General features: G+C 41.1%; 3 protein-coding genes and 1 pseudogene across 6 annotated transcripts in view; 2 read left to right on the forward strand and 2 right to left on the reverse strand.

The window, feature by feature from the left end:
• Positions 1-1,972: 1,972 nt before the first annotated feature.
• Positions 1,973-36,128, forward strand: LOC131953974 (uncharacterized; annotated as a pseudogene).
• Positions 36,129-37,796: 1,668 nt separating this feature from the next.
• On the reverse strand, positions 37,797-56,027 carry LOC131953973 (uncharacterized). The gene is made up of 18 exons (XM_059317431.1): positions 55,905-56,027; positions 55,108-55,350; positions 53,928-54,122; positions 53,260-53,369; positions 52,790-52,919; positions 52,250-52,353; positions 50,490-50,607; positions 49,220-49,428; positions 47,589-47,725; positions 44,538-45,108; positions 43,597-43,764; positions 42,086-42,287; positions 41,300-41,494; positions 40,313-40,470; positions 39,993-40,112; positions 39,187-39,384; positions 38,915-39,025; positions 37,797-38,120 (listed from the first exon to the last, which is right to left on the reverse strand). The coding sequence occupies exons 1-18, from the start codon at positions 55,933-55,935 to the stop codon at positions 37,968-37,970; spliced, it is 3,153 nt and encodes a 1,050-aa protein (XP_059173414.1). The 5' UTR covers positions 55,936-56,027; the 3' UTR covers positions 37,797-37,967.
• A 10,629-nt stretch (positions 56,028-66,656) lies between these two features.
• Positions 66,657-67,910, forward strand: LOC131953975 (FUN14 domain-containing protein 1; the record flags this gene model as incomplete). The annotated part of the gene is made up of 4 exons (XM_059317433.1): positions 66,657-66,931; positions 67,212-67,287; positions 67,470-67,589; positions 67,793-67,910. Coding segments are annotated over 4 exons (549 nt in total), but the record flags the coding sequence as incomplete, so codon positions are not given.
• Positions 67,911-70,427: 2,517 nt separating this feature from the next.
• LOC131953971 (thrombospondin-2) overlaps positions 70,428-72,089 on the reverse strand; it is a 25,786-nt gene continuing 24,124 nt past the window's right edge. For all 4 annotated transcript variants that reach the window (XM_059317427.1, XM_059317426.1, XM_059317429.1 and 1 more), the window contains exon 7: positions 70,428-72,089. This exon is cut by the window's right edge and continues 1,138 nt beyond it. The gene's annotated coding sequence lies outside the window, so the exon portion shown is untranslated.

The raw sequence follows: 72,089 nt of genomic DNA on the forward strand, positions 1-72,089 counted from the left end.
ACTTTAATATACTCTTCTACCTTTAGAATTCATTCAGTTCATGACTGTTACTTTTTGGTAATCAACATCCTTTCACCTAAAGCGATTTGAATTGAACTATATCGTCTTTCCAATATTTAAATTTTAACAGTATATTGAAGCAAGAAAACTAAAAATTCTAGTTGTCTTGATATCTGTGTTTTTATTGGATTTGAACACATTTTCAACTATAATTTCATTGTTTCGATCTAGACATGTTCTTAATCTGTATTCAATTTCCTTGCAGAAACCTACACACAATATTGAATTTCAAAAATGTGTTTATATGGACTTACAAATAATCTTTAATGATAATAATTTTGTTGGTTGAGACCTATTCACAATTTTTAAACTGGGAACTTAACATAATGTTAAACTATGATAAACAGGCTTGGTAGGACCGCACGCAATGTTAAACACAATATAAACTTGAACCTACGGTATGATGCTGAACTTTTTTTGAAAATCTATATATATATATATAATTCTCTTCTGGGAGACGCTAGAAAAACAAGCTGTAAGCGCACCTAGCAGTCCCCCTCTCTTCCTCTCTAGGCATATCTCTATTACCCCCCTCCCCCATACCCACATGGTCTGGTGAGCTGTGGTTCACGCTGTTTACAAGCGTAGATACGGGTTTAGTGACGGCTATTAGGGGCAGATAATTTAGTTTGAAACGATTTTAAACTTAGAGGAGGTAACTAAGAGGAGGCTGCTTTCACGTGGAGGGGGGGGGGAAAGAGGGTTTTAGTGTTTTAAAGCAAATATATTTTCAGTGGCAGCATTAGTACTGTCGAATACACAAATTATGAATTACTGAAAAGTAGAAAAAACAACAACTAAATAGCGGCGTATGATACGCCGCGGGTCGGCTCGTATCTCATAATACTCATATCTACACACGCAATTTATTTTCACGCACATCAAGGAGAAGTGTCTGCTACATTTTTACTGACAAGTATTTTTATTTATCTCATCTTCTTATCCGTTTGTTCATATAGTAGCCAAGATTTGTTCTCACTTTATCTCTTTTTTTTTCTCAGACATGAAATTAACAATGTCAGTTTATCCTGCCACGTTCGCTTTAGTATTACATCCAGAGTTTCTTCCAGGCATCTCTAAATTTATTTATATAGAAAATATACACTTTTAACAGTGTCCGCCCCCCCCCGGAAATTTTAGTCCGTCCCCCCCCTTCCGAAAATTTCTAGAGCCCCCCCCTCCCCTCCTCCTCCCCCCCCCCCCCCCCCTTTGAGAAAAAAGTCTGGAAGAAACACTGATTACATCGGCAATGAGGACTGATACAGATTTATACAAGTTGTACATCTTCTGACATGTACTTTCATCCATTGAAGATGGTTTACTTATATATATATATATATATATATATATATATATATATATATATATATATATATATATATATATATATATATATATATATATATATATATATATATATATATATATATATATAATACAAAACGTCTAATTTCAATTTTATTTTCAAACCCGAAAAAAGTAAATGTGTAATTAAATGGTGATTTAATGTTTTGTGGAGAAAAGAAGAAAAAAAATGTAAAAAAAAAGTAAAAGAGCTGAAATAATTTTTGGGATCAAAGAATAATAAAATTATAAATATTGTAAGCAAAAAGGAATGATATTGAAAAGTAAAATGTGACACAATACATCATATATTCTTTCCTTTCAAACAACTATATCCATAATAGTCTTATTACGTTTCTTTTTTGTAAAATCATTCCCCGCCCAGGTTTGCTGTGGCTGTTTATTTTTTAAACAAATTTTCCGTCCCCCAGTTCTGATTCGACTTACGAAAACTAATTAGTATTTAGATCTGTAATCCATCCACAATATTTATATTATAGGCCTATTTATATTGCCACCAGTAGGAAAGTAATGAACGAAAAGGTTTTAAAATGATTAGTCTTTTCTTTGCATAGCAGAATAAACGAGTGAAGATGAGTCAAGTCAACCTTTTGCCTGCACTTTTCTGCCTGGCATTTGTAACTGGTGAGTTGACCTTTGACATTTGTTGTGCACTTTTCTTGTTCTATATCTCCTGATGTTTGCCCACATTTGTTGTTCACTTGTAAGATTTGAATGATTAACCGCCAAAGTTTCTTCCAGGCATCTCTTCGGGGGGGGGGGGGGGGGGGGCTTAGCCTAAAGCAATTTGAACTATATCGTCTTTCCAATCTTTAAATTTTAACAGTAGGCCCTATATTGAAGCAAGAAAACTAAAAATTCTAAATGTCTTGATTTCTGTGCTTAGCCCCCCCCCCCCCCACGAAAAAAAGTCTACCCCCCCCCCCCCCCCCCCCGAACGAAATTGAATTTTTATAGAAAATATATACTTTTAACAGTGTCCGCCCCCCCCTTAAAATTTTAGTCCGCCCCCCCCCCCCGAAAAATTTCAAGTGCTTCCCCCCCCCTCCCGTCCCGGAGAAAAAAGTCTGGAAGAAACACTGTTAAAGCAAATCTTGTTATTGATGAAACCCCATATCTTATTATCCACATACATTGCTAGGAGACGATCATATACAACTGATTGTATTAGGCCGAGAATTTTTCAACTGGAGACTGGAAGATCGTCCAGAATTTGCTTCGGTCATCGGTCATTACAGGAACAGCGACAGATTAGAACGTTTTGACCTGAATTTTATGAAAACAAGGATGGTATGTTTTGTTTGATAATTAAAATAGCCTAAACTACAGTAATCCCCGATATACGAGATATTTGAAATAAGAGTTGTCGAGTGAGCTAAAATTTCTTTCGTTGAAAAAAAAACCCGAACAAGTTGCAGCTGAATAAGTATCTGGGCTATTTAATGACATTTACCTAACTCATTGCCGAGACATTGTAAACGAGTGGGGAAAAAACAAATACACCGGACAGGTTTATTTTAACGGCCTGCACGGAGTTGTGAGGCGAAATAGCAAAGATCAGCGAAGAGAAAAGTAGTGATAAACTTAAATGAAAGTAACACAAAGTTTATATAGGAATATTTCGGTTCAACTCAGTGGCGGAACAAGCTCGTATATATATATATATATATATATATATATATATATATATATATATATATATATATATATATATATATATATATATATATATATATATATGTATATATATATATATATGTATGTATATATATATATATATATATATATATATATATATATATATATATATATATATATATATATATATATATATATATATATATATATATATATATATAAAGCAAAGTGGTCAGGTGCCCGATAGGGCACTTCCCGGCGCCGCAGGCGCGTCAAATTTGGCACGATGGTGCCTTAGGGCGATAGAACACGAGGGCCGGTGACGGTTGGCCGAAAAGTTTAAGCGGAGGGGGTCAAAACTGACCTCGACTGACCGGCGCCTTATATGGGCTATATTACGAAAAAAAATTTCCTCCGACGACCCCCCCTTGAAATTTTGTGAGGTGGTAGGAGAAAGCCTTGGGGTGTCACAAAAAACTCGCCATGTCCGGGAAAATTCGTTAAATGGGTCAAAACTGACCAGTCGTATTTCCCTATATAATCTTTGTATTTTATGGGAAAAACATAGGGTGATTTCAAAACGAATTTTAGGGCACTTACGGTCTTTACATCTGGCTAATTTTTTGCATGCTCTTAGGTAAATGGCTTGACCTTTAGGGAAACCTGTCGGTTTGACTCTCAGCCCACGACGAGGGCTAAAACGTGACCGCGAGTGAAATTCTCTTTATATGAGCTCTATTACGAAAAAAAATTTTCCTCCGACGACCCCCCTTGAAATTTTGTGAGGTGGTAGGAGAACGCCCTGGGGTGTCACAAAAAACTCGCCACGTCCGGGAAAATTCGATAAATGGGTCAAAACTGACCAGTCGTATTTCCCTATATAATCTTTGTATTTTATGGGAAAAACAGAGGGTGATTTCAAAACGGATTTTAGGGCCTTTACGGTCTTTACATCTGACTAATTTTTTGCATGCTCTTAGGTAAATGGCTTGGCCTTTAGGGAAAACTGTCGGTTCGACTCAAAGCCCTCGACGAGGGCTAAAAAGTGACCGCGAGTGAAATTCTCTTTATATGAGCTCTATTACGAAAAATATTTTCCGACGACGACCCCCCTTGAAATTTTGTGAGGTGGTAGGAGAACGCCCTGGGGTGTCACAAAAAACTCGCCATGTCCGGGAAAAATTCGTTAAATGGGTCAAAACTGACCAGTCGTATTTCCCTATATAATCTTTGTATTTTATGGGAAAAACAGAGGGTGATTTCAAAACGAATTTTAGGGCCTTTACGGTCTTTACATCTGGCTAATGTTTCGCATGCTCTTAGGTAAATGGCTTGACCTTTAGGGAAAACTGTCGGTTTGACTCTCAGCCCACGACGAGGGCTAAAAAGTGACCGCGAGTGAAATTCTCTTTATATGAGCTCTATTACGAAAAAAAATTTCCTCCGACGACCCCCTTGAAATTTTGTGAGGTGGTAGGAGAACGCCTCGGGGTGTCATAAAAAAATCGCCATGTCCGGGAAAATTCGTTAAATGGGTCAAAACTGACCAGTCGTATTTCCCTATATAATCTTTGTATTTTATGGGAAAAAACAGAGGGTGATTTCAAAACGGATTTTAGGGCCTTTACGGTCTTTACATCTGACTAATGTTTTGCATGCTCTTAGGTAAATGGCTTGGCCTTTACGGAAAAACTGTCGGTTTGACTCACAGCCCTCGACGAGGGCTAAAAAGTGACCGCGAGTGAAATTCTCTTTATATGAGCTCTATTACGAAAAAAAAATTTCCTCCGACGATCCCCCTTGAAATTTTGTGAGGTGGTAGGAGAACGCCTCGGGGTGTCACAAAAAAACTCGCCATGTCCGGGAAAATTCGTTAAATGGGTCAAAACTGACCAGTCGTATTTCCCTATATAATCTTTGTATTTTATGGGAAAAACAGTGTAATTTCAACACAATTTTTAGGTTACTTAACCTCTGTACATCATGCTAATGTTTTTGCATACATTTCTATAGATGACTAGGCCGTATGAAAAAACTGTTGGGCACACTCAAAGCCCTCGACGAGGGCTAAAAGATGACCGCTAGTGACATTCTTCTTATATGAGATGTATATAAATAAATTGACGAACGATCCACTTAATATTATTTGAGGTCGTATAGACCGACCCTGGAGGGTAACAAAAAAACTTTATTCCAGTCGGGAAAAGCCATTGTAGTCGTTAAATATGTTCATATATTGTATTTTCTACTATAAGCATTGCATCTGTTTGTTAAAAAACAAGTTAATTAAAAAAGTCTAGTGACATTTATGCGCAATTTCCTTATGTTATCTAAAAATAGCTCTGACGTATATTGCTGGGGTGCGTTCAAGCTAGAAGAACGATCGGTTTGTAGGTGTTTATGTAATTTTAAAATTTGTGACCGAACGAGAGGATATTTTTGAAAACTTTCTTCGGCAATATTGTTCTAAATTATGGGCAGGAATCGATTGGTACATGTTTCAAGTCGCTAAGTGGTCTGGTTGCCGAGATATGGGCCAAAAACTGCATTTTTAAAAAGTTTTTTTGGCTTTTCCGGGAAATCCATGAAAGAAACCCGGAATTTTTATGGCCTATGCTCATTCTCGTAACTTGCTTAACATAATTGCTTTTGGAACTAGTCATCGATATTGCTTCGTTGAGGAGGAGATACGACTTAAAGCCCGGACACACATTCATCCATACATTCATTCATCCATCCATTCCCAGAAATGACGAGTTAATAAACGCAATTCTCCAGAATGGAAATTGCGCTAAAAAGTCTAGTGACATTTATGCACAATTTCCTTATGTTATCTAAAAATAGCTCTGACGTATAATGCTAGAGTGCGTTCAAGCTAGAAGAACGATCGGTTTGTAGGTGTTTATGTAATTTTAAAATTTGTGCCCGAACGAGAGGATATTTTTGAAAACTTTCTTCGGCAATATTGTTCTAAATTATGGCAGGAATCGATTGGTACATGTTTCAAGTCGCTAAGTGATCTGGTTGCCGAGATATGGGCAAAAAACTGCATTTTTTCGAGGTTTTTTGGCTTTTCCGGGAAATACATGAAAGGAACCCGGAATTTTTATGGCCTATGCTCATCATCGTAACTTGCTTAACATAATTGCTTTTGGAACTAGTCATCGATATTGCTTCGTTGAGGAGGAGATACGACTTAAAGCTGCGGACACACATCCATCCATCCATCCATTCATTCATACATCCAGAAATGACGGGTTAATAAACGCAATTCTCCAGAATGGAAATTGCGCTAAAAAGTAAACAAGGACAGACGTCAATTCGGGCCATTTTCAAGGGAGGTAACCTTTTTAAATAATTATTTTTCAATTAATTGTATACTATTTTAAACAGAAACAGAAAATGACCAAGTATAGCATTTGTTTTAGTAAAACATTAATTTCTTAATTAAGCTACATATCATAATTAAATAAAAAAAAATAATTTTAAAAGTTAACGTAATATAAATTATGAGATATACTGATCGTGGTACCTCTGTAGTTCTAATTTTATTTTAGTCATAAATTGCGTACTTTCAGTTATTTTCTCTGACAGCGGATCGTAAACAACATACAACAACATCTTCTCTCAAATTAGCATTACTGTTTAAATTTAACACTCCACACCTCATCAATCAATAAATAATTAGTATTCAAATTATCAAATGTTTTTGACAACCTAAGCGAAGCTAGGCAGTATGCCTAGTATATATATATATATATATATATATATATATATATATATATATATATATATATATATATATATATATATATATATATATATATATATATATATATATATATATATATATATATATATATATATATATATATATATTCATTTACGCAATAGCGCGTGTTAGCTACTGTAGAACATCACTACTGTAGTAGATCAGTTTGTTTTTCCACAAAACCACTATCAAGGTGCCAGTGGCGGAGCTATAAAAGGCTTAGTTGTTGGGGTGCTATTTTGTACACACTACCACAAACACGCCCCGGTTTACGCTGATGGTGAAAGAAACACCCCTCGGCGACGGCCTTGGTGTCAGAGGCGCCACGTGGCTCTTGGGACACGGCCACCGGTTGAGGCCCCTAATACAGCGAGACTGGTGATTCAAGTAGTATCAGGGGCGCAGCGAGGGGGGGGGGGGGAGGGGGGGACCGCACCGGTTGACACCATTTAGGGGGTGACACTAAGGCAAAAAAATAGCAAAATATATACAGAAAAATGATAATTCCACTAACATAAGTTGCTAATTAGAGTGTTAAATAGTCTTTTAAAAGCAAATTTGACAAATCCCCGACAAGAGTGGAAGGGGGAAGGGGGGGGGGGGATAGAGAGGGGTGACACCAGGACGTAAACCTGCTAACGATAGAGAAAACATGCTACTTCAAGCTGTCGGACTCATTTGGTATGTGAACAGGGGAAGTAACTTTTTAAGTATAATTTTTAAATACTATTTTTTAAAGAAAAAACAAACATCACAAGGTATAACATTCATTTAAATATATATTTTGTTATAAATTAAGTTATTTATTGTATTGATTTTTTAAAAGTTAATTCCAAAAGTGAATTTAATATAATATTTGGTAATACTTTTAAGGAAGCCTTTGCAATTCTAACAACATAGCGTGTAAGAAGTTTGCGAATGTTCAATTAATGATCGTATGTCGTAAGGTTACTCAAACTGTTCAAGCTTAAGCCTTAAGCACTCCACATAACAGCCAATCACCAATTAATTAATCATTCAATTTCTCAAAAGTATTTTTAAAACTCAAGTGAATCTAGGCAGTATGCCTAGTATATGTATGCGTATGAGTATGCGTATGCGCATGCGTATGCGTGCGCGTGCGTGTGCGCGTACGCGTACGTGTACGTGTACCTGTACATGTATGTATAAAGGTCCTTAAAGGCTAACTATAAATAGAAAATTGCAATGAAAAAAAAATGGGGGTTGAGAGAGTTAAAACGTTTATTAATAAAATATTTGCTTACTAATATAAAACATAGTAGAGTAATATAATTTACTGTAGGAAAAAGCGCGAGGATTTTTAAGCAGACTTGATGCTATAAACGAGGAGAGCTTGTCCAAGAAAGATGCAATGGACTACACAATACTTAAAGACATGCTACAAAGATACATAGAGGGATATCAGTGGCACAAGTAAGACCTTAAGAATGAGAAACGTTTAAAAACAAGTCTAAACAAAATATAAGTAATGGTAAAGGCTACGATGTATGAGTTCCCCGTAAAATAAAAAAGCCTTTACTATGCCGGAGAAGCGCAGGGCCAATTGAATACAAATATTTTGATATACTATTGATTATGCAATGGTCTAGACTCTAGGTCATTTGTTATAGCTTCAAATGAATAAGCTCAGGTTTTTAAATGACTGTTGACATACGCAGCTGGAACTATTTGAACCCAATCAACTGGCTTGAAGGTAATCAGAGAGATCCACACTTTTTTGTGGAGTCTACACCTTTCGACAACCGAGGGGACTTCGAAAATTACATCGCTAGACTTAACAAGATGCCTAGACTTGTAAGTAGTTTCTTTTAATTACATTTTCGAATACAAGCGGGGAAAAATCGAATCAGCTGGCAATTTTTAAGTAAAAATAAATATAAAATACACTGAAAAAAAAATGCAACAAACTTGCTTTCTGAAATAAAAGCTTTGGTCGCCCATGAGGTCTCTTATGTATTTTTTTTTTCTCAGTTTGATGAATATATTCAATTCTTCAATGAGGCTATTCGTACCGGAAGAACTTCACATGCTGTTTCTATCGTACGTAACTAATCAATACTCTGAGTTACAGTAGTAACTGTAGTAACGATTCCAGTAACGATGCTGGTCGCATATTGTTTGTTAAATATTATCACTCTGTTTTTATTGTTAACCCTGGTTGATCTTATGTTATAAATATCATGACAATGTATCTTCACCTAGGACAGGGTACCTGCACAAATCGCCTACATCCTATCATCCAGCATCAATGGGTCCATTTACTTCAGTCCTTTTATAGAGCTACTGGATGGCTTCAATATATCTATCCCTACGGATGTCAGGTGAGAATCGCGAAACTTGATCACGCAAAACACAGTCATGTCTTTCTAGAAACGTGAAACTTGATCACGCAGAACACAGTCATGTCTTTCTAGAAACGCGAAACTTGATCACGCAAAACACAGTCATGTCTTTCTAGAAACGCGAAACTTGATCACGCAGAACACAGTCAAGTCTTTCTAGAAACGCGAAACTTGATCACGCAAAACACAGTCATGTCTTTCTAGAAACGCGAAACTTGATCACGCAGAACACAGTCAAGTCTTTCAGAAACGCGAAACTAGATCACGCAAAACACAGTCATGTCTTTCTAGAAACGCGAAACTTGATCACGCAGAACACAGTCAAGTCTTTCTAGAAACGCGAAACTAGATCACGCAAAACACAGTCAAGTCTTTCTAGAAACGCGAAACTTGATCACGCAAAACACAGTCAAGTCTTTCTAGAAACGTGAAACTTGATCACGCAAAACACAGTCAAGTCTTTCTAGAAACGCGAAACTTGATCACGCAGAACACAGTCAAGTCTTTCTAGAAACGCGAAACTAGATCACGCAAAACACAGTCATGTCTTTCTAGAAACGTGAAACTTGATCACGCAGAACACAGTCAAGTCTTTCTAGAAACGCGAAACTTGATCACGCAAAACACAGTCATGTCTTTCTAGAAACGTGAAACTTGATCACGCAAAACACAGTCATGTCTTTCTGGAAACGCGAAACTTGATCACGCAAAACACAGTCATGTCTTTCTAGAAACGCGAAACTTGATCACGCAAAACACAGTCATGTCTTTCTAGAAACGTGAAACTTGATCACGCAAAACACAGTCATGTCTTTCTAGAAACGCGAAACTAGATGACGCAAAACACAGTCAAGTCTTTCTAGAAACGCGAAACTTGATCACGCAAAACACAGTCATGTCTTTCTAGAAACGCGAAACTTGATCACGCAAAACACAGTCATGTCTTTCTAGAAACGCGAGCAAACAATGTCTGCCTTATTCCTACAATAAGGATTAATAGTATAACCACAGATTCTGTAAGCCTTATACATCATCTAAATAGTATAACCACAGATTCTGTAAGCCTTATACACCATCTAAATAGTAGAACAACAGATTCTGTAAGCCTTATACACCATCTAAATAGTATAACCACAGATTCTGTAAGCCTTATACATCATCTAAATAGTAGAACAACAGATTCTGTAAGCCTTATACACCATCTAAATAGTAGAACAACAGATTCTGTAAGCTTTATACACCATCTAAATAGTATAACCACAGATTCTGTAAGCCTTATACACCATCTAAATAGTAGAATAACAGATTCTGTAAGCCTTATACACCATCTAAATAGTAGAACAACAGATTCTGTAAGCCTTATACACCATCTAAATAGTAGAACAACAGATTCTGTAAGCCTTATACATCATCTAAATAGTAGAACAACAGATTCTGTAAGCCTTATACATCATCTAAATAGTAGAACAACAGATTCTGTAAGCCTTTATACACCATCTAAATAGTAGAACAACAGATTCTGTAAGCCTTATACACCATCTAAATAGTAGAACAACAGATTCTGTAAGCCTTATACATCATCTAAATAGTAGAACAACAGATTCTGTAAGCCTTATACATCATCTAAATAGTAGAACAACAGATTCTGTAAGCCTTTATACACCATCTAAATAGTAGAACAACAGATTCTGTAAGCCTTATACACCATCTAAATAGTAGAACCACAGATTCTGTAAGCCTTATACACCATCTAAATAGTAGAACAACAGATTCTGTAAGCCTTATACACCATCTAAATAGTAGAACAACAGATTCTGTAAGCCTTATACATCATCTAAATAGTAGAACAACAGATTCTGTAAGCCTTATACACCATCTAAATAGTAGAACAACAGATTCTGTAAGCCTTATACACCATCTAAATAGTAGAACAACAGATTCTGTAAGCCTTATACACCATCTAAATACCATTAAAAACAAAAATCTTCTTTTCACATTCATCTGACTCCAATTTCAGTGTACTCTCTTATAAACTGACCACTTCACATTCCTCACTGTACCGACTTATAAAATGATGGTGTATTATTGGAACATACAGATTAGTTGTGACATATATTAATGTGTTCAATTGTATTATATTTAGTAAGGAGTATTGTATTATATGTGCTAGCTCCTATTGTATTACATTTGTTAGGGGTAATGTATTATATGTGATTTGTGTGCTAGGGATGATACTATTTACGTAAAGAATAATTGTTTACTTTTAACTCAATTTAAAAGATTTAATGCAGTTAATAGCAAGAGATGTTCTCTGAAAATATTACTTACTTGTTTTCTGTTAAAATTTTAACGTTTTGGTAGTACTCAACTGTGCCGCAACTAGTGCAGTGGGTTGAAAAGGGTGGGATGGGTTAGTTTTGAGACATGTTAGATAATGTAAAGTGTGGTGGTACAGGCCTATGTAAATGTGATAGGCTATCATTTTTTAAATCTGTGAGTTGTTACTGAGTCTAAGGGAGTTCAAATGGTGCATCGTATTACTACAGCAGTGTTGTCATGCCTCTCATATACAGTTAGATAGGCTCAGTGTTTCTTCCAGACTTTTTTTCTCCGGGAGGGGGGGGGGGTCACTTGAAATTTTCGGGGGGGGGGGGGCGGTAGACTTTCTTCGGGGGAGCGGACTGACACTGTTAAAAGTATATATTTTCTATATAAATTATATAAATTTCATTTCGTTCGGGAGGGGGGGGGGGGCGGTAAAAAAATTTCGGGGAGGCTTTGCCCCCCCCCCCCCCCCCCCGAAGAGATGCCTGGAAGAAACTCTGGATAGGCTGTGACATTACCCAGACAAGAAAATCGTCATACCCTAAAAGTTATAAATAATTGTTTCGACATTTCGACGGTATAACAGTGAGCTAATAAACAATCAAACAAACGTTGTTTGCAGGAATGACATCAAGACCAGAGGCTACCAAGCTGTTCAGGCTCTATTTGCAGCTTATTCGAAACTCAAAGATTACATTGAAAAAGTAAGCTTTTTTTAAAACCCTTTCCACGGCAAAATATTTGGTACTCTGTTCACTTGAAGCTGGGTAGATTACACTTGTACGCTTTATATAATGTGAATCCGATGACTTCTGATTCCCGGCAACTGGGTGGATTACACACCCTACACAACCTCTGACTGACTGGACGCCGGCCTACACAAGCTCTGCACACAAAAAACTACACATCAAAATTAAAAAAAAAAACACGTAATCATTCACCCGCTTTCTCCCTCCCCCCTCCCTCTCTCTCTCACACACACTAACACACACACAATAACACATATATTATAGTGAGAGAGAGACCGCAACCGCTACCATTTTCATTAACAACATGAGACAAGTTGTAAGCAACTATGTCAATTATAGGCCTACATCTTAGCGAAATTTGAGTTGAAGATTCAAATAAACAAAATAAGTTTGGAAAACACTCTTCCACGGCTTTGTCGAATCTCTGAGCAATAAATACAATCAGTGGCGTAGCGAGGGGGTGCGGACGGCGCGGACCGCACCGGGTGACACCATTTAGGGGGGGGGGGGGGGATTCGAAAATTGAAAGTTTATCCCTGGCGCCGGGAAGGGTCGCTACGCCTCTGGGGGTGACACCATTAAGTGCCGCACCGGGTGACACCTGACCTCGCTACGCCACTGAATACAATAATGGAATCGCGATTTCGGATATTTAAGACTAAGCATTTTAAATATGTAATTGAATATAACCAGTTAGTTTATGTTATTGTTTAATTTTAGGTGTACATGAAACACACTCGTCCATTTGGGGAATTGGAACACTAGAGAAAGGCAGAGACTTTTATGTTGCCTGCCTAAAGTGGTATCTATCACTAAACATGAGCCCTGCAGAAATTCATCAGCTCGGGCTCAAGGAAGTGGACCGCGTCACGTGCAGGATGAAAAACGGTATTTCTGGCATCCACATAAATACTCTCCAAACTAAACCTTTCTGGCATCCACATAAATACTCTCCAAACTAAACCTTTCTGGCATCCACATAAATACTCTCCAAACTAAACCTTTCTGGCATCCACATAAATAGGCCTACTCTCCAAACTAAACCTTTCCTAAATTTAAAATGTCGTGCTTATTCCTCAATAATCTGGTATTCTTTGAACGTACTTATAATTCATAGCGAACTTTGTGTATTTAAATGGCCAATGTAAAACTCCATATTAAAATTCTATAGACAAAATATAAGATGATCTTCACTAGCATGTTTCTAAAATTTTCATTTCGTCTTCAATATTTTTGTAGATAATGCAGAAACAAGGATACGATGGATACTCAATTCGAGAATATTTTACTCTACTCAATAAAAAAGACGATATGTTTTTATACAACGAGGTTTGCTACTTAAACTCTATACTCTCTTAACTTCATTAAGTAACCATAAAGCAGGGGCGTATTTACAGAGTACGGTCGCCCCCACATTTAATTGTTTCAAACATTAGCGTTACACTTTCTTTTCTAAAAACACGGCAAGATCTATTGGGTAGTTATGTTGAGGGTCAACTCCATACTTTCAATCATCATATTAAACAAGGACTAAAGATGGATCTGTTGGGTAGTTATGCTTTAACTCCATACTTTCAATCATCATATTAAACAAGACTAGAGATGGGACCTGTTGGGTAGTTATGTTGAGGGTCAACTCCATACTTTCAATCATCATATTAAACAAGACTAGAGATGGGATCTGTTGGGTAGTTATGCTTTAACTCCATACTTTCAATCATCATATTAAACAAGACTAGAGATGGGATCTGTTGGGTAGTTATGTTGAGGGTCAACTCCATACTTTCAATCATCATATTAAACAAGACTAGAGATGGGATCTGTTGGGTAGTTATGCTTTAACTCCATACTTTCAATCATCATATTAAACAAGACGGGAGATGGTTCAGACAAATGTCAGACAATATTGTTTTTATTCTATCACTATTTTCTAGACAGATATATTAGCTGAGTATAAACATATCATCTATCAAGAATCGAGCCAATGCTTGGCAAACTCATCAAAGACCATCCAGCACTGCCTATAAAGTAAGTGTCATTTGACACCATACTTATTATAAAGTAAGTGTCATTTGACGCCATACTAATTATAAAGTAAGTGTCATTTGACGCCATGTACGCTATGTAATGTATACAATACAATTTTTCCAGCCTAAACTTATAAAATTTATTTTATCTATTTGGATTCTAGATCTAGAGATTCTAGATCTAGACTAGATCTAAATCTACGCAAAAACTAGACGTAGAAGCTAAGTCGCTAAGATCTAGATCTAGATTCTAGATTTAGACTCGGGTGATTTTATACAATACAATTTTGCTCGGGCTAAACTTAAAAAAAAAATTCTATTAGGATTCTAGATCTAGATATTCTAGATCTAGATATTCTAGATCTAGATATTCTAGATCATCTAGATATTCTAGATCATCTAGATCTAGAGATTCTAGATCAGTGTTTCTTCCAGACATTTTTCTCCGGGGGGGCACTTGAAATCTTCGGGGGGGGGGGGGGGGGGGGCGGTAAACTTTCTTCGGGGCGGGGGGGGGGGGGGGCGGACACTGTTAAAAGTATATATTTTCTATATAAATTTTATAAATTTCATTTCGTTCGTTCGGGGGGGGGGGGGGGGCGGTAAAAAATTTTCGGGGGAGCTAAGCCCCCCCCCCCCCCCCCCGAAGAGATGCCTGGAAGAAACTCTGTTCTAGATCTAGATCTAGATAATCTAGATCTACGGAAAAACTAGACTTACACAGATGTAGACCCTACCTAGATCTAGAATCTTTCAAATAATACATTTCTATACTAAAGTATTTCAGGCCTTAATTACTTTATTGAAATCTTTGTTTATCTATGCAATTTGCTAATCTCTAATATATGAAGCAAAGTTGTCGGGTGCCCGATAGGGCACTTCCCGGCGCCGCGGGCGCTTCAAATTTGGCAGGATCTTGCCTTGGGGCGACAGAATACGGGGGGCCGGTGCCGGTTGGCCTAAAGGTCTACGAAGAGGGGGTCAAAACAGACCTCGACTAACCGGCGCCTTATATGAGCTATAAATCGAAAAAAATGTGTCCACGTAGGAACCTCTTCATAACTCCTGAGGTCGTAGACCGACCCTCGGGCGAATTAATTAAGCATTCAAATTCTCAATGTTTTTGAAAGCATAAGCGAAGCTGGGCAACATGTCTAGTTATCAATAAATGTGAAACATTATTTCTAGGTAGGCTGGAACAAGGCCTTACAATAACCAGCCACTATTTAGACCTCCCCCCCCCCCCATATTGTCATGAGCTGGAACAAGGCCTTACAATAACCAGCCACTATTTAGACCTCCCCCCCCCCCATATTGTCATGAGCTGGAACAAGGCCTTACAATAACCAGCCACTATTTAGACCCCCCCCCCCCAATATTGTCATGAGCTGGAACAAGGCCTTACAATAATCAGCCACTATTTAGACCTCCCCCCCCCCCCCATATTGTCATGAGCTGGAACAAGGCCTTACAATAACCAGCCACTATTTAGACCCCCCCCCCCCCATATTGTCATGAGCTGGAACAAGGCCTTACAATAACCAGCCACTATTTAGACCTCCCCCCCATATTGTCATGAGCTGGAACAAGGCCTTACAATAACCAGCCACTATTTAGACCTCCCCCCCCCATATTGTCATGAGCTGGAACAAGGCCTTACAATAACCAGCCGCTATTTAGACCCCCCCCCCCCCATATTGTCATGAGCTGGAACAAGGCCTTACAATAACCAGCCACTATTTAGACCCCCCCCCCCCATATTGTCATGAGCTGGAACAAGGCCTTACAATAACCAGCCACTATTTAGACCTCCCCCCCCATATTGTCATGAATTAACCCGTTCATAAAAAAGACGACATTGGTTATATGATGTAGATGAATTTAACATATATCTGCCAGTAAATGAATTGATCTCTTGACTAGAGTGGAGCCAATGCCATCAGACGGGTCTAGAGGCCAGTACATTTCTGGAACATCCGATGGAATTCGTCCTGGCATTTTTTATGCCAATACCTTTAGGAAAGTGTAAGTAGGCCTATAATAAAGTAGTGAAAGTGTAAGTAGGCCTATAATAAAGTAGTGAAAGTGTAAGTAGGCCTATAATAAAGTAGTGAAAGTGTAAGTAGGCCTATAATAAAGTAGTGAAAGTGTAAGTAGGCCTATAATAAAGTAGTGAAAGTGTAAGTAGGCCTATAATAAAGTAGTGAAAGTGTAAGTAGGCCTATAATAAAGTAGTGAAAGTGTAAGTAGGCCTATAATAAAGTAGTGAAAGTGTAAGTAGGCCTATAATAAAGTAGTGTCGAGCTTTTTTTTGTAGTCATAGGGAACCTTCGCTAAATCGCTCGACTTCAATTAAACGACCCAGTTTTTCTAACCATTCATGCACCATCTAAAATTGTAACTATTTTATTTCAGTCCTAAGCATACAAAGGTATCACTGACTTGCTATTTTATTTCAGTCCTAAGCATACAATGGTATCACTAACTTGCTATAATATTTCAGTCCTAAGCATACAAATGTATCCCTAACTTGCTATTATATTTCAGTCCTAATCATACAAAGGTATCACTAACTTGCTATTATATTTCAGTCCTAAGCATACAAAGGTATCACTAACTTGCTATTATATTTCAGTCCTAAGCATACAATGGTATCACTAACTTGCTATAATATTTCAGTCCTAAGCATACAAAGGTATCACTAACTTGCTAATATATTTCAGTCCTAAGCATACAATGGTATCACTAACTTTCTTATATATTTCAGTCCTAAGCATACAAAGGTATCACTAACTTGCTATTATATTTCAGTCCAAAGCATACAATGGTATCACTAACTTGCTATTATATTTCAGTCCTAAGCATACAATGGTATCATTGGCAATGCATGAAGCTAATCCGGGCCATCATTTACAGGTAAGGTATTTAGAGTTATTATGCATGTAGTTCGCGATTCACAAAAATAAAATTAAAATAAATTAACATTCTAAAAAGTTTTGACTTTTCAAGGTGAGCTACGGCGTGACAGCTGATCAACCAGAGTTTATAAAAAACAAAGAACACAGCGAAAAGTTTCGTGTTCCATACGCATTTCCATCATACACAGCTTTCATGGAGGTGAGCCAACCACAGAACCTGTCCAATTTTTTATGACGGATTTGTTATTGCATAGATTGTTGAAGACCTGAAAATGTTTCAGTTTGTTAAAAGGCGACACAAATAAGAAAATCTTACACCATTTTCCAATAGGGCTGGGCGCTGTACGCTGAATCACTTGGAGTAGAAAATAAGCTCTACGAAAAAGATTATGAGCTGTAAGTTCGTTACTTATTAGTACATACATCCGCATATATATATATATATATATATATATATATATATATATATATATATATATATATATATATATATATATATATATATAGGCTTTTATATATATATATATATAAATATATATATAGGCTTTTATATATATATATATATATATATATATATATATATATATATATATATATATATATATATACAGATATACGGACCACTTAATTACCCATCATGCATGATTTTGTTTCTGACATAAACAACTTTACTTGGCAGAATGGGGTATTATGAATCAGAAATATTTCGTGCAGCCCGCCTGGTAGTTGATACTGGACTTCACTACTTCAAGTGAGTTATTTTTGGTAGAATGTCAAAATATTTCTAGACGCTAATGTCCTATAGTTCATTTCGTTCATTTATTTTTTTAGCATAATTTTGTAATGAATAGTGAAGGTCAGGGGTGGGCCACTTGCGCCAGACAACCCTGCGTTGAGATTTGCTTTATGTCCTCGACCGAAAGTTCGTCTCGTATTGTAAATACAGATGCTCTTTGACAGACAAAAACTTGCAGGCAGTGATGAGAATCTCAACAAGCAACGTCACTCCTGATTTTTTAAAACTGTAAAAAACGTGTGATAGGGTGCCCTTGCCTCACTAAACTGAGTCTATAATTAAATGTGCTAGCTGCTAGAAATCTAGATAATGTAACATTAGCACAATAAATAAATTTAATAAAATCACCGCTTCTGTTTAAGTTTTATTTACTGATTTTTATGATACCATTTATAATTTTTTTCTGAAATGTTATGTTAACTAAAGAATACAATCATTTTAAACGGTGCGGCCCTCCGCTCAAATCCGTTAACACAAAGTGGCATTCGAGCCCAAACAATTGCCCACCCTTGATGTAGGTGATTATTATAGATCAGCAAGCAAGCACGCATTTCAGTAGTGTAACGTTGACTTGATGTGAGAGTTTAGATTTGAATCGAGCACAATCAAAGACTTGATGAAAAATTAGCGGTTGCTAGTCGCAGTTTGCCAGTGGTTTCAAATGTGTAGGCCTTTATCTTAAAGTCATTCTCACATTAAAAATGTTTGAAGGAAAAAAGCTTTTATTATATTCACAAACCACAAATTTAAAAAAAAATGTAAAAATAAATCTAATTCAGTGTAATCCCACTAAAGCTATATGATAGTATGACTAAAAATAAAATCCCGGGCGCTGAAAGATGAAAATTGAACTTAGTTCTTACATTTTGTTGTAGAACGCAAACCTATCAATAAACTCCCCATGATTTCTTGAAGGCTTTATTCTCCGTACTCCACCATGACTTCTCTACTGCCCCACTCCACCATGACTTTTCTACTGCCCCACTCCACCATGACCCATCTAATGCCCCACTCCACCATGACTTCTCTACTGCCCCACTCCACCATGACTTCTCTACTGCCCCACTCCACCATGACTTCTCTACTGCCCCACTCCACCATGACTTCTCTACTACCCCACTCCACCATGACTTCTCTACTGCCCCACTCCACCATGACTTCTCTACTGCCCCACTCCACCATGACTTCTCTACTGCCCCACTCCACCCTGACTTCTCTACTGCCCCACTCCACCATGACTTCTCTACTGCCCCACTCCACCATGACTTCTCTACTGCCCCACTCCACCATGACTTCTCTACTGCCCCACTCCACCATGACTCATCTAATGCCCCACACCACCATGACTTCTCTACTGCCCCACTCCACCATGACTTCTCTACTGCCCCACTCCACCATGACTCATCTAATGCCCCACTCCACCATGACTTCTCTACTGCCCCACTCCACCCTGACTTCTCTATCGCCCCACTCCACCATGACTTCTCTACTGCCCCACTCCACCATGACTCATCTAATGCCCCACTCCACCATGACTTCTCTACTGCCCCACTCCACCATGACTTCTCTACTGCCCCACTCCAGCATGACTTCTCTACTGCCCCACTCCACCATGACTTCTCTACTGCCCCACTCCACCATGACTTCTCTACCGCCCCACTCCACCATGACTTCTCTACTGCCCTACTCCACCATGACTTCTCTACTGCCCCACTCCACCATGACTCATCTAATGCCCCACTCCACCATGACTTCTCTACTGCCCCACTCCACCTTGACTTCTCTACTGCCCCACTCCACCATGACCCATCTAATGCCCCACTCCACCATGACTTCTCTACTACCCCACTCCACCATGACTTCTCTACTGCCCCACTCCACCATGACTTCTCTACTGCCCCACTCCACCATGACTTCTCTACTACCCCACTCCACCATGACTTCTCTACTGCCCCACTCCACCATGACTTCTCTACTGCCCCACTCCACCATGACTCATCTAATGCCCCACTCCACCATGACTTCTCTATGCCCCACTCCACCCTGACTTCTCTATCGCCCCACTCCACCATGACTTCTCTACTGCCCCACTTCACCATGACTTCTCTACTGCCCCACTCCACCATGACTCATCTAATGCCCCACTCCACCATGACTTCTCTACTGCCCCACTCCACCATGACTTCTCTACTGCCCCACTCCACCATGACTTCTCTACTGCCCCACTCCACCATGACTTCTCTACTGCCCCACACCACCATGACTTCTCTACTACCCCACTCCACCATGACCTCTCTACTGCCCCACTCCACCATGACTTCTCTACTGCCCCACTCCACCATGACTTCTCTACTGCCCCACTCCACACTGACTTCTCTACTGCCCCACTCCACCATGACTTCTCTACTGCCCCACTCCACCATGACTCATCTAATGCCCCACTCCACCATGACTTCTCTACTGCCCCACTCCACCCTGACTTCTCTATCGCCCCACTCCACCATGACTTCTCTACTGCCCCACTCCACCATGACTCATCTAATGCCCCACTCCACCATGACTTCTCTACTGCCCCACTCCACCCTGACTTCTCTACTGCCCCACTCCACCATGACTCATCTAATGCCCCACTCCACCATGACTTCTCTACTGCCCCACTCAACCATGACTTCTCTACTGCCCTACTCCACCATGACTTCTCTACTGCCCCAATCCACCATGACTTCTCTACTGCCCCACTCCACCCTGACTTCTCTACTGCCCCACTCCACCCTGACTTCTCTATCGCCCCACTCCACCATGACTTCTCTACTGCCCCACTCCACCATGACTCATCTAATGCCCCACTCCACCATGACTTCTCTACTGCCCCACTCCACCATGACTTCTCTACTGCCCCACTCCACCATGACTTCTCTACTGCCCAACTCCACCATGACTTCTCTACTGCCCCACTCCACCATGACTTCTCTACTGCCCCACTCCACCATGACTTCTGTACTGCCCCACTCCACCATGACTTCTCTACTGCCCCACTCCACCATGACTTCTCTATCGCCCCACTCCACCATGAAATCTCTACTGCCCTACTCCACCATGACTTCTCTACTGCCCCCCTCCACCATGACTCATCTAATGCCCCACACCACCATGACTTCTCTACTGCCCCACTCCACCATGACTTCTCTACTGCCCCACTCCACCATGACTTCTCTACTGCCCCACTCCACCATGACTTCTCTACTGCCCCACTCCACCATGACTCATCTAATGCCCCACTCCACCATGACTTCTCTACTGCCCCACTCCACCTTGACTTCTCTACTGCCCCACTCCACCATGACCCATCTAATGCCCCACTCCACCATGACTTCTCTACTACCCCACTCCACCATGACTTCTCTACTGCCCCACTCCACCATGACTTCTCTACTGCCCCACTCCACCATGACTCATCTAATGCCCCACTCCACCATGACTTCTCTACTGCCCCACTCCACCATGACTTCTCTACTGCCCCACTCCAGCATGACTTCTCTACTGCCCCACTCCACCATGACTTCTCTACTGCCCCACTCCACCATGACTTCTCTACCGCCCCACTCCACCATGACTTCTCTACTGCCCTACTCCACCATGACTTCTCTACTGCCCCACTCCACCATGACTCATCTAATGCCCCACTCCACCATGACTTCTCTACTGCCCCACTCCACCTTGACTTCTCTACTGCCCCACTCCACCATGACCCATCTAATGCCCCACTCCACCATGACTTCTCTATTGCCCCACTCCACCAAGACTTCTCTACTGCCCCACTCCACCATGACTTCTCTACTGCCCCACTCCACCATGACTTCTCTACTATCCCACTCCACCATGACTTCTCTATCGCCCCACTCCACCATGACTTCTCTACTGCCCCACTCCACCCTGACTTCTCTACTGCCCCACTCCACCATGACTCATCTAATGCCCCACTCCACCATGACTTCTCTACTGCCCCACTCAACCATGACTTCTCTACTGCCCTACTCCACCATGACTTCTCTACTGCCCCAATCCACCATGACTTCTCTACTGCCCCACTCCACCCTGACTTCTCTACTGCCCCACTCCACCCTGACTTCTCTATCGCCCCACTCCACCATGACTTCTCTACTGCCCCACTCCACCATGACTTCTCTACTGCCCCACTCCACCATGACTTCTCTACTGCCCCACACCACCATGACTTCTCTACTACCCCACTCCACCATGACCTCTCTACTGCCCCACTCCACCATGACTTCTCTACTGCCCCACTCCACCATGACTTCTCTACTGCCCCACTCCACACTGACTTCTCTACTGCCCCACTCCACCATGACTTCTCTACTGCCCCACTCCACCATGACTCATCTAATGCCCCACTCCACCATGACTTCTCTACTGCCCCACTCCACCCTGACTTCTCTATCGCCCCACTCCACCATGACTTCTCTACTGCCCCACTCCACCATGACTCATCTAATGCCCCACTCCACCATGACTTCTCTACTGCCCCACTCCACCCTGACTTCTCTACTGCCCCACTCCACCATGACTCATCTAATGCCCCACTCCACCATGACTTCTCTACTGCCCCACTCAACCATGACTTCTCTACTGCCCTACTCCACCATGACTTCTCTACTGCCCCAATCCACCATGACTTCTCTACTGCCCCACTCCACCCTGACTTCTCTACTGCCCCACTCCACCCTGACTTCTCTATCGCCCCACTCCACCATGACTTCTCTACTGCCCCACTCCACCATGACTTCTCTACTGCCCCACTCCACCATGACTCATCTAATGCCCCACTCCACCATGACTTCTCTACTGCCCCACTCCACCATGACTTCTCTACTGCCCCACTCCAGCATGACTTCTCTACTGCCCCACTCCACCATGACTTCTCTACTGCCCCACTCCACCATGACTTCTCTACCGCCCCACTCCACCATGACTTCTCTACTGCCCTACTCCACCATGACTTCTCTACTGCCCCACTCCACCATGACTCATCTAATGCCCCACTCCACCATGACTTCTCTACTGCCCCACTCCACCTTGACTTCTCTACTGCCCCACTCCACCATGACCCATCTAATGCCCCACTCCACCATGACTTCTCTACTACCCCACTCCACCATGACTTCTCTACTGCCCCACTCCACCATGACTTCTCTACTGCCCCACTCCACCATGACTTCTCTACTACCCCACTCCACCATGACTTCTCTACTGCCCCACTCCACCATGACTTCTCTACTGCCCCACTCCACCATGACTCATCTAATGCCCCACTCCACCATGACTTCTCTACTGCCCCACTCCACCATGACTTCTCTACTGCCCCACTCCACCATGACTTCTCTACTGCCCCACTCCACCCTGACTTCTCTACTGCCCCACTCCACCATGACTTCTCTATGCCCCACTCCACCCTGACTTCTCTATCGCCCCACTCCACCATGACTTCTCTACTGCCCCACTTCACCATGACTTCTCTACTGCCCCACTCCACCATGACTCATCTAATGCCCCACTCCACCATGACTTCTCTACTGCCCCACTCCACCATGACTTCTCTACTGCCCCACTCCACCATGACTTCTCTACTGCCCCACTCCACCATGACTTCTCTACTGCCCCATACCACCATGACTTCTCTACTACCCCACTCCACCATGACCTCTCTACTGCCCCACTCCACCATGACTTCTCTACTGCCCCACTCCACCATGACTTCTCTACTGCCCCACTCCACACTGACTTCTCTACTGCCCCACTCCACCATGACTTCTCTACTGCCCCACTCCACCATGACTCATCTAATGCCCCACTCCACCATGACTTCTCTACTGCCCCACTCCACCCTGACTTCTCTATCGCCCCACTCCACCATGACTTCTCTACTGCCCCACTCCACCATGACTCATCTAATGCCCCACTCCACCATGACTTCTCTACTGCCCCACTCCACCCTGACTTCTCTACTGCCCCACTCCACCATGACTCATCTAATGCCCCACTCCACCATGACTTCTCTACTGCCCCACTCAACCATGACTTCTCTACTGCCCTACTCCACCATGACTTCTCTACTGCCCCAATCCACCATGACTTCTCTACTGCCCCACTCCACCCTGACTTCTCTACTGCCCCACTCCACCCTGACTTCTCTATCGCCCCACTCCACCATGACTTCTCTACTGCCCCACTCCACCATGACTCATCTAATGCCCCACTCCACCATGACTTCTCTACTGCCCCACTCCACCATGACTTCTCTACTGCCCCACTCCACCATGACTTCTCTACTGCCCAACTCCACCATGACTTCTCTACTGCCCCACTCCACCATGACTTCTCTACTGCCCCACTCCACCATGACTTCTGTACTGCCCCACTCCACCATGACTTCTCTACTGCCCCACTCCACCATGACTTCTCTATCGCCCCACTCCACCATGAAATCTCTACTGCCCTACTCCACCATGACTTCTCTACTGCCCCCCTCCACCATGACTCATCTAATGCCCCACACCACCATGACTTCTCTACTGCCCCACTCCACCATGACTTCTCTACTGCCCCACTCCACCATGACTTCTCTACTGCCCCACTCCACCCTGACTTCTCTACTGCCCCAATCCACCATGACTCATCTAATGCCCCACTCCACCATGACTTCTCTACTGCCCCACTCCACCATGACTTCTCTATCGCCCCACTCCACCATGACTTCTCTACTGCCCCACTCCACCATGACTTCTCTACTGCCCCACTTCACCATGACTTCTCTACTGCCCCACTCCACCATGACTTCTCTACTGCCCTACTCCACCATGACTTCTCTACTGCCCTACTCCACCATGACTTCTCTACTGCCTTACTCCACCATGACTTCTCTACTGCCCCACTCCACCATGACTTCTCTACTGCCCCACTCCACCATGACTTCTCTACTGCCCCACTCCACCCTGACTTCTCTATCGCCCCACTCCACCATGACTTCTCTACTGCCCCACTCCACCATGACTCATCTAATGCCCCACTCCACCATGACTTCTCTACTGCCCCACTCCACCATGACTTCTCTACTGCCCCACTCCACCATGACTTCTCTACTGCCCCACTCCACCATGACTTCTCTACTGCCCCACTCCACCATGACTTCTCTATCGCCCCAATCCACCATGACTTCTCTACTGCCCTACTCCACCATGACTTCTCTACTGCCCCACTCCACCATGACTCATCTAATGCCCCACTCCACCATGACTCATCTAATGCCCCACTCCACCATGACTTCTCTACTGCCCCACTCCACCATGACTCATCTAATGCCCCACTCCACCATGACTTCTCTACTGCCCCACTCCACCATGACTTCTCTACTGCCCCACTCCACCATGACTTCTCTACTGCCCCACTCCACCATGACTTCTCTACTACCCCACTCCACCATGACTTCTCTACTGCCCTACTCCACCATGACTTCTCTACTGCCTTACTCTACCATGACTTCTCTACTGCCCCACTCCACCATGACTTCTCTACTGCCCCACTCCACCATGACTTCTCTATGCCCCACTCCACCCTGACTTCTCTATCGCCCCACTCCACCATGACTTCTCTACTGCCCCACTTCACCATGACTCATCTAATGCCCCACTCCACCATGACTTCTCTACTGCCCCACTCCACCATGACTTCTCTACTGCCCCACTCCACCATGACTTCTCTACTGCCCCACTCCACCATGACTTCTCTATCGCCCCACTCCACCATGACTTCTCTATCGCCCCACTCCACCATGACTTTTCTACTGCCCTACTCCACCATGACTTCTCTACTGCCCCACTCCACCATGACTCATCTAATGCCCCACACCACCATGACTTCTCTACTGCCCCACTCCACCATGACTTCTCTACTGCCCCACTCCACCATGACTTCTCTACTGCCCCACTCCACCATGACTCATCTAATGCCCCACTCCACCATGACTTCTCTACTGCCCCACTCCACCATGACTTCTCTACTGTCCCACTCCACCATGACTTCTCTACTGCCCCACTCCACCATGACTTCTCTACTACCCCACTCCACCATGACTTCTCTACTGCCCCACTCCACCATGACTTCTCTACTGCCCCACTCCACCATGACTCATCTAATGCCCCACTCCACCATGACTTCTCTGCTGCCCCACTCCACCATGACTTCTCTACTGCCCCACTCCACCCTGACTTCTCTACTGCCCCACTCCACCATGACTTCTCTACTGCCCCACTCCACCATGACTCATCTAATGCCCCACACCACCATGACTTCTCTACTGCCCCACTCCACCATGACTTCTCTACTGCCCCACTCCACCATGACTCATCTAATGCCCCACTCCACCATGACTTCTCTACTGCCCCACTCCACCCTGACTTCTCTATCGCCCCACTCCACCATGACTTCTCTACTGCCCCACTCAACCATGACTCATCTAATGCCCCACTCCACCATGACTTCTCTACTGCCCCACTCCACCCTGACTTCTCTACTGCCCCACTCCACCATGACTCATCTAATGCCCCACTCCACCATGACTTCTCTACTGCCCCACTCAACCATGACTTCTCTACTGCCCTACTCCACCATGACTTCTCTACTGCCTTACTCCACCATGACTTCTCTACTGCCCCAATCCACCATGACTTCTCTACTGCCCCACTCCACCCTGATTTCTCTACTGCCCCACTCCACCCTGACTTCTCTATCGCCCCTCTCCACCATGACTTCTCTACTGCCCCACTCCACCATGACTCATCTAATGCCCCACTCCACCATGACTTCTCTACTGCCCCACTCCACCATGACTTCTCTACTGCCCCACTCCACCATGACTTCTCTACTGCCCCACTCCACCATGACTTCTCTACTGCCCCACTCCACCATGACTTCTCTATCGCCCCACTCCACCATGACTTCTCTACTGCCCTACTCCACCATGACTTCTCTACTGCCCCCCTCCACCATGACTCATCTAATGCCCCACACCACCATGACTTCTCTACTGCCCCACTCCACCATGACTTCTCTACTGCCCCACTCCACCATGACTTCTCTACTGCCCCACTCCACCCTGACTTCTCTACTGCCCCAATCCACCATGACTCATCTAATGCCCCACTCCACCATGACTTCTCTACTGCCCCACTCCACCATGACTTCTCTACTGCCCCACTCCACCATGACTTCTCTACTGCCCCACTCCACCATGACTTCTCTACTGCCCCACACCACCATGACTTCTCTACTACCCCACTCCACCATGACCTCTCTACTGCCCCACTCCACCATGACTTCTCTACTGCCCCACTCCACCATGACTTCTCTACTGCCCCACTCCACACTGACTTCTCTACTGCCCCACTCCACCATGACTTCTCTACTGCCCCACTCCACCATGACTCATCTAATGCCCAACTCCACCATGACTTCTCTACTGCCCCACTCCACCCTGACTTCTCTATCGCCCCACTCCACCATGACTTCTCTACTGCCCCACTCCACCATGACTCATCTAATGCCCCACTCCACCATGACTTCTCTACTGCCCCACTCCACCCTGACTTCTCTACTGCCCCACTCCACCATGACTCATCTAATGCCCCACTCCACCATGACTTCTCTACTGCCCCACTCAACCATGACTTCTCTACTGCCCTACTCCACCATGACTTCTCTACTGCCCCAATCCACCATGACTTCTCTACTGCCCCACTCCACCCTGACTTCTCTACTGCCCCACTCCACCCTGACTTCTCTATCGCCCCACTCCACCATGACTTCTCTACTGCCCCACTCCACCATGACTCATCTAATGCCCCACTCCACCATGACTTCTCTACTGCCCCACTCCACCATGACTTCTCTACTGCCCCACTCCACCATGACTTCTCTACTGCCCAACTCCACCATGACTTCTCTACTGCCCCACTCCACCATGACTTCTCTACTGCCCCACTCCACCATGACTTCTCTACTGCCCCACTCCACCATGACTTCTCTACTGCCCCACTCCACCATGACTTCTCTATCGCCCCACTCCACCATGAGTTCTCTACTGCCCTACTCCACCATGACTTCTCTACTGCCCCCCTCCACCATGACTCATCTAATGCCCCACACCACCATGACTTCTCTACTGCCCCACTCCACCATGACTTCTCTACTGCCCCACTCCACCATGACTTCTCTACTGCCCCACTCCACCCTGACTTCTCTACTGCCCCAATCCACCATGACTCATCTAATGCCCCACTCCACCATGACTTCTCTACTGCCCCACTCCACCATGACTTCTCTATCGCCCCACTCCACCATGACTTCTCTACTGCCCCACTCCACCATGACTTCTCTACTGCCCCACTTCACCATGACTTCTCTACTGCCCCACTCCACCATGACTTCTCTACTGCCCTACTCCACCATGACTTCTCTACTGCCCTACTCCACCATGACTTCTCTACTGCCTTACTCCACCATGACTTCTCTACTGCCCCACTCCACCATGACTTCTCTACTGCCCCACTCCACCATGACTTCTCTAATGCCCCACTCCACCCTGACTTCTCTATCGCCCCACTCCACCATGACTTCTCTACTGCCCCACTCCACCATGACTCATCTAATGCCCCACTCCACCATGACTTCTCTACTGCCCCACTCCACCATGACTTCTCTACTGCCCCACTCCACCATGACTTCTCTACTGCCCCACTCCACCATGACTTCTCTACTGCCCCACTCCACCATGACTTCTCTATCGCCCCAATCCACCATGACTTCTCTACTGCCCTACTCCACCATGACTTCTCTACTGCCCCACTCCACCATGACTCATCTAATGCCCCACTCCACCATGACTTCTCTACTGCCCCACTCCACCATGACTTCTCTACTGCCCCACTCCACCATGACTCATCTAATGCCCCACTCCACCATGACTTCTCTACTGCCCCACTCCACCATGACTTCTCTACTGCCCCACTCCACCATGACTTCTCTACTGCCCCACTCCACCATGACTTCTCTACTACCCCACTCCACCATGACTTCTCTACTGCCCTACTCCACCATGACTTCTCTACTGCCTTACTCTACCATGACTTCTCTACTGCCCCACTCCATCATGACTTCTCTACTGCCCCACTCCACCATGACTTCTCTATGCCCCACTCCACCCTGACTTCTCTATCGCCCCACTCCACCATGACTTCTCTACTGCCCCACTTCACCATGACTCATCTAATGCCCCACTCCACCATGACTTCTCTACTGCCCCACTCCACCATGACTTCTCTACTGCCCCACTCCACCATGACTTCTCTACTGCCCCACTCCACCATGACTTCTCTATCGCCCCACTCCACCATGACTTCTCTATCGCCCCACTCCACCATGACTTCTCTACTGCCCTACTCCACCATGACTTCTCTACTGCCCCACTCCACCATGACTCATCTAATGCCCCACACCACCATGACTTCTCTACTGCCCCACTCCACCATGACTTCTCTACTGCCCCACTCCACCATGACTTCTCTACTGCCCCACTCCACCATGACTCATCTAATGCCCCACTCCACCATGACTTCTCTACTGCCCCACTCCACCATGACTTCTCTACTGCCCCACTCCACCATGACTTCTCTACTGCCCCACTCCACCATGACTTCTCTACTACCCCACTCCACCATGACTTCTCTACTGCCCCACTCCACCATTACTTCTCTACTGCCCCACTCCACCATGACTCATCTAATGCCCCACTCCACCATGACTTCTCTGCTGCCCCACTCCACCATGACTTCTCTACTGCCCCACTCCACCCTGACTTCTCTACTGCCCCACTCCACCATGACTTCTCTACTGCCCCACTCCACCATGACTCATCTAATGCCCCACACCACCATGACTTCTCTACTGCCCCACTCCACCATGACTTCTCTACTGCCCCACTCCACCATGACTCATCTAATGCCCCACTCCACCATGACTTCTCTACTGCCCCACTCCACCCTGACTTCTCTATCGCCCCACTCCACCATGACTTCTCTACTGCCCCACTCAACCATGACTCATCTAATGCCCCACTCCACCATGACTTCTCTACTGCCCCACTCCACCCTGACTTCTCTACTGCCCCACTCCACCATGACTCATCTAATGCCCCACTCCACCATGACTTCTCTACTGCCCCACTCAACCATGACTTCTCTACTGCCCTACTCCACCATGACTTCTCTACTGCCTTACTCCACCATGACTTCTCTACTGCCCCAATCCACCATGACTTCTCTACTGCCCCACTCCACCCTGACTTCTCTACTGCCCCACTCCACCCTGACTTCTCTATCGCCCCTCTCCACCATGACTTCTCTACTGCCCCACTCCACCATGACTCATCTAATGCCCCACTCCACCATGACTTCTCTACTGCCCCACTCCACCATGACTTCTCTACTGCCCCACTCCACCATGACTTCTCTACTGCCCCACTCCACCATGACTTCTCTACTGCCCCACTCCACCATGACTTCTCTATCGCCCCACTCCACCATGACTTCTCTACTGCCCTACTCCACCATGACTTCTCTACTGCCCCCCTCCACCATGACTCATCTAATGCCCCACACCACCATGACTTCTCTACTGCCCCACTCCACCATGACTTCTCTACTGCCCCACTCCACCATGACTTCTCTACTGCCCCACTCCACCCTGACTTCTCTACTGCCCCAATCCACCATGACTCATCTAATGCCCCACTCCACCATGACTTCTCTACTGCCCCACTCCACCATGACTTCTCTATCGCCCCACTCCACCATGACTTCTCTACTGCCCCACTCCACCATGACTTCTCTACTGCCCCACTTCACCATTACTTCTCTACTGCCCCACTCCACCATGACTTCTCTACTGCCCTACTCCACCATGACTTCTCTACTGCCCTACTCCACCATGACTTCTCTACTGCCTTACTCCACCATGACTTCTCTACTGCCCCACTCCACCATGACTTCTCTACTGCCCCACTCCACCATGACTTCTCTACTGCCCCACTCCACCCTGAATTCTCTATCGCCCCACTCCACCATGACTTCTCTACTGCCCCACTCCACCATGACTCATCTAATGCCCCACTCCACCATGACTTCTCTACTGCCCCACTCCACCATGACTTCTCTACTACCCCACTCCACCATGACTTCTCTACTGCCCTACTCCACCATAACTTCTCTACTGCCTTACTCCACCATGACTTCTCTACTGCCCCACTCCACCATGACTTCTCTACTGCCCCACTCCACCATGACTTCTCTACTGCCCCACTCCACCCTGACTTCTCTATCGCCCCACTCCACCATGACTTCTCTACTGCCCCACTCCACCATGACTCATCTAATGCCCCACTCCACCATGACTTCTCTACTGCCCCACTCCACCATGACTTCTCTACTACCCCACTCTACCATGACTTCTCTACTGCCCCACTCCACCATGACTTCTCTACTGCCCCACTCCACCCTGACTTCTCTATCGCCCCACTCCACCATGACTTCTCTACTGCCCCACTCCACCATGACTCATCTAATGCCCCACTCCACCATGACTTCTCTACTGCCCCACTCCACCATGACTTCTCTACTGCCCCACTCCACCATGACTTCTCTACTGCCCCACTCCACCATGACTTCTCTACTGCCCCACTCCACCATGACTTCTCTATCGCCCCACTCCACCATGACTTCTCTACTGCCCTACTCCACCATGACTTCTCTACTGCCCCCCTCCACCATGACTCATCTAATGCCCCACACCACCATGACTTCTCTACTGCCCCACTCCACCATGACTTCTCTACTGCCCCACTCCACCATGACTTCTCTACTGCCCCACTCCACCCTGACTTCTCTATCGCCCCACTCCACCATGACTTCTCTACTGCCCCACTCCACCATGACTTCTCTACTGCCCCACTTCACCATTACTTCTCTACTGCCCCACTCCACCATGACTTCTCTACTGCCCTACTCCACCATGACTTCTCTACTGCCCTACTCCACCATGACTTCTCTACTGCCTTACTCCACCATGACTTCTCTACTGCCCCACTCCACCATGACTTCTCTACTGCCCCACTCCACCATGACTTCTCTACTGCCCCACTCCACCCTGACTTCTCTATCGCCCCACTCCACCATGACTTCTCTACTGCCCCACTCCACCATGACTCATCTAATGCCCCACTCCACCATGACTTCTCTACTGCCCCACTCCACCATGACTTCTCTACTGCCCCACTCCACCATGACTTCTCTACTGCCCCACTCCACCATGACTTCTCTACTGCCCCACTCCACCCTGACTTCTCTATCGCCCCACTCCACCATGACTTCTCTACTGCCCCACTCCACCATGACTCATCTAATGCCCCACTCCACCATGACTTCTCTACTGCCCCACTCCACCATGACTTCTCTACTGCCCCACTCCACCATGACTTCTCTACTGCCCCACTCCACCATGACTTCTCTACTGCCCCACTCCACCATGACTTCTCTACTGCCCCACTCCACCATGACTTCTCTACTGCCCCACTCCACCATGACTCATCTAATGCCCCACTCCACCATGACTTCTCTACTGCCCCACTCCACCATGACTTCTCTACTGCCCTACTCCACCATGACTTCTCTACTGCCCCACTCCACCATGACTCATCTAATGCCCCACTCCACCATGACTTCTCTACTGCCCCACTCCACCATGACTTCTCTACTGCCCCACTCCACCATGACTCATCTAATGCCCCACTCCACCATGACTTCTCTACTGCCCCACTCCACCATGACTTCTCTACTGCCCCACTCCACCATGACTTCTCTACTGCCCCACTCCACCATGACTTCTCTACTGCCCCACTCCACCATGACTTCTCTACTACCCCACTCCACCATGACTTCTCTACTGCCCTACTCCACCATGACTTCTCTACTGCCTTACTCTACCATGACTTCTCTACTGCCCCACTCCACCATGACTTCTCTACTGCCCCACTCCACCATGACTTCTCTATGCCCCACTCCACCCTGACTTCTCTATCGCCCCACTCCACCATGACTTCTCTACTGCCCCACTTCACCATGACTCATCTAATGCCCCACTCCACCATGACTTCTCTACTGCCCCACTCCACCATGACTTCTCTACTGCCCCACTCCACCATGACCTCTACTGCCCCACTCCACCATGACTTCTCTATCGCCCCACTCCACCATGACTTCTCTATCGCCCCACTCCACCATGACTTCTCTACTGCCCCACTCCACCATGACTTCTCTACTGCCCCACTCCACCATGACTCATCTAATGCCCCACACCACCATGACTTCTCTACTGCCCCACTCCACCATGACTTCTCTACTGCCCCACTCCACCATGACTTCTCTACTGCCCCACTCCACCATGACTCATCTAATGCCCCACTCCACCATGACTTCTCTACTGCCCCACTCCACCATGACTTCTCTACTGCCCCACTCCACCATGACTTCTCTACTGCCCCACTCCACCATGACTTCTCTACTACCCCACTCCACCATGACTTCTCTACTGCCCCACTCCACCATGACTTCTCTACTGCCCCACTCAACCATGACTCATCTAATGCCCCACTCCACCATGACTTCTCTACTGCCCCACTTCACCATGACTTCTCTACTGCCCTACTCCACCATGACTTCTCTACTGCCCCACTCCACCATGACTTCTCTACTGCCCCACTCCACCATGACTTCTCTACTGCCCCACTCCACCCTGACTTCTCTACTGCCCCACTCCACCATGACTCATCTAATGCCCCACTCCACCATGACTTCTCTACTACCCCACTCCACCATGACTTCTCTACTGCCCCACTCCACCATGACTTCTCTACTGCCCTACTCCACCATGACTTCTCTACTGCCCTACTCCACCATGACTTCTCTACTGCCCTACTCCACCATGACTTCTCTACTGCCCTACTCCACCATGACTTCTCTACTGCCCTACTCCACCCCTGATGCTGTACTTCATTATATCTTTCAGCTGGACCAGACAAGAGGCAATCGATTATTTTATAAACAACACGGCCGAGTCGCTCGCAGGCATGTAGAATTACATTCATCATCAAATCTAGTTCTATGAATTAGCTTCAAGCACTTTAAAATTCTTTGCACTAGTATGTTGAAATATAAGATACGAAGAAAAGTGAACTGCACTCAGGTGAAACAGGCTTGTCAAATAGAAACTCACTATTTCAGGTGTGGAGGTTGAGGTGGATCGCTACATCACCTGGCCGGGACAGGCAGTTGCGTATAAAATCGGCGAACTCAAGATACGAGCGCTGAGAGAACTTGCAGAAAAACAACTGGGTAATGACTTTTTGGTACTCAACATTTTATCGTTTCTTAAGAACTTTGTTAATTTAACTTTCATTACAGATCATGTCTAGACTAGAATGTAGGAGAAACGGAATGAACCCCCTTTTTACTTTATCGTATGTACGAAAAATAGAAAAAGGATAGTAATCGTGCAAAAAATAAATAAATCAAGATTTTTGCAAATCTCGACGTTTTACACCTCCCTGAGTCGAAAAAACATAGTTTTGCAATCTTGTCCGTATGTCTGTGTGTGTGTATGTGTGTGTGTGTGCCTGTGTGTGTCTGTAAACATGATAACTTAAGTACCGTTACAGCTAGGTTGATGAAATTTCATATATAAGTATTATATCAAAATCGTAGATCCGTATCAACTTTTGAGAAATTTCCGATAACCGGAAGTGGAACTTCCTATAAGTTGAGTACTATTTCAGATAGATAAATGAAATTTTACATGTAAGTAAAAGATCTAATTCTCTGCCTTCTGTGAAATTTTGAGTAATTTCCAATGACCGGAAGTAGTAATTTACGCTATTTCCGATTTCTCAAATTAGTACTTTATAAAGTACTAATAATATTCCGCTCTATTATGCACAATTTTTTTGGCGTTCATTTGGTATGCAATTTTTTTTCTACGATATTTTATTTTATTTTAAAAAGTTTAAGTATTTAAAATGGATTAAAAATCATGTCTATATCCCGAGTCGACATCCGCTGTTGTTTTATATAAGAATATTCGAGAAAGCTTAGGGGAGATCACTCCCGGTTTATTTTAAAAAGCATACTACGGAAACAACGTGTTTATAAGCAAAATAATGATTCTGTGCAACATAATGGCAGCCAAATCTTGTTTACTTTCAGGTGCGTTGTTTGATGTGCGTAACTTTCACATGGTGGTGTTGAAAAATGGTGCAGTTCCGTTACATATATTGGAGTCTCAGGTGAAAGAATGGATCTCAAACGTTGAGAAGGGTCACGATAGTTCTGAGGATTGTGACTGTAGTACCACGGAGCCGGAAGCCGCTTCACGGTGTCGTAGGTCAGCGCCACACAGCGGTGGTCTACCTATACATGCGTTAAGCCTAGCACACGCCATTGTTATCTGTGTGCCTTATTTCTCTTTGATGTATTTACACCTATCAGATTCCCCCCTCCCATTTAGCAGCCCTCATTAAGGTCTAGTATATCCTCTGCTGTAATATAACTCTAGTAGACCCCATCTGTAATATAGATCTAGTAGACCCCAGTTGTAATATAGATCTAGTAGACCCCAGTTGTAATATAGATCTAGTAGACCCCAGTTGTAATATAGATCTAGTAGACCCCCAGTTGTAATATAGATCTAGTAGACCCCCAGTTGTAATATAGACCTAGTAGACCCCAGTTGTAATATAGATCTAGTAGACCCCAGTTGTAATATAGATCTAGTAGACCCCAGTTGTAATATAGATCTAGTAGACCCCAGTTGTAATATAGATCTAGTAGACCCCAGTTGTAATATAGATCTAGTAGACCCCAGTTGTAATATAGATATCTAGTAGACCCCAGTTGTAACATAGATCTAGTAGACCCCAGTTGTAATATAGATCTAGTACCCCCCCCCCCCCAGCTGTAGATCTTGTAGGGGACGTCCATAAATGACGTCTCACTCGGAGGGGGTAGGGGGGTCCGTAATTTTGTGATGGTGTGTGATGAGGGGGAGGGGGGAGGAGTTCAAATGGTGTTACGTCACACTTTAGCATTATAAAAAATGCAATGTTAGAAATAAATTGTAAAAGGAATTGATCAAAATACTCTATATTGACAGAGTTCTGACAAGATTTTGGAAAAATATCAATGTTTTAAGAAAAATTCAACAGCAATTTTGAGGGGGGTTGTAGGCTGAGGTGTGACGTCATTTTAGGGGAGGGGGTCTGGCTTTTTGTGATGACGTGTGATGGAGGGGAGGGGGGGTAAAAATCGTTTAAAAAAGCGTGACGTCATGTATGGATGACCCCTAGTCTCACAGTTAATGACCAGGAATGACATGGACGTGTTTATGAAAAGGCTTTAAATAAATACATTTCACATTTTTACTCAAGTAACTTCATCTTACTTTAAATGTTTGAACAACATACGGTTGTAGCTAAGATACTATAGCAATATGGTTTTCTTAAAGTTTATTGTTTAGTTTAGTTGGTTCAACTACTCAAAGAGTTTCACTGTTGTCGTCTTATATTTGTTACACATGATGCTATTGATGGAATTTTTAAAATAAAAGTAATACATTAAAATATGAACTAAATACAGTTGTTGATTCAAACATAAGCTTAAATCTAACACAGTCTTAAATATTCCTGCATCTCTATTAACATGTGTGGCTACACAGAGGGAAACATCACAAACCTCCACTGTCTTGTGGCTACACAGAGGGAAACATCACAAACCTCCACTGTCTTGTGGCTACACAGAGGGAAACATCACAAACCTCCACTGTCTTGTGGCTACACAGAGGGAAACATCACAAACCTCCACTGTCTTGTGGCTACACAGAGGGAAACATCACAAACCTCCACTGTCTTGTGGCTACACAGAGGGAAACATCACAAACCTCCACTGTCTTGTGGCTACACAGAGGGAAACATCACAAACCTCCACTGTCTTGTGGCTACACAGAGGGAAACACAAACTTCCACTGTCTTGTGGCTACACAGAGGGAAACATCACAAACTTCCACTGTCTTGTGGCTACACAGAGGGAAACATCACAAACTTCCACTGTCTTGTGGCTACACAGAGGGAAACATCACAAACCTCCACTGTCTTGTGGCTACACAGAGGGAAACATCACAAACCTCCACTGTCTTGTGGCTACACAGAGGGAAACATCACAAACCTCCACTGTCTTGTGGCTACACAGAGGGAAACATCACAAACCTCCACTGTCTTGTGGCTACACAGAGGGAAACATCACAAACCTCCACTGTCTTGTGGCTACACAGAGGGAAACATCACAAACTTCCACTGTCTTGTGGCTACACAGAGGGAAACATCACAAACTTCCACTGTCTTGTGGCTACACAGAGGGAAACATCACAAACTTCCACTGTCTTGTGGCTACACAGAGGAAAACATCACAAACCTCCACTGTTAACCCCCACACTTTTGTGTTATTACACTGTAGGACATAGGCCTACTAACCCTACTTCATAGATTTAACTGAAACAGAATCGACTCGACAAAAATAACTAGTTGTTATTGCAATAAAAAAAATATAAGGCCATAAAGCTTTCATACAATTTTATTTCAACTGGAAATTATTTTCTGCTTAACTCCCCTCCCCCAACTATTATATTTTCAGCTTTAGAAAACGTGAAATATACTTAATGGTAAAAACACAATCATGAGTTGGGTTTTAATCTCATTAAGTGCTGGCACGATAATGAGTTTGTCTCATTAAGTGCTGGCATAAATGAAGAGCAGGGTGCTAGCAGCACCTGTCCCTCCCACCAGATCTTGTGGACGCCTGTCTTTAACATAGTTGGCAGCAGCCTCAGCGTGGCTGGCGTCCAGTGGTGCCATAGCCGCGTGACAGAACACTTGCCAGCCCTGCAGATAGAAGAAACTGTCATAGCTAGAGATCTACAATCACATTGTCAGGAACATTTGATCAGACTTGACCGAACCATGAGGTTTGATTCAATGGTCAAATTCAATGGTCAAATGATCAGACTTGACTAAACCATGAGATTTGATTCAATGGTCAAATGATCAGACTTGACCAAACCATGAGATTTGATTCAATGGTCAAATGATCAGACTTGACCAAACCATGAGATTTGATTCAATGGTCAAATGATCAGACTTGACTAAACCATGAGATTTGATTCAATGGTCAAATGATCAGACTTGACCAAACCATGAGATTTGATTCAATGGTCAAATGATCAGACTTGACTAAACCATGAGATTTGATTCAATGGTCAAATGATCAGACTTGACCAAACCATGAGATTTGATTCAATGGTCAAATGATCAGACTTGACCAAACCCATGAGATTTGATTCAATGGTCAAATGATCAGACTTGACCAAACCATGAGATTTGATTCAATGGTCAAATGATCAGACTTGACCAAACCCATGAGATTTGATTCAATGGTCAAATGATCAGACTTGACCAAACCCATGAGATTTGATTCAATGGTCAAATGATCAGACTTGACCAAACCATGAGATTCGATTCAATGGTCAAATGATCAGACTTGACTAAACCATGAGATTTGATTCAATGGTCAAATGATCAGACTTGACTAAACTCATGAGTTTCCCCACACATGCTATAAACGGGTGTGCTAAATGTTATAAATACAGCGAATAGTTTTATTAAAATATGTTACTTACAATCCCAAGGGGTCGAGAGAGATCAGCTGTCTTTTCTGCTATGGAATAAGATGGGTTCGAACTTGGATTTATTGCAGACTCACATGTATGTTGAATACTTCCAGCCCATTCCTTAACAAAATATTTTGACCAATAATTTTCTTTTAAATCAACAAGGAGCTGTCAGTTTTAAATCATCAAAAGAAACATAAAAAGTGCTAGACAAAGTGCTAGACAAAGTGCTAGACAAAGTGCTAGACAAAGTGCTAGACATGTCCAAGTGTCCAACGAACCTGATCCATCCAGTACTTGGACACAGACGTGATGGGGATGACCTGGATGCCCACCAGACAACCATGACGCTGGGGGAAGATGTTCGGATCACACGGCCAATTCAGAGTGTACGCGTAGAAGTCTGGTTCTGTTATCATCCCAACCACACCAAAGTTTTGGAGAATTGGAGGAAACTGGTTCCGATTATGAGAGCGCACCTGAAAGGTTCGAACCAGTTAGATAGGTACATTGGCAAGTTTATGTTGGATTGACAAGTTAGTGCTGCTGAATATGTTGGCAAGTTTGTTGGATAGACAAGTTAGTGCTGCTGAATATGTTGGCAAGTTTGTTGGATAGACAAGTTAGTGCTGCTGAATATGTTGGCAAGTTTGTTGGATAGACAAGTTAGTGCTGCTGAATATGTTGGCAAGTTTGTTGGATAGACAAGTTAGTGCTGCTGAATATGTTGGCAAGTTTGTTGGATAGACAAGTTAGTGCTGCTGAATATGTTGGCAAGTTTATGATGAATGGACAAGTTAGTGCTGCTGAATATGTTGGCAAGTTTATGTTGGATAGACAAGTTAGTGCTGCTGAATATGTTGGCAAGTTTGTTGAATAGACAAGTTAGTACTGCTGAATACAGTTTTGAGTGTTCTTACTTCAAAATAGACCATTAGGATACCATATATTATTCCCTCATAGTTGATCTATGTGATTTATAAACACTCCGTTAATCCTTTACAGAATAAACTGCCACCCAATTTCCGTATAACTGAGTTTTAGGATACTACACAGTGTCTCATTTTCTACTGAGACAAAAGCCTACCTGCCAGTATTCACGAACAGATGCCACTTCCATCGCTAGTAAAATCTGGCCAGTTTGTCTCATATTATGATCGTTGAATGCATCTCCAAGAGCAGCTAATCCATGATAACAATTGATACCCTAGAGAAAAATATAATTCGAGAACTTAAACACAAACTGTAGTCGTGCTTTTGGGGATCGCATACATTTCTCCGAGTACTTGGTTCACTGTTGCAACAATCAGTGGGTGTCGAGTTAATTCTCGTTATTTAGAGCGCTAAATTATGTTTTATCAACAACAAAAACAGTTGTGTATCGAGCTGAAAGAGCTGACGGATCACCTCAGACGCTGACTCTTCTTGTCGAACTCCTGGCACCAAGCCGGAGGCCCACGAGAAGCCGGTGTATAAATCCTTTTGTCTGGAGACCGGGAAGTAGGGATCTTTAGGGCTGGGGTTGCCAACGTCCCTGGCTAGGGCATAAATGGCGGCCTTGTGAGCTGAAAGTTAACAGGTGCAAGTTTTTAAAGCAGTCAATTTCTTTGTCAAGTCTCGAGAAAATAAGTTTTTAAATCATCATATTTGTACTCCAAATTCAGTTTAAAAACAAATTGGACTATTAGAAATATTTTTAAAAATTTAAAATGCACACCAAAAAACAAACTGTAAATGATTAAAACACGATTACAGTCAATTGCGTAACTAGCAATTGGTCATGGGAGTTCTATTTTTCCATATATATATAATACAGACAGGCAGGCAGACAGACAGACATTTAGTACATTTACTATGATGGTGTAAGCAGTAATGTATCCTATCGAACCGTAATGTTCATGGGGCAGGTAAGGTAGAGTTAATCTGTTTCAGGGACTTCGGCTGTTGGGATAGTGTAGTCAGCACAATGCTCAGCCGCCTTTACTTTCCCAATAGAACTGGGTTAATGCCCGAACTAGAGGCTACCTTTTGACCACTCTGTCCCCTTTATGAGATAAACCATGGTCCACCCACTTACTGGGTATCAGTAGAAAAAATTATTTCAAAAAGTATATGGCTGTAATCCACCCAGCTGCCGCGGACAGGGTACCAAATATGTTAGCGGGGACGGGTTAAGAAAGTAACTGGTATTGATAACATCTTTATAGAAGAGGGGCGGTCCATGGGAGGGGTTATAATCCTACATTACCCCCCCCCCCACCGCCAACGCCAATTATTACAATTCGTAATTAAAACATTAAAATAGTTGAAATATTCTATCTAAATATACATGCAAACAAAGGGAAACGAGCTAAAAGAAAGGTGGCATACAGACAAGCTACTACTTTGTTATACCGTTTCCCCAGCTGCGGTTGTGTTTAACGTAATATGCCAGGGCGTAGATGAAGTAGCCTAAATGAAAGTGGTGGTCATTGTAGTAGGGGAAACCGTAATCCACTCCCCAGTCGATGCCAGAATCTCCTGTGGCTCTAAGAAAGAGCCCGCCCCACACGTCATCGTAATGGAACTTCCACATGTCATCAAGTGTATCTGGTCAAGGAGACAATAAAACATGGTAGCTGGTCAAGGAGACAATAAAACATGGTAGCTGGTCAAGGAGACAATAAAACATGGTAGCTGGTCAAGGAGACAATAAAACATGGTAGCTGGTCAAGGAGACAATAAAACATGGTAGCTGGTCAAGGAGACAATAAAACATGGTAGCTGGTCAAGGAGACAATATAACATGGTAGCTGGTCAAGGAGACAATAAAACATGGTAGCTGGTCAAGGAGACAATAAAACATGGTAGCTGGTCAAGGAGACAATATAACATGGTAGCTGGTCAAGGAGACAATAAAACATGGTAGCTGGTCAAGGAGACAATAAAACATGGTAGCTGGTCAAGGAGACAATAAAACATGGTAGCTGGTCAAGGAGACAATAAAACATGGTAGCTGGTCAAGGAGACAATAAAACATGGTAGCTGGTCAAGGAGACAATAAAACATGGTAGCTGGTCAAGGAGACAATAAAACATGGTAGCTGGTCAAGGAGACAATAAAACATGGTTACATGACTAATAATTTAGGTTTCTTAAAGAAATGTACACACAAAAATCCTAATTAGACACACGTTCTGACCTTGTATTCTAAGCCATTTCTCCAGACAGTTTTTGAGTGAGTTTTCTAGCTTAGTGTAGTGGTTCGTGTTAAACGCCCTGGACAAACTAGCCAATCTTGTCACCATTCCTAGACCTTTTCCACCATTGTAGCTGTCTGTATGCTCACATATAGCGTCCAGGTTTTCATTCTGTGCATCCCTGTCTATAGCTGCTAGAATGTTCTGAATAAGAAACGAACATTAGTTAAATTCAGTGTTATGAGGTTTGTTTCAGGCAAATCTACACGCGTGTGTGTTCCCGTTTCGACACATCTAAGTGAACTCTCACTCATCGAGACTTAAACAAAGTTTAGATTTGACTTTTTTTTTAGCAATAGCATGGAAACATACAAGGCTGTGAGAAAGAAACAATAAACAATAGCCACAAATATTCTTCAGTTCACCACCCTCTTCTCACAACCCCAATTTCACCATTTGCTTCTACAGACTGTTAAGTGACACCTTCCAGCCAGTCCATCTAGATAGACCCCATCAACTTTTCCAACCAGTCCATCTAGATAGACCCCATCAACTTTTCCAGCTAACCCATCTAGATAGACCCCATCAACATTTCCAACCAGTCCATCTAGATAGACCCCATCAACATTTCCAGCCAGTCCATCTAGCTAGACCCCATCAACTTTTTCAGCCAGCCCATCTAGATAGACCCCATCAACTTTTCCAGCCAGCCCATCTAGATAGACCCCATCAACTTTTCCAGCCAGTCCATCTAGCTAGACCCCATCAACTTTTCCAGCCAGCCCATCTAGCTAGACCCCATCAACTTTTCCATCCAGTCCATCTAGATAGACCCCATCAACTTTTCCAGCCAGTCCATCTAGCTAGACCCCATCAACTTTTCCAGCCAGCCCATCTAGCTAGACCCCATCAACTTTTCCATCCAGTCCATCTAGATAGACCACATCAACTTTTCCAGCCAGCCCATCTAGCTAGACCCCATCAACTTTTCCATCCAGTCCATCTAGATAGACCCCATCAACTTTTCCAGCCAGTCCATCTAGCTAGACCCCATCAACTTTTCCAGCCAGCCCATCTAGATAGACCCCATCAACTTTTCCATCCAGTCCATCTAGATAGACCCCATCAACTTTTCCAGCCAGTCCATCTAGCTAGACCCCATCAACTTTTCCAGCCAGCCCATCTAGCTAGACCCCATCAACTTTTCCATCCAGTCCATCTAGATAGACCACATCAACTTTTCCAGCCAGCCCATCTAGCTAGACCCCATCAACTTTTCCATCCAGTCCATCTAGATAGACCCCATCAACTTTTCCAGCCAGCCCATCTAGCTAGACCCCATCAACTTTTCCAGCCAGCCCATCTAGCTAGACCCCATCAACTTTTCCAGCCAGCCCATCTAGATAGACCCCATCAACTTCTCCATCCATAATTTATTGACAATACTAATGTCAACTAGAAACTCAAGTTTGACCTTTGAACTCTCACACATACAAATGGCTGGAAGGCAAACCTGCAGTTGTGTTGGGTTGGCCTTGACCCTTTCAACAGCCTGTGGATCTGGATCAACTGGAGTGTGTAGAACGTCGTAGTCCATCAGCCAGTCATTGCCCTCATAGCCTTTGAAAAAAAATGGCGTGCTGACGATCTTGTCAGGGTGGGATTTTGTCAGAATGATGGCCTGCAAGGATCATGACAAAATGTTTGAAGCTGCGAATAAGACATGGCGAGCTAATCACGTGACCCTCTACTCGTTCTATTGGCCACATGGCTGGAATACAAGGTAGAACTCTTCGAATAATTCAAAACTCTCACTCTATCTAAAGTGAGTAGCTTCTCATATTGAGTAAACAATTTCAATAAATAAAAATAGGTTACTGGACATCAAAGTTCTGCTATAGCAAGTCTATCTGCTTGAACAAAATGTAGGCTATAGGGGAGGATTAAGCTAGGAATCAATTATTGATACATTTTGTATTGAGATGATTTAAACAAACATATAACTAGATTTTGATTGTGTTTTGTATTGGAATGGTTGAAACAAACATATAACTAGATTTTGATGGTGTTTTGTATTGGAATGGTTGAAACAAACATATAACTAGATTTTAATTATGTTTTGTATTGGAATTGTTGAAACAAACATATAACTAGATTTTGATTGTGTTTTGTATTGGAATTGTTGAAACAAACATATAACTAGATTTTGATTGTGTTTTGAATTGGAATGGTTGAAACAAACATATAACTAGATTTTGATTGTGTTTTGTATTGGAATGGTTGAAACAAACATATAACTAGATTTTGATTGTGTTTTGTATTGGAATGGTTGAAACAATCATATAACTAGATTTTGATTGTGTTTTGTATGGGAATGGTTGAAACAATCATATAACTAGATTTTGATTGTGTTTTGTATGTGAATGGTTGAAAGAAACAGCCCGTAAAACTCACCTGGTGCGGCATGGGAACCATGAGCAAAGTTCCTGCCGTAGCAGGAGAACCTGAAGCATCCACTGTGTTCCAGTCAAAGCTGACGTAGCCTTTGTTTCGAGCGTCACTAACGCAGTATTTGACTTGAGGCTTGTAGGCATACACGCCAGCGTATTTGTCGAAGAAGTTGATCTGAGAACCATCCCCTCGTGGCGATGACCCGGCGTAGGCTACCTGAAGTAGACCACTGTACTGACCGCCTCCGGGGGGTGAAAAGGTGATATCACCTTGATTGATTGCTGCGATTACAGGTGAGGAGAAGTAGAGAAGAAATTTTCGACTCCTGTCGGGTAGATCTGTTCCAGGCTCCCTCAACTCCAGGACAAACTTGGTGTTGGCCTGTGCGATGTCCCCAGTGTTGTACCCATAATTCACTGGGCCAGAGGTCACCAGATTTGGTGCTTGTGTACCCTGGGGATTTACAGCAGCATCACCATCTGTGAGGACCGAGCCATCACATTTCCCCTGGTACGGATGTTCCAGCCACCCTGATCTAGGGAGCGTTGTAACTCCGATCAAATTGACGGCAAATCTGGCTGACAAAAACATTGGGTTAGGGTATGGCTTGGTCTTAGTTTGATTTGGGGGGGGGGGGGGATATTTATCTACGTACAGCCTACACATCGAAAAAATATTTGTCTACGTACAGCCTACACGTTGAAAAAATATTTGACTACATACAGCCTACACAACGAAAAAATATTTGACTACATACAGCCTACACAACGAAAAAATATTTGACTACATACAGCCTACACAACGAAAAAATATTTGACTACATACAGCCTACACAACGAAAAAATATTTCATTTTTGCATTTTAAAGAAGTCAGAGAGCCTACAAATATTGCTTATATAAGTCTGAGATCTGAAGGCGAATGGACATTGGCCTAAACCTTGCGACTAAAACTATCAGTCTGTATCTAAGACCTCAACAAGTAACCACAGTCTTTCATATTTCAATATAATATTGTAAATAAAAGTCGTCGAAAGCAGCCCGAGAGAACCGAACAAATAATGTGTGGTTATGGCAAACTTTTAACTGGTCTAAACTGACCGTAGGCAATATTTCTCTAAATGAACATAGACAACTTTCCTGAAAAAAAAATATCGAAAGTTTCCAGCGAATGCTGAGGATACTTAAGGAAATTTGGATGACTTATAGTTTTTATGGAAATAGTGAATGACTTTTAAGCCTCTCAGAAATATAAAGCGTAGCTTATACGACCTCACTAAGGGTAAAAACTGACAAGTAGTGATGACAACCTTCTTTAAATCTGTACATTAAATATTTTTATTTCAACCGATTTAACTACGTGGTGTCGTAGATGGCAGCATCAAGAAACACGAGCAAATAGAAACTCTGTACATCTGACTAAAGACATTTATATAAAAGAAAATTGCAACGGACGCGCCTTTTTCCAAATAATTCTATGGAGGGTTAGATTAGTGTTCAAGCTTCTTTATGTTTATGCGGAGATAGGTTTTATGCTAGCCAATCAAAAAATTATGGATAACAGGAGAAGTATACAGAGGCGTAGCGACCCTTCCCGGCGCCCGGGGACAAACTTTTCGATTTGCACCCCCCCCCCCTCGAGATTTTTATTTGCACTTCCCCCCCCCCCCCTCAAACTTTCGATTTGCACCCCCCCTCGAGATTTTCATTTGCACCCCCCCCCTCAAACTTTCGATTTGCACCCCCCTCAACCTTTCAATTTTTTTTCCAACCCATTTTGGCGCCCCCTAAGGTCGGCGCCCGGGGACATATGTCCCCCTCGCTACGCTACTAGAAGTATATTACATGTACAATATCTGAGACTTACATGTTAAACATCGATAATCAGAGACATATTACATGTACAATATGGACGATCAGAGACATATATTATGTGTACAAAATGGACGATCAGAGACATATATTATGTGTACAATATGGACGATAAGGGACAGATATTATGTGTACAATATGGACGATAAAGGACATATATTATGTGTACAATATGGACGATCAGAGACATATATTATGTGTACAAAATGGACGATCAGAGACATATATTATGTGTACAAAATGGACGATAAGGGACATATATTATGTGTACAATATGGACGATCAGAGACATATATTATGTGTACAAAATGGACGATCAGAGACATATATTATGTGTACAATATGGACGATAAGGGACATATATTATGTGTACAAAATGGACGATAAGGGACAGATATTATGTGTACAATATGGACGATCAGAGACATATATTATGTGTACAATATGGACGATCAGAGACATATATTATGTGTACAATATGGACGATAAGGGACATATATTATGTGTACAAAATGGACGATAAAGGACATATATTATGTGTACAATATGGACGATAAGGGACAGATATTATGTGTACAATATGGACGATCAGAGACATATATTATGTGTACAAAATGGACGATAAGGGACATATATTATGTGTACAATATGGACGATAAGGGACATATATTATGTGTACAATATGGACGATAAGGGACAGATATTATGTGTACAATATGGACGATCAGAGACATATATTATGTGTACAATATGGACGATCAGAGACATATATTATGTGTACAATATGGACGATAAGGGACATATATTATGTGTACAATATGGACGATCAGAGACATATATTATGTGTACAATATGGACGATAAAGGACATATATTATGTGTACAATATGGACGATAAGGGACATATATTATGTGTACAATATGGACGATAAAAACATATATTATGTGTACAATATGGACGATCAGAGACATATATTATGTGTACAATATAGACGATAAGGGACATATATTATGTGTACAATATGGACGATAAGGAACATATATTATGTGTACAATATGGACGATCAGAGACATATATTATGTGTACAATATAGACGATAAGGGACATATATTATGTGTACAATATGGACGATAAGGAACATATATTATGTGTACAATATAACTCTCTGGATTTGTTTGAACTCACTTGAAGTCGTTGGACGGGGCCTTGACCTTCATGGTAACCTGATTCCCAACGTGTTGGCACTGTGCAGGTGAACATGTGTGCATACCTGGTGTGAAGCCACCCACCCAGGCAGAAGCGGTTTCTAGCGCATATTGAAACTGTCGACAGACAGGGATTTGGTTCATTTAGTGCAAACGAAATACAATTTCTGGGGCGCAATAAACATTTCTGTGACGGGGAGAGGGAGGCGGACACTTATTAGTGTATATATTTTGTATAAACAGTATACATTTGTTCAAATACTCTTTACTCGGGTTATATAATATATTGTTTTTTTTCATTTGTAAATGATAAAGCCTTATCTCTAAAAGATTTAGTCCTTAAAGTTTATCTTTTATCACAAGCTTTTATTTAACTTGGTTCCTTCCCCCGAGCCCTGGGTGCCAAATCGATACCTGTCGGTAGTGGACGGTCAATCGATTTAGTAAACGAATATAGTAGACTAGACCAACGTATCCATAGTGTATCGCGCTGTTAAAACAAAACGCCATAGTGCTAACACAAAAGCCTGCGGCTCCAAATCAGATACTGCCGATTTAGTCAACAAACGTAGACGCAATAATGCTTACATAGGAGTCCGGCGCTCCGCGTCAATCAACTTCCGGGTCGCCTGCGGATGCACCTGGTGCAGTTTTACCGTTGAATCAAGTAGTACCACTGACCGGCTCTGCAGGACGCCCAATCAACGGATGCCATATGATTAGATAGCGGCTCGAGTACTCTAGGCGCCCTAAGCAGCCCTTCCTAAATTTTAGTTTTTTTATTTCGCAGAAACCTTTTTTTGAGTATATATTATTAACAACTTCGTAAGGTTTCATTTCAATCGGATGAAAGCTTCAGTAATTCATAAAGGACACATAGAAAATTATAATTTAATTCTTATATATATATATATATATATATATATATATATATATATATATATATATATATATATATATATATATATATATATATATATGGCTACAGTACATTACCCCCCAGGATATTTCCCCTGTATTTCCCCCCTGTCATTTCCCCTTGTCAATTACCCCCTGGGGAATTACCCCCCCCCCCCCACCCATCCACCAAGATAGAATCCTGATTCTAACTCTAACTCTATACCTATACAGTACCATAATTCTAACCTTAAGACAAATACGAAAAACCTAAGAATTCACATCACCCTAAATTTAACCCAAAACCAAACCCAACTCTAGACATTGATTTAACCTTAACCCTAACCCTAACCCTAGACCTAGCCCAAACTCAAACCGTAGCTCTAACCCTAGCTGAACCTTAAGCTATGACCGGGGGGGGGGGGGTAATGTCCTACTGGGCGGGGGATAATTGACAGGGGGTAATTACTTCGGGAGGTAATTACGGGGGGATGTCGGGGGGTGGGGTAATTGACGGGGGGGGGGGGGTAATGCCCTGTTCCCATATATATATATATATATATATATATATATATATATATATAATTACATTGACGGGGGGGGGGTAATGCCCTGTTCCCATATATATATATATATATATATATATATATATATATATATATATATATATATATATATATATATATATATATATATATATATATATATAATTACATGGTCTATTCCTGGAAAAGGTTCAGTTCCCAAGTCGACAGTGACTGTTAAGTCTAGTGACGTAGTACAGGTTGCACTTAAGGTGACGTCACCTGGCGCCCTGTGACTAACTGCTCGCTTGGCTGTGCAGGTTGTCTCCCCTGGGTGGTTGGTCCAGTCGGAAGGAACAAGGTAGTGGCCGATGTAGTTGACGGCGTAGTTCATCACACCTGAGTGGTCGGTCCAAATAGTTCAGTCAATACAACATATATCACACCTGAGTGGTCGGTCCAAATAGTTCAGTCAATACAACATATATCACACCTGAGTGGTCGGTCCAAATAGTTCAGTCAATACAACATATATCACACCTGAGTGGTCGGTCCAAATAGTTCAGTCAATACAACATATATCACACCTGAGTGGTCGGTCCAAATAGTTCAGTCAATACAACATATATCACACCTGAGTGGTCGGTCCTAATAGTTCAGTCAATACAACATATATCACACCTGAGTGGTCGGTCCAAATAGTTCAGTCAATACAACATATATCACACCTGAGTGGTCGGTCCAAATAGTTCAGTCAATACAACATATATCACACCTGAGTGGTCGGTCCAAATAGTTCAGTCAATACAACATATATCACACCTGAGTGGTCGGTCCAAATAGTTCAGTCAATACAACATATATCACACCTGAGTGGTCGGTCCTAATAGTTCAGTCAATACAACATATATCACACCTGAGTGGTCGGTCCAAATAGTTCAGTCAATACAACATATATCACACCTGAGTGGTCGGCCCAAATAGTTCAGTCAATACAACATATATCACGCCTGAGTGGTCGGCCCAAATAGTTCAGTCAATACAACATATATCACACCTGAGTGGTCGGTCCAAATAGTTCAGTCAATACAACATGTATCACACCTGAGTGGTCGGTCCAAATAGTTCAGTCAATACAACATATATCACACCTGAGTGGTCGGCCCAAATAGTTCAGTCAATACAACATATATCACACCTGAGTGGTCGGTCCAAATAGTTCAGTCAATACAACATATATCACACCTGAGTGGTCGGTCCAAATAGTTCAGTCAATACAACATATATCACACCTGAGTGGTCGGTCCAAATAGTTCAGTCAATATATGACATTAACTGACACTACAACATCTGACATTAACTGACATATGAATACAACATGTGCTATTAACTGACAAAATGATTTGTTGACGGACAAAATGAACTTTTAACAGACACGTGTATTCACAAGAGATTTGAACCTGATGAATTGGGGATTCGAATTTTGATCGTCTTCCCGCCATCTTGAGCAGTGCAATGCGAATCGTCACATGTTCGCATGAATGTCCTTCCCCAGTTACTCTTAGGGTCTGCCGCCCACTGGGATAAAAAGACATTTGAAAATGAAATGTGTACACCCTTAACCATAACAAACAACATGTAATCTTTAGTGTACACCCTTAACCATAACAAACAACATGTAATCTTTAGTGCACACCCTTAACCATAACAAACAACATGTCATCTTTAGTGTACACGCTTAACCATAACAAACAACATGTCATCTTTAGTGTATACCCTTAACCATAACAAACATGTCATCTTTAGTGTACACCCTTAACCATAACAAACAACATGTAATCTTTAGTGTACACCCTTAACCATAACAAACAACATGTAATCTTTAGACATTCTACACCTTCCTAGCGCTTCGGCAAGCTGTTACATCACTCATTTGTCCATTTGCTTGATTATATTATCATTCTAAAAGAAAAGGTCAATCAGTTTACCAATATACAGTCAGATGTATAGAGTGGACGGTCTCGCTGTTTACAGTTGCATTGGGCCAAATGTCTTGTTCCCCACTACCACTGGTCTAATGTCTTGTTCCCCACTGGACAAATGTCTTGTTCCCCACTGGTCTAATGTCTTGTTACCCACTGGACAAACGTCTTGTTCCCCTCTGGACAATGTCATGTTCCCCACTGGACAAATGTCTTGTTCCCCACTGGACAAATGTCTTGTTCCCCACTGGACAAATGTCTTGTTCCCCACTGGACAAATGTCTTGTTCCCCACTGGGCATATGTCTTGTTCCCCACTGGACAAATGTCTTGTTCCCCATCGGACAAATATCTTGTTCCCCACTGGACAAATGTCTTGTTCCCCACTGGACAAATGTCTTGTTCCCCACTGGACAAATGTCTTGTTCCCAATCGGACAAATATCTTGTTCCCCACTGGACAAATGTCTTGTTCCCCACTGGACAAATGTCTTGTTCCCCACTGGACAAATATCTTGTTCCCCACTGGACAAATGTCTTGTTCCCCACTGGGCAAATGTCTTGTTCCCCACTGGACAAATATCTTGTTCCCCACTGGACAAATGTCTTGTTCCCCACTGGACAAATGTCTTGTTGCCCACTGGACAAATGTCTTGTTCCCCACTGGACAAATATCTTGTTCCCCACTGGACAAATGTCGTGTTCCCCACTGGACAAATATCTTGTTCCCCACTGGACAAATATCTTGTTCCCCACTGGACAAATATCTTGTTCCCCACTGGGCATATGTCTTGTTCCCCACTGGACAAATGTCTTGTTCCCCACTGGGCAAATGTCTTGTTCCCCACTGGACAAATGTCGTGTTCCCCACTGGACAAATATCTTGTTCCCCACTGGACAAATATCTTGTTCCCCACTGGACAAATATCTTGTTCCCCACTGGACAAATATCTTGTTCCCCACTGGACAAATATCTTGTTCCCCACTGGGCAAATGTCTTGTTCCCCACTGGACAATGTCATGTTCCCCACTGGGCAAATGTCATGTTCCCCACTGGACAATGTCATGTTCCCCACTGGGCAAATGTCATGTTCCCCACTGGACAAATGTCTTGTTCCCCACTGGGCTAATGCCTTGTTCCCATTGGGCAAATATCTTGTTCCCCACTGGACAAATATCTTGTTCCCCACTGGGCTAATGCCTTGTTCCCCACTGGGCAAATGTCTTGTTCCCGACTGACCTGTAAAAGCTTGAGGTCTGTGACTGCCTTACTGTTGTGTAATGTAATTGTTAGCACTCCACCGTGACATTCGCCTTCAATGTTACCACTGCCGCCATCACCAGCTGTGTTGGAGAAACCATTTGAAAGAATGGAATTATTTAGGCTCTACTTGCTCATGCTTTAATCTACTTGTTTGTTTACCAAAGTTACAATATATGTAAAATAAAGATAAAACTTCACGTATCACGTGACTCCCTTCCAGTGGCGTAGCGAGGTCGGGTGTCACCCGGTGCGGCACTTAATGGTGTCACCCCCCCCCCCCCAGAGGCGTAGCGACCCTTCCCGGGGACAAACTTTCAAAATTTTTTATTTGCAACCCCCTCAAGTTTTCGATTTGCACCCCCCTCAAACTTTCGATTTGCACCCCCCCCCCCCTTAAATTTTTCTCTATATATTTTGCTATTTTTTGCCTTGGTATCACCCCCCTAAACGGTGTCACCCGGTGCGGTCCGCCCCCCCCGCCCCCCCCCCCTCGCTACGCCTCTGCTCCCTTCTTACCTGACGGCAAAACAGGACAATCGAAGCTGACGGCATGTCTGTTGATTGCTGTAAGACAGTAAGGTTTGACCACTGGGTTAGCAGACTTGAGGACGTGGGTAGCAAACGCTGACCCTCGAACTATTGGGACCTGCAGAATAAGATCGCCACTGGTACACCTTTGTGATCATTCAGTAGGTTTTAAACATCCACATTCTACGGTGACCTTTCAACTTTTGACATTCAAAATAATTTTGAGATGGTCTGTAGTTGTTAGAGTGATTGAAAACGTTTTAAAAAGTGTCGTTTTCGTTTAAATAATAGAACACCTCACGCAATAAAGTGTCAGGTATTATCCTAGTGTTCTAGGTTTAAATAATAGAACACCTCACGCAATAAAGTGTCAGGTATTATCCGAGTGTTCTTGGATGGACATTTCTTTGCTTCATCCCTAAATTTCTCATAAAAATAAGAAAAAAAAAACGTTTTACCTCCATGGTTCCAGTTGTCCCATGATAGAGAAAATTGGCGTACAACTCCCCGAAAGATGTCAGTGTTGGCTCCGTGGAGCCTGCGATATCAACTTGCACTCCTGATTTGCCTGGAAATAAATAAATCTATTACAAGTAGGCTTCTACACCATTTTACTGCTTTTGTACGGGGTGCATCTATGTACAGCTTTTTTTTAAAGGAGATTCTCGGAGGGGTAAAGGCACACAGTTAAAAGATAGATAAACATAAAATAGTGAATAGACAAGTACAAGAATCTAAGATAGACAAGTACAGTGTCTATACTAGACAAGTAGAAAAGCTAAGATGGACAAGTACAGTGTTTATACTAGACAAGTAGAAAAGCTAAGATGGACAAGTACAGTGTTTATACTAGACAAGTAGAAAAGCTAAGATGGACAAGTACAGCATCTATATTAGACAAGTAGAAAAGCTAAGATGGACAAGTATAGTGTTTATACTAGACAAGTACAAGAACCTAAAATGAACAAATGTAAGAGTCTAAGGTAATGATTTGGTTACTGAGAGTCTAAGGTAATGATTTGGTTACCTGAGAAAGAGTCTAAGGTAATGATTTGGTTACCTGAGAAAGAGTCTAAGGTAATGATTTGGTTACCTGAGAAAGAGTCTAAGGTAATGATTTGGTTACCTGAGAATCCTGAGAGCGGGTTCCCATCGGGCCCTGTTGTCATCTGGCGCATATTGGAGCCCATGTCATTAAGTTTGTTCCAAGGTTTTCCCTGCTCCCACGCCGACTGCTGTTCCATGAAGTCGGTTCGCTTTGGATCGTTCCAGCGATCCATTGTGTAGGCATCATGTACAGCACCATCAGGCGTTAAAAGTACTGAAATGTTCAGGATCACACACATCAGCATTCTTTTTCTGACACAACTTCTTGTGTGTGATCAAATAAAGACCACGAAATAATTATCATAATTTATTTTAAGTTAAGGATATTAAACCAAACCAAACTTGAATTAGAAGTGACAAAATTAAAACAAAATCACCATTCTCGTACCACAATAGGTCTGAGTAATGGAAGAAATAACGTAACTTTATAGGCATTATTAGTAACTCATTATTACATTGTAATCATTACATAGATCATTCATTAGAATGCTCGAACTCTCCATGAATAAAGTAATATCCTGAACAGTTTTTCAAAGGTCTCTGATAGTTCTTTTGCAAGTTTTTTTTCTTTTCAAATCTACTTTTTCTAAACTATTTATTTTTGTTTGATTAAAAGTAACCGTCTATAAAAATCCACATCGCTGATCTAGAATATTCTAGATGGTATTACAGCTTTCTCTCACCAGGAAGGTCGAGCAAAACGTTTCGAAGAGACGCTTTAATAGATTGATACATTTTATAACTAGATTTAGTATTTCATTTGGAACAGGCAAAATATTTAAGTAGTATGGAATCCCCTTTAGACCCAGCAATCTATTGTTTTTTGACAATGTCCAAAGAGGAATCCTTTTCCTTTTATGCACGTGTACATATATATGAATATATAAGTGCACACACACAAACACACAAGACATACATACATACATATATATATATATATATATATATATATATATATATATATATATATATATATATATATATATATATATATATATATATATATATATATATATATATATATATATACATATATATATATATATATATGTATGTATATATATATATATATATATATATATATATATATATATATATATATATATATATATATATGTGTGTGTGTGTGTGTATTTATACATGTTTGTATATATATAAATATATACATAAGAAAGTCTGTAATTGTAAGATCAACTTACTTTGATATGGTGTTTGTATAATTGGCCAAATGTCTTTGTTCTTGATGTGATTTGTAGCGAAGTGACCAGTAGGAAGAGGTCCATTTTGTCGCAAGTTGCCAACCCTCTGTGGAGTAGCCTTGACACCCAGCTCATGCGTGACGCCGAACAAGCTGATGGGGTCAGCATTGTCTAGAACTGTATCCTGGGCTGCATGGCAGTCGGGGGCGTTGGGCAGTACAGCCTTACACACGCCGACTAGATCTAGAGGATGGGTGGATGGATGGATGGATGGATGGGTGGATGGGTGGATGGGTGGATGGGTGGCTGGGTGGGTGGGTGGATGGATGGATGGATGGATGGATGGATGGATGGATGGATGGATGGATGGATGGATGGATGGATGGATGGATGGATGGATGGATGGATGGATGGATGGATGGATGGATGGATGGATGGATGGATGGATGGATGGATGGATGGATGGATGGATGGATGGATGGATGGATGGATGGATGGATGGATGGATGGATGGATGGATGGATGGATGGATGGATGGATGGATGGATGGATGGATGGATGGATGGATGGATGGATGGATGGATGGATGGATGGATGGATGGATGGATGGATGGATGGATGGATGGATGGATGGATGGATGGATGGATGGATGGATGGATGGATGGATGGATGGATGGATGGATGGATGGATGGATGGATGGATGGATGGATGGATGGATGGATGGATGGATGGATGGATGGATGGATGGATGGATGGATGGATGGATGGATGGATGGATGGATGGATGGAACTTACATATTACGGAAATTAAAAACGAGTTCCACATCTCACAGTTTAGAAAATAATCTGAAGCTGAAGCTTGTTAAAGCTTATCTTTGTAATTATTGAGGTCGGTGAAGTGGTAGGGCGGAGAATTTGTGAGTCACAGAAAGTATCCTAGCGTAGTTAGCATGTATTATTAATTTTATATCATCCAAATGATTAAACGTGTATTATTGCTAAAACTATAAACAATATGTGTATTCGTTATCCTTGCTTATATGGAAAAAAATTAAATAAAATTTAAACTTTTTTTTTATATTTACTTAAACGATGTTTACCGCCCCTGAAATGTAGTTCGTGTGACCTACGTTAACGTCAACCGTAATACGAAAATCTTATCACTAAACTTGCTCATGCAAAGGTTAAATGATCGTTAAACTGCAATTCTTCACACAACAAACAAACAGCCTATGACAAACTAACAAAAACGGCCATAGCAAAATAACCCCAACAAACACACCATTTTAAGATTCTGCGACAATATAACCCCGTGTAAACTGCTGCTAATAAAAAAAAGCCCCTCCCTCAAGTGACAATATAACCCCGTGTAAACTGCTGCTAATAAAAAAAAGCCCCTCCCTCAAGTGACAATATAACCCCGTGTAAACTGCTGCTAATTTTAAAAAAAAAGCCCCTCCCTCAAGTGACAATATAACCCCGTGTAAACTGCTGCTAATTTTAAAAAAAAGCCCCTCCCTCAAGTGACAATATAACCCCGTGTAAACTACTGCTAATTTAAAAAAAAGCCCCTCCCTCAAGTGACAATATAACCCCGTGTAAACTGCTGCTAATTAAAAAAAAAAGCCCCTCCCTCAAGTTGGCACGAGGCAAAATGGATCTAGTTTATTGGATTTTCTAAAAACGTAATGATTTGATTCATAATTTAACATACTCATAAAAGGCAAAGAGCTTTAAAATGAGGTCGTAGTTAAGGCCAAAAGTTCGTAGATTCTAAAACTAAATTCAACGAAAAAAAAAAAGGATAAATGGAAAAAATATCATGAGCTACCCCAGCTCATATATTTACACAAATTTTAACGAGAGTGGGGAGGGGGGATGAAAACGTCCAACCCCGAGAACGAAATACAATAATATATTCTTTTACTGGTGCGCCCCCCCCCTCCCCCGGAGAAAAAGTCAGAAAGAAACAGTGTTCATCGGGCGTTACACCAGCGATTATTCTAAGAAACGTGTGGTGATATCATTACATTTACATTTGTATCATTTTTATTGAGATTATCATCTATTTTAATACAGAGAACATTTTATAAGTGTTTGAACTTTGTTTATGTGTCCAAGTGATTTGTAACTGTAATCGGTACTGTCAACGAATAAATCAGGTTTTCCAAGGCTTGAACTGGCCATGTAAGAGGCACGGATTCCTCAAGTCTGGTCCTACGCACTAACCCAATGAAGTTTTTTATGAGGGATTCATCAACACTTTGGCAATCGTGTATTTTTAGATGTGTAAACTTTTTTTAGAGTTAATTAAAAAATGTAAACAATGTCGACACTTTTGGGATATTATTTGTTGGTGCGTTAGTTTGTCTACACTACTACCGAGACACCATAGGGTATGTTGTAAGCAAACCATCTGTTTACGTCGATCAACCTCCGAAATGGTGAAAGAAAACATCCCATAAGATGACGTCACGCTTTTTAACGGATTAAAAAAGGCAGATCCTCGGGGGTCATCCATAAATGACGTCACGCTTTTTTTGATGATTTTTACCCCCCCCCCCCCCCTCCCCTCCCTACACACATCGTCACAAAAAGCCAGACTCCTCCCCCTAAAATGACGTCACACCTCCGCCTACAACCCCCCTCAAAAATACTCAAAATTGCAGTTGATTTTTTCTTAAAACATCGATATTTTTCCAAAATCTTGTCTGAACTCTGTCGACATAGAGTAATTTAATCAACTTCTATTATAATTTATTAAAACAGTTTTCTAAAATGCAAAATAACGTCTAAAATTAGTTTTCTTACATAGCTTTTTTTAATGCAAAACTGTGACGTCGCACCATCTGACCCCCCCCCCCCCACCCCTCCCCCTCTTCATACACACTCACAAAATTACGGACCCCCCTCCACCCTAAGAGTGTGACGTCATTTACGGACGACCCCTCGCTCCTAAATGAACTCATTTGTTTATGTAATTGACTATAAATAATGTTCAATTTATTTATTTACAAATTAATAACATTTTAAAATAATATAAAGGATATAGTTTTACCTTCCTTCTTTTGTGAATTAGATTCAGCAAAAACATGCTATGCAAGTAAATTAATATATGGTGGCTAGTGTCTTACAAAATATGCCTAAGTGCTGAATGTATAGTTCATAAACGATTCATTTATCTGTTTGATACTTGTGAGGATGGGGGATGGGGATGAACTTAAAAGGGACTCCAAAGCACTGACATACGTCATCGTCAATAGTGTCGAATTCGGGATGGTTGTCTACATATCTATAGCGGTCTCTCCAGCTATGATAGGCTATGGGCATCAATTTTTTTCCAAAGAAATATATATATATATATATATATATATATATATATATATATATATATATATATATATATATATATATATATATATATATATATATATATATATATATATATATATATACTTTCACCAGTGTCCGCCCCCCCCCTCCCAGAAAATGTTGACCGCCTCCACCTCGAAAACATCAAGTACCCCCCCCCCCGCCCCCCCCCCCCCCCCCCCCGCCCGGAGAAAAAGTCTGAAAGAAAAACTGCCCGGCATATGAAGGAATGCTGTAGACAGGGCTATGCCTAGCCGCTTTTACTCTAACGTGAGTCAGATACCCATCAGAGCTGGGTGGGCTCAGTGGCGGTCTACTGACTTGAACCCGGATTCGAACTCGAGACTTACTGTTAGCAGGTTAGCTATCTACCGATAGGCCACTCCATCCCTAACTCTGAAGTTTAGTACTAAATTATTCAGTCAAAGTTAAAAAAAAAGATAAAAAGACTGCCGCTACGCGTTACACACTGATTTAACCGGATTATATTATTATACATCAACGAGCTGATCCGCAGCCGTTTACAGACAAAGATCAATCCTCTCAATCCCCCCGCCCCCACTCCTCTCCCCCCCCCCCCTTCCCCCCGGCTCCGTGAAAACAACCGTCTGTGACTACAGTTTACAGGCGACAATGAGAAGATCAATCAGAAATTGTTACCTCCCCTTCGCTTCAAATCGTTTAATACTAAATTAACTTCCCCTAACAGCCGTCACTAACCCGGCTCTACGATTGTAAACATTCGGGGTGAACCACAGCTCACCTGACAGGTGGGGATGAGGGTGGTGGCTTAGCTGCGTGGTGTTTTCTATGGTCTCCATGATGAGAATTATATATATATATATATATATATATATATATATATATATATATATATATATATATATATATATATATATTGATTGATTGATTGAGTGTAGTGGCGTCGTTAGGTTGGGTGTCACCCGGTGCGGCACTTCGTTGTTTAACCCTTCCCCCCCAAAAATGTCAAAGTATATATATATATATATATATATATATATATATATATATATATATATATATATATATATATATATATATATATATATATAAATGTGTGACAATGAGTGTGTATGAGTGTATATGTGTATACGCTTTAATCACAGCCAACTTAATAGTAACGATGTTTATCTTTAGTCAGTTAATAATACAGTTGGATGTAGCATTGTTTTCTCTATAGTTAGCAACGTTTACGTCATGATGTCACCCCCACCCTCTTGTAATAATTGTCAATTTGTACTTAAAAGTCTATTTAAATTTAATTAATCATTAATGGAACTGGCAAAAAGCATTTTTCTTCTGTACTTTTTGCAATTTTTTTTCCTTGGTCCGCACCCCTCACCCACCCTCGCTACGTCTCTGATTGAGTGACACCAACATCAAAACGTATAAATGAACATGGTTGTTCCCCGTCGTTTGGGAGAGAGAAACGAAACATGAACAGCTTATTGTGCATGTGCGTTTATTTCGTCAACGCGCGAAAACATCTGGCATTATTAATTTGCGCGTTTCTGTGAGGATGAAAAGTTTTTGTTTTGGGCCGGGACTATTTTCTACTGCTACTGATTGAGATGCGTCATTTCCGAAATTTTTAAAAAGTAAACATGAAAAATGAAAACTCTGACATCAGATCTTGATCTAGTCTAGATTCTACATCTTATATGCCTACATAATTATACTTAACTAGATTCTAGGGTAAAATCTTAGTTTAGCGTCGTAAATTCGGCCAAAACTAGTAATGTGGGAGAGAGTGAATTAATGAATATGTCATTAAATATGAGTATATTTTCGTATATTTTGATAAAATATTATAGACAATTGAATAATAGATCACCATTTATGATTAAATCAATTTAAATATCCTGAAATTAATTTTTATCAACCCTGTTCGAGATAGTAAATTTGCTATTAAAAACAGCAGCCATCTTAAGAAAATGTTATTGAGAGTAGCTTCCCTTTCATTTCTATTCGTATGAAAATGTATTTAAATATGATCATCTTGTTGTATTACAAAGCATTTTTTTTTTTAAATGTGAATTTCCTAACAAACAACTTTATTAATTCTATTAGCATTGTGAGATGCAACTTGTATCCATGTATTAAATCACGTTTTTTTACTAATGTTTATTTGATCTTACTATTACTATTGAGTTTTTTCTTATTGTTTGAATGTTCACTATTTTCATATCAGGTTTTTCTTTTCATCAATTAGTAATTCTATCATAACTTATGAAATTTTTTTTTTTACTTCTCTTTACCCTAATTAAACACCAACCTCCGTCATATTTTTGTCGTCAATGTCACAACAAGTCATAATGTAAAAAATTACGCTTCACTCTGCCTTATCTAAGATCTCTAACCATAATTTTGACAGCATTAAATGTTTGTCATCATTTATATATACAGAGAGACAAAATGTATTATCCACCAGCTTCCCTCGTAATACATCATCTAAAACAATGAGCCAGTCCACCCCTTAAGTGCATGTTGTCATTATGGTCGATCGCAAGTCTCCACCTGCCAGACATATTTTGGTTATCCTTTGTTGTCAAATTGTCAATATCAAGTACCCAAGTGAGTGATATGGGGTTGTCCATAAATGATGTCACATATGATTTGCTACGGGAGTGAGTGAAGATTTGTGACGTCAACTCAGGCGGGTCCACAATTTATGACGTGTCGGTCTCATGAAAGGAGGTGAACGGGGAAAAATACCTAGGTGGTTGATGGAGAACCTCTGTAATGCTTTGTTCAATCAAAATAACGATAAATAAGCATTAGTATATGTATATCTTGCTTAAACGAATCATCACAAATGTTGCAAGCCTGCTAGTTTAAGACATTTGGCAAAACGGCCGCAACACATTATCCCCGTCAAAAAGGCTTGCCACCAAAATGCCTACCGACGAATAAGCCGCGTCTAATGCGGGGCGTTAGGAATACGGCCATTAGCATGGGCCGCGTTGGAGCACCAGTAGGCTATCGCGCTGTATAAGATGACGTAAATACTTAAATTCAACTTCGCTAAACTGCGCGAAAATTTAGTAATGTTCCATCGTTTGAGGAAATTTATTTTCTTGGACTTAAATTGAATTATCATGTTGACTGTCTGGCTCTTAATTTCCGAATATCACTTTTAATGTATCAAGATTCAGAACTATAATTTACTTTAATATAAGTGTCATCTTATAGTTTATTGTGCTTTTTATAAAGCGCAGAGCAGCTTCAAAATCGGACGCCCATCCTGTTTTCACCCAGCTTCTTTTGGAGCTTAATATGGGTAGTCTAGTTCTACACGGTGAGAGCTTAATACATTTTTAAAGGGCCGAAAGTCTCAAGACAGCAAGCTTGCTGAAATAACTACGTACGTTTAAATGGACGAGTGATAGATGTGTTAGGGGCTGTTTAATGAACACCAACTTATGTAATCAAATTAAACGTCGCAAAAGCGTCAAAAAGCCAGTGTTTGTTGTTTTTTTTTTCTATAAAATTAGCCTAACGGTCGGCGGTACCGGTACATGACGTCACGTGCGAGCGTTAACTCGTTGACGATGTGCTAAGTGGGGGAATGAAAAAGGTGGGGTTCAAGAAATGCGACTAGGCAAGCTTTTTACATTTCTTGACCCTTCTTAATAGTTCCATCGTCCCCACTGAGAAAATGGATCACCAATGAATGACGCGTCATACTTCTATAGCTGGTCTTTCTCCCACAACCATCCCCTGTTTTCACGAAAAAAAAAAAAAACCTGACCCGTCTCCAAAATCACATCGCTGAGTTCTACTCAACCTCTCCACGCCACAAATCACAATTTCTATCTGAAACAATATGTTCATATGTTTGCTCTGTAATAATTCACGCTGTCACTAATATCATAAGAGCGACGTCATTTATGTGCGATCTAATATTGATTTGATTACTGTAAATAAAGTGTTCAAAAGTTCGACCTCCCAACAATTGTTGTGGTCTTGGATGCACACTATTAAGTCTGATAAGGTCTATTAGTCATTCATGTCGACTGTATTTTAAAAAAAAAAGAAAAATTACTATACAGGGGGTCATCCATAAATGACGTCACGCTTTTTTGACGATTTTTTACCCCCCCCCCCCTCCCCCACACGTCGTCACAAAAAGCCAGACCCCCCACCCCCCTAAAGTGACGTCACACCTCAGCCTACAACCCCCCTCAAAATTGCAGTTGAATTGTTTGTAAACAGCTATATTTTTCCAAAATCTTGTCTGAACTCTGTCAAAATAGAGTGTTTTAATCAATTGTTATTACAATGTATTAAAACAGTTTTCTAAAACGCAAAATTACGTCTAAAATTCGTCACACCATGTGAACACCCCTCCCCCTCATCACACAACGTCACAAAATTACGGACCCCCCTCCCCCCTACGAGTGTGACGTCATTTATGGACGACCCCCAGGCATGTATTAAAACAATACAAAGCAATCATATTAAACCACAAAATCAACACAAAAGACATGCGAATAGACAATTTATTGTTTTTGAAACATGGCCGCTGCTTCAATTTACTCATTGTTGTCTCGAACGGGGTAGTTTAAAGTTTATTCCAGGATATTTATGACTGGTTTGGTCTTGGATTGTGATTTGTTATTCAATTATCTGTTATATTATGTAAAATATGACATAAATATGACCAAATGAAAGAAATATTCATTAGTTACCTTCATCGCACATTACTAGCTACGTTGGAATTTACGACGCTAAACTAAGATTTTACCGATTCTAGATCTAGTTCTAGACCTAGAAGTAAAAGATAGGTGTCAGTATAACGAAATATACATTATTTTTATTGAACGTTCAACACTACGATGCTGTATCCAAGTGACTGACTAGGTCACTAGCACTAGTGACTTAACTGACTAGCTAGTAGCTAGTGACACTAGCACTAGACTAGATTCTAGATCACAGATCTAGATCTAGATGACTAGATTTATTTTAACAATTTGTGCTATTTAGTTGAATTTAGAATCTCGATCTATTCTAGAATAATTCTACGGTTACCATTTGTGTTACGTAGAAATTTTGTAGAATTCTAGACTAGATTTCTAAATTGAGTAAATTCGAATAAAAATAAAAAAAAAATGGACCTTTCAGAATTTATCGCATCAGGCAAGTGATTTTTTTTGTTTATATTTTATATTAAACTAGCGTACCCGCCCCCTGTGCGTTGCCGCGGGGATAGAAGAAAGTCTGACGAAATATATTATTAGAAGGATATCTCCAATGCATTACCAATCATATGTTCTTAGACGCGTGTCCTTCTTTTCTAAAACTGTTATTTAAATGTAAACAATGCCTGGGCTTGGATAATAATTATCGGAACACGGGTTTTCCTACACTACCGCATGAAAACCTTGAGTGTACATTAATTACTCACCGAAATAATGAGGTTGAACACACTTCGGTGACCGCCCATGTCTCAGGGAAGTAGAGGGGCACTCTCAGGAGCCCCCCACCCCCGATTACACTACCGCATAGGCGCAGCGTACGGCCCCTGGCTCCTTAAAACTAACAGGCGCCATCGTGCTCATAGGATAACCCAGCGTGCCAATAGCATCCTGTAAACAATGATGCAGATTTCGTCATTCGCTAAAGTGACACAAATGAACAGGATTTTTTTCTTTAACACGTAAAAAAATTATTTGACGTGTTTTAAACATCAGTGTGGCTGATGCAATATGCTAGCATTAGATGCTCAATCTCAATTTCTGACTGGATCGTCTAATAATAGATGCTTATTGCATCATTCGCAAGGTGACGAAACTCTACAGTAGGCTCCTCATATTCAATAAGTTATTTTTTCATCTTTCGCAAGGTAACAAAACTGTACAGTATTTCCTCGCGTTACAAAGTTATTTTTAGAAGCCTGTTGTTGTTGTACCGCTGAATATAGTAGTACCCCTTACTCGCTATGCAGGACGCTCGATTAACGGATGCCAAGTGCCAACATAGTCACTCTAAAACTCTGGGCGCCAACGTGTATTTACGAAAATTGTACCCTACATGGCGCCACCCATAAGAAGCTTTAGTTTTCTTTTTCGCAGAAATATTCTCGGGAGTATTCTCATCTACTCCTTAAAGTTTTATGGCACTCTGATGAACCGCATCCGAGTTTTATTTTTTATATACCATGTATAGAGAAAAAAAATCGCTCCCCCCGGGGGCTCCGCCCTTGCAATATTAAAAAATATTTTTTTTGCAGAACCCTACCATTGAGTGGTCTAATCATCTCCCCAAAGTTTCATGGTACACGAATGAACGGTGTGAAACCGAAATAGACTTTTATTTTTATAAACCGTATATAGAGAAAAAAAAATCGCGCCCTGCCGGGGCGCCACCCCTGCGAAATTTGAAAATGTTTTTAGTGCAGAAACCTTACCAGGAATATTCTCAACATCTTCCCAAAGTTTCATGGCAATCATGTGAACGGTGTCACGGCAATTCACTTTTATTATTTTTATATACGGTATATTGAGAAAAATTGCACCCTCCCGTGGCGCCGCCCTTGTGAAATTAAAAATGATTTTTTACAGAACCCTTCCTTAAAGTGTTCTAATGAACTCACCAAAGTTTAATAGCGATCAGATGTATGGTGTCAAAATAAAATATCGACTTTTTTTTTTATTTACCGTATATAGAGAAAAACAAATCGCGCCCTGCGATTTTTGAGAAATCGGAAATAGCGTAAATTACTTCTTCCGGGCGACAGAAATTACTCAAAATTTGCAATCTGTGTCAAACTAGTAATTTCTTCATTGAAATCTCAAAATTATTTTGCACACAAAGTTTGAGTATTTTAATGGATTCATCCCGGTTAGCTGAGATGGACCAGATCACATTATTGTTGACCTTGATGACAACATGTTAATGTCCATTTTGTCTTTCACACATATAGAGTGTAAATACAAACATTGAGTGGATTCCTCAAACAGTATTAGTAGGCTACTGTAATAAATTCTGTAAGATATTCATAACTAGTTAAATGGCCCGTTGAGGGAGAAATACAATATGCGCTAGATTTATAGTATTGTCTTCTTCTCTAAAATGAAACCAAAATCACTACCTCAACTTCAAATGTAGCAAATTAAATCGGAAGCGAAAAATGTAATTGAAAACTGATTTTTATCCAGAATCGGCATTTTAACTGATTTAACCTTGATCTGCACATTCATACTAAATAGAGTCCTAGTCATACACCTAAACCTTGCACCTAAGCTCAAATTTGACAAAAATCGCATTCAGAGTTTCTTTCAGCCAACTCCCCCCTAAGAACGCCTACTGCCCCCTATAACGAAATAGAATTTATATAGAAAATATACTTTCATCAGTGTTCGCCCCTCTACTCCGGTAAATTTAGTCCACCCCCTGAAAATTTCAGGGGGGGGGGGGGGGAAGTAATATCTGGAAAAACCACTGGTCGTATTTGTAGATCATACAGGCTAAAGGTAGACTCTACCTCTATTATCTAGAGACCCCTATCATGCAGATAGTGTTTCTTTCAGACTTTTCATTCGGAGGGTGGTGGGGGTGGCCACTGGTAAAAGTATATATTAAATATAAATTATAATTATAAATAAAATTTTGCTCAGGGGGTGGGGGGGGGGGGGGGGTTAGATATTCTTCCCAGGTGGGAGTGTGCTCTGCTGCCCTACCCAAAGAGATATCTGAAAGAAACTCTACAGGCAGACCACTTTTAAGATTAGACAAATAAATTTGGCGGTAATGTTAGTGTCTGTATTATCAAGTAGCTATGACCTTATTTATTATTGCTAATTTTTTCAGCATTGGTTTTTTAATTCTATGTTTACTTTAGAATCAATGACGTAATTTTATTGTGTGTGCTTTTCCGGCTTTAGAACTGTACATATTTCATTTCGTTTTCAAAATTTCCTATGTTCCATGTGAAGTTTTGTTATTTGTTTAACTGTGAAAGTTTTTACTTTCCTTGTGTTTTCTCTAGAGCATTCCTGACTGACAGAAAAACAGACAGACAGAAAGTAAAACTATTATTATAGATAAGTTATGATATATTTTTATCGGATGGGATCACTGTTGAAGTTTTTTTAAAGTATAAATCTAAAAACAAAATACTTAATCATAACTAATGAATAATGTGTTAAAATATTTACAGTAAGCAATTTAACTGCGAGCCCAAGTCCTACAGAATCACCACAGATTTCAAGTCGTAATGCTTCAGGCTTATTAAAACTAATCCAAAATGTTGAGGGTTCTTCCAGCAGCAGTGAGAGTATTGTGGGAGAGTTAAACATCCCTGATGATTATATTATAGTTGAAGCCAAGCCAAAGTCATCTTTGGATGTGACCTTTGAAAGGATATTTGGTGATATAACAAAATCTTCTGCTTTGAAACAAGTGTGTGTTGGTGGTGCAACAGGATGGTGGGTTGTAATTTTATTTTACATTAATCTTAAGATAAATGCTATGTAAACTCAATAATTAAACCTATTTCCTGATTGTTGTTTGGTGTTTTTTTTATAGCAAGCTGAGCATTTTTTTAAACAAATCAATATTCAAATCCGTTATATTTTTCAACTCATTAGTTTTGAAACTTTTTTGTTGTAATGTATTTATAAAAATGTTGGCGCTGTAGCTAAGAATGAACATAATTTTTCAATATTCTATATTCAAAACACAAATCCTTAATTTTTTTAAAAATAGGGTAACAGGTTATATGGCTGCTAAGGTTGGCAAGATTGCTGCAATAAGTATTGCTGGTTCCTTAGTGATTATCCAGGTTTGCTTTTAATGTCATTTTTTTAAATTTCCAAACATAAAAATATTTGTAAGAAATCAAGTTTGGCTTTCATATTTTTTAAGTCTGTTATGTCTGTTTGTTTTTTTTTAAATTTTTTATTGATCTGTGTTTGTGAGTAAAATATTGTCAAATTATTAAATAATTTCTGTTGTTGACTACAGGTTGCACAGTATAATGGCCTCCTAACAGTCAACTGGACTAAAGTGCAGCATGCCTTGACTAAAGCCAGAGCTATGGCTAGACAAAAGATGCTACAACATCAGACCGGTGTTACTCAAAAGGTAAGAGAACATTATTTCTGTGAAATTAAAAATTATTTTAAAAATTACTTACTTTGAAACCAATACCTTGTTGGTAATTTCATGAAATTGAGTAAGATATTCACGCTATATGGTTAGTCTTTTTAGAATTCATGCCTATTTATATATATATAAATGAAAGTTAGTGTTTTTTCTGTTTAATAAATGACTTTTGTGTTGTACAGGTCAAAATATTTTATGAAGAGAATTTCTTTCTGGCCCTGGGTTTCACCGCAGGCTTTCTCTTGGGAATTGTACTGTGATCATCTGGTATTATTCTTGAATAAAAAAATTTAAACTTAAGCAATGAAATTGGATTTACTTTATTCTGTGTAGATATGTATATTTTAATATTGAGTTAAATGGACAATTATTTTATTACAAATTTTTCTGTCAGCTATTGATAGAGTATAGAAGTATTAGAAGTATGCATAGTTTGTTTTTACCAGCATAGAGATCATGTAGTGCACTAATTTCTACCTTTGTTTATTTATTTATTTATGTATATATTAAATTTAAACTATATGTGTGATAGCTGAAAATATTACAACATAATTGTCGTTGTGAGTTTTTGCAATGTCTAAGTTCTGATAATATGGGTGAGATTAATGATAGATTCTTAATACTGTTCTAGTCTGTCTGGCAAATGAGCATAAGCTTGAACCAGTAAACTTGTGCACAGTATTTTTATAGTAATTATTTTTTTATTAATAGAACTGTTGGATAAAATAAAACAATATCTCAAACAATAGACGTTTTAACTATGAAGTTCTTTAAATGGAATGATTTATTTTAAACTGCTAGTACATCTTTATAATATATTACAGAAATTTAAGAAAATTATATTTCCAGCAGGATTGCATTTTCAATGTTTATTCTGGAAATTGTAATGTATTAGCCAAATCAACTTAGACATTAAGGAACAATATTAGAAAGTTCTTCTGTGTTACTCTACATTCTACATAATGATAAACAAGTAATGACACAGATGATGCAAGCAAAACTAAAAATTTCACATGTTTGTTTCCTTGTAAGAATTAAACACTGTAATATCGAAGAACACTTATTTAAAAAGTTAAATGCATTTTTTTCATGTTTTGTCTTTGCAGCTGTTAGTATAAAAATGGATATCATGAGAAGTAGGCTACATCTAGTTCATTATCCAATTTTTGTTTCCTTCATTAATAGTTTATTGCAAAGGTCTAAATTTATAAAAATGTTTAACAAAATTTTGTAACCTGCTTTTCAAAAACATGAGTATAGTCAATTAAATGTATTAACTTTATAATGCAGGGTAAAAAATTGATATGATAGATAATAGATCACCCAAAACCAAAGATTTTGAGATCAATAAAAAGACATGCAGGATGGTAAAGCTAATTGATTATATTATAGTAAAAATAATGAGGTTGTCAGTTAACCTCCTTAGTTCTGCTTCTTATATTTTTGATCCATATATACATATCTTACTCTTAATGCTGACAGACACTTTCAAGATTTTGGCACTGTGTATTCTAATATACAATAGAATTAAAGCTAGAAAAAAAGGCAAAACTAATAACATTGTCCTCTTCAGCACTGAAACCAACTTTTGACTACAACTTACCAGGACAAACACAAGTAAAATACATTTTTAGATCAGTTATGTCCTTTGAACTGGTAAAATACATTCTTAGACCTTAGCATACTAGGGGACTGTGTTCAACTCAAGTGCAACAACTGAATCAGGTAACTGTCACATAATGACTAAATGATGTCAAGTGTAGACTAGATAAGTGTGGACAAAAGGATAAGTGTGGACAAAAGGATAAGTGTGGACAAAAGGATAAGTGTGGACTAAAGGATAAGTGTGGACTAAAGGATAAGTGGACAAAAGGATTAGTGTAGACTAGAGGATAAGTGTGGACAAAAGGATAAGTGTAGACTAGAGGATAAGTGTGGACAAAAGGATAAGTGTGGACAAAAGGATAAGTGTGGACTAAAGAATAAGTGTGGACTAAAGAATAAGTGTGGACTTAAGGATAAGTGTGGACAAAAGGATAAGTGTGGACAAAAGGATAAGTGTGGACAAAAGGATAAGTGTGGACTAAAGGATAAGTGTGGACTTAAGGATAAGTGTGGACAAAAGGATAAGTGTGGACAAAAGGATAAGTGGACAAAAGGATAAGTGTGGACAAAAGGATTAGTGTGGACTAGAGGATAAGTGTGGACAAAAGGATAAGTGTGGACAAAAGGATAAGTGTGGACAAAAGGATAAGTGTGGACAAAAGGATAAGTGTGGACTAAAGGATAAGTGTGGACTAAAGGATAAGTGTGGACAAAAGGATAAGTGTGGACTAAAGGATAAGTGTGGACTAAAGGATAAGTGTGGACAAAAGGATAAGTGTGGACTAAAGGATAAGTGTGGACTAAAGGATAAGTGTGGACAAAAGGATAAGTGTGGACTAAAGGATAAGTGTGGACTTAAGGATAAGTGTGGACTAAAGGATAAGTGTGGACAAAAGGATAAGTGTGGACAAAAGGATAAGTGTGGACTAGAGGATAAGTGTGGACTAAAGGATAAGTGTGGACAAAAGGATAAGTGTGGACTAGAGGATAAGTGTGGACAAAAGGATAAGTGTGGACAAAAGGATAAGTGTGGACAAAAGGATAAGTGTGGACAAAGTGATAAGTGTGGACCAAAGGATAAGTGTGGACAAAAGGATAAGTGTGGACTAAAGGATAAGTGTGGACTAGAGGATTAGTGTGGACAAAAGGATAAGTGTGGACAAAGTGATAAGTGTGGACCAAAGGATAAGTGTGGACAAAAGGATAAGTGTGGACAAAAGGATTAGTGTGGACAAAAGGATAAGTGTGGACAAAAGGATTAGTGTGGACAAAAGGATAAGTGTGGACAAAAGGATAAGTGTGGATTAGAGGATGTCAGGTATGGATTGGTCCAAGGGGAACTGAAATAAAACTTTTTAAACCATATCATCCATCAAGATTTGTACAATGTATTCCAGATGAATGGTTACCTTATATCAGTAATGTCTACACTTTTTTTCTTATCTAAAAATTTCCTTGATCTTGTCAGAAATAGTTTTTGACAATAATTAGTAAAACTTGAATAAAATGTACACAAAGGTTTAAAAACATAGCTAACAAACTTTGGAGACCTCAAAATTCAGTTGAATAAAACAAGTTTGAAAGATTTATTTACCAAAAATAACTTATAAAAACTGAGTTATTTAATTTAAAGCACATGATTTTAATAAAGTTTTCAAAATAACAATCAATAACTATATTTTGATCTAATTGGCGAAATCTATCTTATTATAACTATGTATGTTTAATTATCAAAATGGCAATGTGACAGTGACATGGTGTAATTCACTAAGATTTCTGCAGTAGAAATATGTAAGAAAAAATTGTGGGTTTATATTTCTATGTTGATAGCACTATAAAAGAAGTTTAGTTTAAATATTAGGTTAATGCAAATTTATTGTACAGTAAATTTCAAGCACAAAAATAAAAGAAATAAACAGTAGCAATTTTCAAAGTAAGATTATTTGATAATCACTCGAAAAAGTTTAATTTAACACTTTTTACATAATTATATGTAGAAAAAAAAAACAGCTTACATTTATCAAATTGAGCATAAATGTAAAGAACAAAATTATCAAGATGGACATAAGAAAAAACAAATATATATATTAGCAGTATTTATCTTGTAAACAAAAAATGTATATACAAATAAACTAAAAAGCAGGAGGGATGTTTTAGAAATTAATCTCTTAACCTGTGGTTTTCATGGTCCAGGGAAAAAAATGAAGCTTTAAATCACATATTTTGATATTGAGTTACATGGAATAAAAATAAATCTGAACAGCCATATCACAAGGCAGGGGAGTGGGAGTGACACAAAAACAAAAAATTATCAAATTTAGTGTCAAAACTGTTTTATTCAGTTAAAATTATTGGTGGAGGTGGATGGGATGACACCAATTACCGCACCTGGTAACACCCTACCAAATGACGACATTGAATCTGAAGGCTAATATATTAATGACTAATTAATGATTGTGCAAAATTTTCTGGTTAACATTATCATTACTGCATATCAATGAGATATGAATTCCTCATCCTATACTAGTTATTAAAAACCAATGTTTTAGCTTTGCCAATTAGCAATAAATATTTTGCTCCTATGCCCACATCTGATAATCAAGGCTCAGCTTTAAATCAATCATTAAATTTCTCTGCTGCCATATTTATGTTTATTTCCTTTACTTCAAATTTACTTTTTTTTAAACTTATCTTTACTCTTCTTTCACTATCAATTATTAAACTTACTAAAACAGATTAATATGAAGTGCATTCATATTTACTTGTTTGTACATTTTAAAAACCTTCATTATGAATTATCAAATACAAAGTAGGAAATTATACTACAACTTTAAAGAATATCACATTAAACAACAAATTTTAAAAAGTTTATGA

This window comes from Physella acuta, unplaced genomic scaffold (genome assembly GCF_028476545.2).
Source record: "Physella acuta isolate Inbredline_101_S28 unplaced genomic scaffold, ASM2847654v3 ptg000967l, whole genome shotgun sequence".
Taxonomy (NCBI): Eukaryota; Metazoa; Mollusca; class Gastropoda; family Physidae; genus Physella; species Physella acuta.

What these genes read in the sequence shown, in the direction of transcription:
- LOC131953973 (XM_059317431.1), bottom strand. Translation starts at nt 55,935, where the DNA reads ATGTGGAACTCGTTTTTAATTTCCGTAATAT. An exon ending in TGGTTCCCATGCCGCACCAG is followed by an intron (nt 43,765 to 44,537) that starts GTGAGTTTTACG and finishes TGATCCTTGCAG; the next exon opens with GCCATCATTCTGACAAAATC. An exon ending in GAAATGGCTTAGAATACAAG is followed by an intron (nt 41,495 to 42,085) that starts GTCAGAACGTGT and finishes CTCCTTGACCAG; the next exon opens with ATACACTTGATGACATGTGG.